This window comes from Limanda limanda, chromosome 13 (genome assembly GCF_963576545.1).
Source record: "Limanda limanda chromosome 13, fLimLim1.1, whole genome shotgun sequence".
Lineage (NCBI taxonomy): Eukaryota > Metazoa > Chordata > Actinopteri > Pleuronectiformes > Pleuronectidae > Limanda > Limanda limanda.
The window spans coordinates 15,409,945-15,477,482 of record NC_083648.1 but is presented as its reverse complement, the minus strand read 5'-3'; the positions used below and the strand labels follow the sequence as shown (position 1 = coordinate 15,477,482).

At 43.3% G+C, this 67,538-nt stretch overlaps 2 protein-coding genes across 3 annotated transcripts; one reads left to right on the top strand and one right to left on the bottom strand.

Moving 5' to 3' along the window:
• The first annotated feature begins 8,269 nt into the window (after positions 1-8,269).
• Positions 8,270-19,631, top strand: onecut3b (one cut homeobox 3b). The gene is made up of 2 exons (XM_061085103.1): positions 8,270-9,350; positions 19,273-19,631. Exons 1-2 carry the CDS (start codon positions 8,270-8,272, stop codon positions 19,629-19,631), a joined length of 1,440 nt encoding a protein of 479 aa, XP_060941086.1.
• Positions 19,632-33,346: 13,715 nt separating this feature from the next.
• LOC133018681 (leucine-rich repeat and immunoglobulin-like domain-containing nogo receptor-interacting protein 3) lies at positions 33,347-37,534 on the bottom strand. Of its 2 annotated transcripts, XM_061085100.1 has the most exons (4): positions 37,518-37,534; positions 36,223-36,706; positions 34,533-35,276; positions 33,347-33,916 (listed from the first exon to the last, which is right to left on the bottom strand). In XM_061085100.1, the coding sequence occupies exons 1-4, from the start codon at positions 37,532-37,534 to the stop codon at positions 33,347-33,349; spliced, it is 1,815 nt and encodes a 604-aa protein (XP_060941083.1). The 2 variants fall into 2 exon arrangements, with proteins under 2 accessions (XP_060941083.1, XP_060941082.1); XM_061085099.1 differs by lacking the exon at positions 37,518-37,534 and having other exon boundaries at positions 36,223-36,777.
• Between the last annotated feature and the right edge of the window lie 30,004 nt (positions 37,535-67,538).

Below are 67,538 nucleotides of genomic sequence, written 5' to 3'. Positions count from 1 at the left end.
GGCCTCAGGGTCAACAAATGGGGTCAGGGGGGGTCAGCTCCTGCTAGAAGACAGTAAAAGCACTATCATTTGCCCTTTCCATACCCTCATCTATGTAATTGGCGTATTGACCAACTGGCCCCTTTGCACATTGTTAGAAGCACCTTATCCCGTTTGCATGGCATAAAGTGGACGGTGTTAATGATATTTGCACACCTGGTAAGTATTTTAAAGGTGGGTCTGTGCATGCAAATCTTAAGTCCTAACATATTTACCCCATCTCGCCTCCACCTCCAACGCTTTCTGAATCACATGAGTGAAGTGGCGGTAACTTAACTAACAAAGGCGCTTGAGATTTAGTCTATAACTCTTAGATGAACATGTAATCTTTTGGGTTACAATGGGGGAAACCTCTCAATTCATGAGGTACAGTTGTGCCTGGCCTCATCCCAGATTGCTTCTCCTCTCCCCCCTGATGATCTATGCCTCGCAGGTCCATCACTTGTCAATAACTCTACATTAATTTGAGAGACTGCATGGCAGCGGGGACGCTGTATGTGGGGGCAGGGCTCTCGGAGCAGGTATGGATGGAGGCACGGAGGGGGAGCAGTGGCATATATAGGAGACAAGGACATAGGAAGGAGACGGGCGGGTGGAGGAGGAGAACAGAGAGGAAAAAGAGGAAATGGGAGCAGGAGGAAGGATGGGAGAGCTGAGCATGGACTGGACAAAGAGGTTGTGTTTCGCCCATCAACCATTCTTACACAAGACTTGACTCAACTATCAAAACCAGATGTCCAAATGAGTCCTTGAGTCAGCAAGATTCTTGGTGTTTACAATTGCTGTTTGAGAGCAGAGCCCCTGACATGAGGGAGAATCCATTACTCTCTTCCCTCAAACCCCTGCAAACAGGGAGTGTAGTGCAGACGTGATTCACAACATGAGAAGGTCTATGTTTTTTATTTCAACACGGAGCCATAATGCACCTGCACCAGATCCTCCTGAATCCACTCCAGATGCTTTGACCCCACCTGCCAGAGAAAAACTTCCGGTGTATGGGAGCTGACAATAAAAATGATGGCTTGTTCAATAACCATCTTCTCCTCTGTCGCACTGACATCAGTCCTTTGGGCTCGTGGTATTTTCAAAGAGGGAGTGAACCTTCACCTCTCACCCCTCAACTCTGACCCCATAGTGTGTTGGGCGGATTACACCAGGGAGCGACAAACCTTGTCACATCATGACCTCTTTTCAAGTGACACAGAAATATACTGTACACACACACACATGTTTGTACTTTTACCTTAGTGAGGAAATTCATTGGTATAAGGCATTCCCTAGCCCCTTACCCTAACCCTGAACATCCAAACTACATGTCTAACTCTTATACTCTTATACCCTAGCCCTAACCTAATTCTAATTCTAACCCTAAAACCAAGTCTTAACCTTCAATGTCCTTTGAAAAAATATAATTATATATAATTTAACTGTTTAATGCTCCAAACTGGGAATATGCGCTGATGATGACACACACTCTGTTGCAACGTGTTAACTATTTTGTAAAAGATCCAGGTGGAAGACTTCGATCTTTCTTTTCTTTTTCTGCTATTGTTCGGCTTTAGATTTGTCACCCATTTCTAATAGACTTATTGCAGAACATTTTAAAAGGCTTCGGGGTGAGTATCGAGTGTGACTTGCTTCAGTGAATATTTCAGCCTAGAGGAATTCTTTGAAGTAATGGTCTGCTAAGTAACTTCACTGCATTGAGCTCAATAGTTCCTCCACACTACTTACAGAAATGATTTTCCTTTTGCATGCATCCATTTGCGAAAAATCGTAGCACGCATATTTGAAAATGAGAAATTATGTGCGACGTTAAGTAAATGCAAAGGTGTGTGTGTTTATACATATATTTATATGTGTGTGTGTGCAGCAGAAAGGATTTCCAGATTTTCCAGCTCTCCTGCAAACTAATGGGTTATTTGTCATCTGCAGAGTAAAGGATTTTTAAAAGTCAAGCCAGGACCGACTCCCTCCCTATCCTTTCTCTCGCCCTCCCTCTCTTTCCCACTACCCCCCTGACACTCGCAATGGGAGATCGATAGGTTATTGATCAACTCTCTCTATCGCCAACCCACCAGACTAATCACCTTAACACCAGCCCAACTCTCTCTCTCTCTCTATCTCTCTCTTTCTCTCTCCTTCCCTGTTGCTCTCTGTTTCCGTCTCTCGCTCTGTTGCTCTGTCTCACACTCATTTGCAGTGTAAACATCGCTTTTTCTCCATTTGGAGCTCAAAGCTGGCTTGATGAGTGTTTTCCACCCTCTCTGAGGTAAACACACACACAGAGGCTTTTAAATTATCCAGATATTAAATTCACATCTTTGTATCTCCTTCTCCACTTGTCAATAATTACCCAACAGAATCTCTGTAGCTGCGCATTTGATAAAACAAGGAGATTTACCACTGTGGCCGAGTGCTCTTCATCTATCTCTCATTTCTCGCACTCCTCCTCTCCTGCACTCCCCTGCCTCCATCTCTCTATGTCTGTCTTTGTTCGAGGGCAAAATCGATGAGAGGTATGAAACTAGCATATTTCTCTCGCTGTGCTGAGGAGACCTGAGGGAAGCAGACACGGAGAAGATGGTTTACTGTACATTTATTTTTGTCTTGTTAATGCCTGTTTTGGGGTTAGGGTCAATTTCTTAAACACGGTAAGATCATGGTAGATGCTGTTGATGCTTTCGGAGCAAAAATCTCCAATCTTTTCAGGGAGAAGTTAGAAAGAAAAAGCTGAGAGAAGTGTGTTTTGACTGTGACCCTTACATGGCCTCAAAATTATATATGTGAACACAGGAAAATAGCTCAAAATAAAAAATTAGATTTATAAAACTGCACATCTGTTCTTAGACCTACAACGCCTCCACATACATAAATAATGAATGATCAGAAACCCAGCTCCTATTCAAACCCATCATAAATTATACAATTGACTAATCCAACAACACATTAGCACAAAGAGAAGGGAACAGGAACAACAAAGTCTAGGAACACAGAGGTCAGCAATGTTGTTGTTTTTTCTTTCTTTTCTTTCCGGCGCTGCTGTCGATCCAGGCCAAGCAAATGAAGTCCGATGCATCCCTTTTGGGTACAGGCAGCGGGAGGTTTTCCTGTGGCCCTTTAGACTTATAATCTGTTGCATTGCCTCTGTAAGGGGAAGATAAGAGTTTCCCCTTATAAGCCTTTAAATGCATTGAATGATGTGATGAAAAGCAGATAATCCCTCGAGGAAGCATCAGGTGACCTGTGACCTTTGGATATAAAATGCTTGAAGATGATATTGTTCTCACGGGGAGCTGGTGAACTGTTCCGGAAGGGGTGTATATTTGATACTTGAATTCCCTCCATATAGCTTTGAAAACACATATATACTCCAAGCCGGCAAACTCAACTGCAGAAACAATATGGCTGTGCAACACACACACACACACACACACACACACACACACACACACACACACACACACACACACACACACACCTCGCAAGAGAATTGATTGACTATTCTGTCTCAATACATCTCTCCTTCTGTTACTTAGCAACCGGTGCCTGGGAGGCTATGGATGGTGGAGAAGTTGTACCACTGTGCATTTTCAGTTGATAAAGAGATATGATTAGCCAAAATGTCACCATTACTGTTGCATGTGGTGAAAAGAAGGAAAAACCCAATCACTAATGAAAGAGGAAACATGAACGCCTGGTCTTGTTGTTATTTTAAACCCCAACCCCTAAATTCTGGACTTTAAAGACACCACAGGAGAATTATAATCAATGACAAAAACATCACAGTCTGGTTCCTCAGTATTGTGCCAATTAAGCAAGTAGATTAAGTTCTTAAGTTCTTTTAACCAATGGGATCTTTTGAATTAATTAATGCTAAAACAAGCTGTTTTGTGTGGGCACGTTCACTTTACTGTCCTAAGGCTGACGTATTTTCTTTTACTTTGAAAATGTTGATGACAGACTGACTATTTTTTAAGATCATTTAAAAAATATATAGATTTTAGACTTCAGGCTTTGGCTTCAACACTTAAACACTTCCGTGATACAAACAATGAACTGCAAAGTAAATGTTTAAATCAAAATGTGATGAGGTTTATTAAACCCATAATATTGTTTTAACCTGGTCTTAAAAACAGTTGAAATCAAATTGCTTTACTTGATTATGCACATCGTGCAGTAAAACACTTTCAGCGTATTCAGGTATCTAAATGAAAACAATTTGTTATGTGCGCTGTATGAGAGCATCAAATCATTACACATCTAAACCTTTCATTATTTCACATATAAATACAAACTCTAATATGGACAAACTGTAATTTATCCAACACAGTTAATGTTTTAATAGAATTTGCAACCAAAATATATATGGAAAATATCACCCTGTTGTTGATACCAAAATTTAAAAAAATTAGGTGACAAATATACAATTATAACAAATAACAATATTGATTCACCATATTGTTTCACACAATTGTGAAAGGCGTAGTTTGGGCAAATCAAGAGCAGGATATTTTTGGGAAAAAAAAAATCTTTCTTCCTTCTTATGTTGTAAATTCCTTATATGTATCTTACAGTTCACTGGAATCTGAGTCTGTCAGCTTTCAGCCAACAAACATTTTGTGTTTATAGCTGAGTCTTGCTCATAGAGTAAAATGTAATTAATAGCCCATTTTGTTCTTCTATACATGCAGTTAGTTCCACTATCATTGTTAGCTGTGGACAGGTTAGGTTGTTTTTATAGACGTCTTTATTTCTAATGCAGCTGTATTTGCACATACATTGAAAATAAGCTGCAGGGTTCCTCTCAAGCAGTGAACCTTAGTATATTTTGACAACATGACCGAGGGAAAATCTGGAATGCTTTTACTGCTAAATGAGATTTTCTTTGCTTTGCTCTTTTTGGACTTTTAATTGTTTTTTTTTAGGCTTTATTAATTCAAAAGGCCTATTTTATTATATATACATTATAACAATCAATTAGCCTTTAATTGCCTGTCTGGGATGTGCATGTAGGTAACCAAAAGTTATAGAAAATAGGAAATCACAAAAACTTCTTGGAAGGTAGCTATGGGAACTTTGCACAAAGATCCTCATAAACAAGATCATCACTGAAAGATACAGTAAAAATAGGCAAAGAGACATAATCAAAACTTCAACTCAGATCTAGCCTCATTAAGATTTCCAAGCTCTGCATGACACACACACACGCGCACACACACACACACACACACACACACACACACACACACACACACACACACACACACACACACACACACACACACACACACACACAAACACACACAGACATGCCACAAACTTGATTATTAGAATCAGATCAATGACCTCACCATCATCACATAGGCCTGTACTACTGTACAATAACCTACATGTTTTTAGACTAAAATAACTCGAACTGAATTTTAACACAACTAAAACAATAAGTGGTTCATGTCTGTTTTTTTAATTAAATAAACAAAATCATTTTCATTATCAAACATATTAATCCTAATCCAAACAACCTCTGCTCTTGAACCACATCGATGTAAGAAGCTGAATTACAAGCAAACACGGATCTGATGATTAACCCCATTTGAAGGAGGAGGAATAAAACAACACGGCTGACATTTATTTTTCCTCCGTATATTTGTGGTGTCAGTCAGTCATGTGCTACAGGTCAGAGCCTGACCGCTGAAACCAGCGCACACCACCGCTTCTGTTTAGGAAACAGCGCCGAGTGGGAATGAAGGAATCGATGATCAATATATCGAACGCAGCGATCAATTTCTGAACTTTAGGGGAAACAGCTTAATCACGGAGCTTTATGACATCCAGAAATAACAGTCTGTGTAAATGTCCCTCTTTAATTTATGGGCTGCACTTCGGTAAAATTGTGTTTGGCTCATGGCAATATTTATAATTGTGAATAAAATCTGGCAAATAAAATTAAAGAAGCTGCAATAAGAACATTGGGTTCGGTTTGTATATTTCGTGAGTCTTTTGTGTGGGAGGACATGAGGCCTATAGCTCACTGAGGACTCAATACATAACGAGTGCGTCTGTGTGTGTGTGTTTCCGTTTCTCCTCACTCATTTTCTTTATTTCTTAAAAACTGCGAGGACTTAAATAATAACCTGTAATTTAATAAATAATAATGATTTAATTAAAGATTTTATTCGAAAATCACAATTTTGAATTATTAAAAAAAGTAATACTATTAAATGTATTCATGTTTGCACAGTGTAAATGTATTACAACGTATTGGCTGCAAGTTTCAAAACGTATTTTGTTAAAGCTTTATTTTTGTATTTTGTTGACCTTTGAATCAAAGACAGAATCTGCAATTCCTCCTTAATGTTTAATAAAGTAACTTAATAATAGCCCACGTAGTGAAATAATTGTTTTTCTCTCTTTTCGATTATTTCTTTATTTGTCCAGAAAATTAAATATACGAGAACCTTTTAAACACCAATGAAAATTAAAAAGACAAACAGACTATTGACGCAACGAATCGACACAACTGGTTTAAAGCTTCTCAGTTTTCCTTCCTACACACACACACACACACACACACACACATACACACGCACACATACACACGCACGCACACACACACACACACACACACACACACACACACACACACTCAGACACTAAGATAAAAAGGTTGCCGTGAGAAGTGAGCGGTTGTTACGTGCATCAGTCACAGGCACTGAGCTCGGTGCTGATGTGTGTCCGTTTGTTTCTGTTTGTTTGTGAACACACTGATCACAGCAAAACTACTGAGCATGTGACCGTGTGCAAAATTACAAACAGCAAATGTAGTTTACAATAAAAAATAATAATAACAATAAACTTAATTTATATAGCACTTTTTAAAAAGTGCAAGAAAAAAGAAAAGCCTAATAACACATAAATAATATAAATGTCAGTAACAGGATATGTTGTGAATATCATTAGTATCATTATTATTGGTAGTAGTATTATTTGAATTGGCGTAGTCTACTCTATTTTCAGATATCCAAAATATTGATTCAGCACACTCTCCAAAATGACCAAACAGCCTCATAAGACGTATCCATCAACTTGCAAGTTTATTTATTCTTTTAAAACCTATAGTAACCTATATCTATAACAATACAACAATACTAATATTGTATAATAATAAATATAATATATTGAAGGAAAATCTCGAGAGTTAATGGTTTAGTTGCAAGTTCAAAAAATATCGTATCATATTGACGTGGAATTTACTAAATATTATTTTTGTGCAGCCTGAATAAACTCTGTGAGGACACAACCACAAACTGAGGCTGGTATCTGGTCTTGGTAAACTTCGAATGATCCATCCAGCGCGTCAGTGTCCTTTCAAGTCTGCAGCGTCTGGGATCCTAACTTTGTGACCTCCTGCCCCCCCCCCCCCCCCCCCCCCTCTCTCTCTAACCGGCCTGCGACACGTCATTAATCTCTGTCAATCAATACTTCGATCAGGTTTATCACTAAGCGCATAAATGCAAAACCATACAGTCCGTGGGAAAACAAAGTTTATCTGTAAGGAACTCCTGCGTCCGGAACCTGATGCTGACTGTATTTTACCCCAAAATTCGCGACGCACACGGGCCATCATCACCTGTCTGTTTCTGTCACACGTTCACAGGCAGCTTGACATGCACACATGCACACGCTCAGGTATAAATGTGCACGACGATTTCTCCGTCTCTCAAAACTAAAATGTACATAAAGGATGGGTTCCAACTGTGAAACATCCAAAGTGGGACGTTGTTTTCCCAGCTCGTTTTCCTCCAGGTGAAGGGGAACTATTAAGAATCCCCTGCTCGTACCCGCCCCACATTTTAAATACACAGAGGCGCGCTCCCTTGTCTCTGACACGTGGCTCAGCCTGCTCCTAGTGGAAGCGCTGTTGGTCCAGAGATGAGATATCGCCCTGGAGAGCTCCCGTCCACATGAACGCATAAAGCGCAAAGACGCCGCGGAGTCGTCCGGTTCTGAGGCTGCATCGGAACAAGAGAACCGATATCTCCACTGCACCGGATTGATCGGGGAATTTTTGAATCAATGGATTGGCGTTCGAACGTAATTTTATCGCTCCAGGAGGGTTAGAGGGTTAAGGGCGAGAGCGCGCGTCGCTGAGTGAGAGACAGGAGCGAGAGACAGGGGGAGAGGGTGGGGAGGGTGGGACTGGGGGGAAATATATATCGTTTCAGCCATGGAGCTCACCATGGAGAACATTCACAGCGTCTCCTCGCACTCCCAGGTGGGAGACCTCATGAGCTCTCATCACGCACGGCCGTCTCCGTCCCCCAGCTCCACTGCCAGGAACCTGGTCTCGCACGCACCCAGCGCACGGTCAGCCATGGTCACCGGCATGGGCTCGCTCATGGATGGCTCCGGCGGGGATTACCGGACAGACCCGTCCGGGCTCTCCGGTCACCTGCACCCGTCCATCAGTATGTGCGAGAACGGGATGAGCCTCAGCAACACGTACACCACCCTGACGCCCCTGCAGCATCTACCTCCAATATCCACCGTCTCGGAGAAGTTTCACCACCCGCACTCGCACCACCACGCTGCCGCCCATCAACGCCTCTCCGCCGGGAACGTCAGCGGCAGCTTCACGCTGATGCGGGAGGACCACCGGGGGCTCGCCTCCATGGGCAACCTGTACAGTCACTACCCCAAAGAGATGTCCGTTTCTGGAATGGGCCACGGCTCGCTCTCCCCTCTGTCTAGCGGGCTGGGCTCTTTGCACAACTCCCAGCAGCCGCTTTCAGCCTACGGTCCGAGTGCGCACCTCTCCGCCGACGCCAAGATGATCTCTCCGGTGACAGGGTTTGAGTCCCACGCCTCCATGCTGTCCCGAAGTGACCAAGATCACCTGGCGAGGAGTTTAGGCGGTCACGGCCACAGCATGATCTCCAACCTGAACGGCATGCACCACCACCCGCACAGTCACCTCCACTCCCAGGTGAACGGCGCGGTGATGCTCGGGGACCGGGACAGGCACAGCCACGGAGCCGGCCAGGGAGTAGCAGGGTCGAACGTCCAAGCGGAGGAGATCAACACAAAGGAGGTAGCTCAGAGGATAACGGCCGAGTTGAAGCGATACTCCATCCCGCAGGCCATATTCGCCCAGAGGATCTTGAGCCGGTCGCAGGGAACCCTCTCAGACCTCCTACGGAACCCCAAACCCTGGAGTAAGCTCAAGTCAGGCCGGGAGACCTTCAGGAGGATGTGGAAGTGGCTGCAGGAGCCCGAGTTTCAGCGGATGTCTGCTCTCCGGCTCGCCGGTAAGATACTTCCCTCTCTGAATTAATATTTCACATTACACATAATCAGTCTAAACTAACAGCCAGCCCCCTCCCACCGTTATTTTTAAACTATAAACAGGAACTAAAGCAGGTCTAAAAGATTCAGCACCACGGACAGCTCCACCGGGCAAAATAAAGGGCACAGAGGCACAGCGGCTTCACCACTGAAATGAACTCCCTCTCCGTTTCCTACAACCCGAAACAAACAAGTCTTTACAAAATATAACAAGAGAGCGGGTTTAATTGTAGTTCATTTAGATCTCTGGAGACCAGTGATGTTTATGACTGCTTTGGGCGTGTACATTTGCGTTTAAGCGGGCTGTTGTTGCCTAAAATCGTAGGTCTATATTTTTGATCGGCACACAGCAAATCGCCATTGATTCACAATAAACCTCGAAATAGTTGCCCTCCCTCAACGCCTTCTCTCTCCCCCTCTGTCTTTCTCTGTCGGACCATAAACACAGCCGCGGCGGTGGTGCGACCACTGGGCCAACCAGTTGCGCGCAGGAGAAACGGGGTGACCCCAGGCTGCCTGATCAATACGCCAGTTCCCACTCTCCCTTTTAAATGTGGCACACGGATCGATACTCGTTTCGGAGCTGAAAGACGCAATAACCGCACGGTCTCTCCGGCTTTTCATTTAGTCCTCTGGTGTAAAAGCTCTAAATTTAGACACTGTATGATCGCTCCAACTTATTACTTTAGTGACAGGCTTTTACGCACGGACAGACCCGTCCTTCACATGCGTTGTCAGTGGAGACAAAATTAAAATGTGACTTCAAATATCAGCAGAATGTCACTGAATTAAGGGAAGACGCAGTTATTGCAATTGCAAAATTAAAAAATCTACTAAAAGACACAGGTTGTGTTATTGAAAATGTCCAACCCAGCCAATGATCCCTGGATCTGTTTCAAGGCAACGTTAAGCTGCATGAACAGTTGTGATGAAATATTGATTGTAGCTGGGACTGGGATTGGTAACAGGGACAAGGTATGTGGACAAGAAAATATACAGAAGGTTTTAGTTTTTTATTATATTTTAGATGCTAAAAAACAAAAACCTGGGTGATGAGAATAAGTAAAACATTAGCGCAAATTTTCACTCACAACAGTGGTGAACAAATGGTTTCATCAACTCAGAAGAATGAATGTCAAATGAGTAAATAGATAGATTGATAGATACATTATTAAGTTAACACGTAATCATGATGTTTTGCATTTGATTCATCTCTTAATTCAAGCTCTTATTTTGGAGAACAGCGTCACATTGTTTTGAAGACAACATAGATAGATAGATAGATAGATAGATAGATAGATAGATAGATAGATAGATAGATAGATAGATAGATAGATAGATAGATAGATAGATAGATAGATAGATAGATAGATAGATAGATAGATAGATAGATAGATAGATAGATAGATAGATAGATAGATAGATAGATAGATAGATAGATAGATAGATAGATAGATAGATAGATAGATAGATAGATAGATAGATAGATAGATAGATAGATAGATAGATAGATAGATAGATAGATAGATAGATAGATAGATAGATAGATAGATAGATAGATAGATAGATAGATAGATAGATAGATAGATAGATAGATAGATAGATAGATAGATAGATAGATAGATAGATAGATAGATAGATAGATAGATAGATAGATAGATAGATAGATAGATAGATAGATAGATAGATAGATAGATAGATAGATAGATAGATAGATAGATAGATAGATAGATAGATAGATAGATAGATAGATAGATAGATAGATAGATAGATTGATAGTTGGATAGATAGATAGATAGATAGATAAGGATTAGAAGCCGGGGCTGTGAGTGTCATTAATAGTGTAGCTCTGTCCTTTCAGTGTTTGCCTGGGTTTGCACATAGGAGATCAATACGGCTGTTTCCCCTTCCCAACCCCCTTCTCTTCCTCTCCTTGGTGCTCTCCCTCTCTGTTTTTCTTTCTCTCCCTTTCTCTCCGTAGCATATGAAAATAACATCACTATTTTTTTACTGGTTAACCTGGCAACAGGCCGGCAGGTTGTTGGGCTTGTAAATATCAAAAGCCAAACAATTGACAGGAGGGCGATGAGAACATGTTTCATAAAGTCAAACAATGCACACAGCCATTTTCCGCCCTTCCTGCTCCCTCTCTCTCCCTCTGTCTCTCTCAGTCTGTCTCTCTCTATCTCTCTTATACCAGCTCCATCTTTGAATGCCCATCAAACTTGCTTGAGCCATGAAAGATTAATGCCAGTCTGCCGTTCCTCATGTTTTCTGAAGAATTCAAATGGACCAAATTGGGATGTACAAAACTTCCGTTGGCACCTGCTGCTTAAGTGCAAAAGTGAGAAAAAGCTAAACTGGCGTGTGGAAAAAGAGCTGGAAAGCTGGGGAGATGCCATTGATTGAGTGAGGGCAGGCAGGTTTGGGCTTTGTGTGAACAGCCAGATAGAGGCAGGGTAGTGAAAGGATCAATACCGACCTTAATAATTGATAAGTATAAGGGAGAAGGAGAGGGGGGAGGAAAGAGAGTGGTAGTGTTAGCACATGTAACAGCATCTTCTAGGTAAGCAAAGTCAGATCTGTGGTTAACAGTGGAGGACCACACGCCATGGTATCGCTGCCTAAACACCACGGCTGAGGGCATGTAAGTGGTTTTGAAGAACGCTGTTTACACCCCAAACATCCTGTGAAATATCAATAGCACAGATCTGACACCATGTGGGGATAGTGTAGACTTACACGGCTGAAAACTCACATCAGAACACAAAGCAAGAAAACAAACCTATCTGGGAATTTGCTGCAAAGAGGTTGTAATATTTATAGTGAAACCTGCAGGGCAGGGAGGCTGATGTGTTAACACCAACATGAGAAGAGCATCTTACAGTAGACAAAGAGCATCAGAGCATCCAGTTGCCTATCGAGTTGTAGTAATGAGTGTTTTGTGCTCATGTCAGCGAATCCTTAAAGCAATCCAAGGTTGTGATGTCATTTGATTTTAAAGGTTGCTATGCTTTATGGGGATTGTAATATGTCTTTATGGAGGCATGCAAACACGTGTGTGTGTGTGTGTGTGTATCTGTGTGAGTGCTTCCACATGCACATATGTGTGTGTGACTGGGTTATAGAGTGTGTCTGCACTATACATTGTTCAGGCTTATCTGACTCGTTCTGAATCGGTATTGATTTCCTCTCCTCTGCTCTCTTCAGTTCTCTCTCTCTCTCTCTGTCTCTCTCTTTCTCTCTCTCTCTCCCTCTCTCTCACACTCTCTCTCCTTCCCTCCCTCCCTGCCTCCCCCCTTCTGGCTCTTCTGGCTCTGAACCAGCATCAGCAAAGCAGATCCTCTGCCTTCCACCCTGATTTCATCGCTGCTCTCTGGTCATCCCTGTCTCTGTAACTGGACTACCTCATCTCACTGGCACACAGCACGCTGTGAAATATTTGGACACTCAGTAAACAAGAGTGACCGTGTCACGACCTATAACATTTACAGACTTTATAACATACTCAGTGAACAAGCTCGACATGCAGTAGCATATACACACTGTAAAACAACCTCCAGCCAAACATTTGAAACATCCTTATGTTTCATGCACCGAATGAAATAAGATATTTGTGGCACTAAATGACCAAGAACCACAGATTCATCACAGATATGAGATAAAAAACATGCATCTTATCTTAATGATAACAGCCTCACTTTGTTTTGTAAAACCTCGGTTAACTATATCTTCATGTCTCACACAGTTTGGTGTTAAAGGTGAAAACACCATACAAACATTTAGAGTTTTCTGATAATTAAAGTAGAACATTTTCCAATTTTAACTTTATTATCCTCAAAAGGAAATTTATTACACAGGACATGGTTTCATTGTTATATTATACAGGCTATAGTTATATGTATGACAGACTTAATTGACATAAACATAGACATACAGACAGTACATAAAATGTATTTTAGCATTTGAGCCACATTTTAACACCATGTCATAAAACAATCGACTTTTAATTTATTTAAAGAGAACATTTCAAAAATCTTATAAGTGAAAAATAATAATTGGAGTACACAATTTGAATTTTTAGCCAGATTTACATTGAAAATCATGGATTTTACATTTATTAGTTTTTAGAGTGTTTGGCTTCATATTTCAAACAGCAGGTTGTTGGTATTCTGGCCGCACATTTCAGCCAAACATTGTTGTCATCATTCTCCGCAAATGTAAGATCCCACGAATTTTTTTTTTACCGAAAAGAACATCAAAGTAAATATATATGAGAAATTAAAACAAATTTAAAATCCGTCGCATTTAAAATCCCTGTATAAATCGACCACATAAGCAGCCTGTTAAGACCAAATCCATCTTTTCTTTAATATCACACTTTTATTAAATGTTTTAAGCGTTTCAGAAACTAGTTTTTACGAGATTCGTTCCAAAACTCGAAACTCCGCATGTCTAACAGAAGCCTGTGCTCTCTGTGGGGAACCGTAACATTCTTATTTTGTGATTTCCGTGTTAAACAGAGCAGACAGGGGGGGAAGTATGGATCAGCGGAGGTTTTATAGACTGTAGGTGTGCATGTGACAGACTGTGCTGCTGTCCATCACTCGTCTCAACACGACAACACAGGCTTTACATCGACAAAGAAACGAAAGCTTTCAAATAACCCGATCCTGGTCAATGGGGAGTGTTTTAAGGCTGAAGAGACACTTTGGTTTCACCCGCTGCTGTGTGTTGTTGTAATGCGGGAGGGAGGAGGAGGGAGCGTCTTTTTTTAAACTTCCAATCAATGAATGGGCCTATAATATGATCAATTGAATCAATAACCGTATCCATCTGAGGGGTGTGATTGACGCCAAACTGTTTCTCGCCTGCAGTAGTCCGTCCAGGGCGGGAGAGGGCCCGTCTCACCGCACACAAAGCCCGATCTCATCCCTCCGTCCAGGCGTCGACTACCACTAGCAGCAGCACGGTGCGGTTAGTTCACCGTCTGCCACCCTCCTTCTCTCCCCCCCCCCCCCCATCATCCCTCCCCTCATGTCTCATCTGTACACACACACACACACACCTATTAACCTTTTCTTTTTTCTTTAATTGTTGTGTTTTTGTTTTTGTGTATTTCGAGCATCAGGCCCACATCTCAGTTTCATGTGTGTTTAATGTGAACTAGACACCTTAAATGACATCTCGCTGCCATGTGACAGCCACAAACTCTGAAAGAAAGATGGCCGAGTTCGAGTCTGTGGTCCTGCTGTTGTGTAATTCTGCCTGTTACACACTGTAGCTATAATAAACTGTCTTGTTCTTGACTGAGAGGGTGAGGAAATGAAAGTTAAAGGCCACCTCTTATCAAAAAGATATGTTTTTGCATATAGATGAATTTGCAGAAAGCCGCATTCAAAGCCATATGTTGAAGAGGGAAAGATTTTCTATGTGAACAAGTCTGTTGATCTGGAGACAGTGATAATGGACATTTCAGTGATGTAGGACTTCTGGTAAAAAACAACATTTTGCATGTACAATTTTTTATTTTTCAATTAAAGGGCAGCAACACATGTAGTTGTGAATTTGCTATTCGGTAATGAAACTAGTTTGAGGACACATGCAACATACTGAAGGAACAGCAGCGGGTTTTGCTTTTGCTTGTAAATTCCTCTCACATACTGACATGTGCTGCAATAACAGTCACAAAAAAACCAACATCCACCCACTCGTCTTCACATGTAAGTGCACAGTCGGGACAATAGCAGCCACTTAAGTGATAAAGCAGAGCTGCTCTTAAAAGGAGCCACGAGTGCAACTTAACACGCTGCAGAGCCAGCGAGTTAATCTTTGGACCCACAAGAGGTCGAGATTAAGCAAAGTGGCAGTTGGCTGATACCTTTAGCATCGTTGACACCAGGGGCGTACGAAAGAGGCAAAGTGAGCAAGTGCCACTTGAGACCACCGAGTCGTCCCCTGCCTGGTCTCTTCAGAAACGCTCGTTTGGTAATGAGGCATCCTAAAGATAGCCCACCAACGTGTGCTGCTCGTCTCCTGAGGGGTGTCTCTAATGAGCAGCTCCCTCTTTCCCCTTCCCCGTGGTCCTATTCATTGCTTGGGTTGTCCACAGGGCCAGAGGACTCTCATTTGATATGGACCTATTGATTATCTGCAATATGGTTTGACCGTGCAGGTTCGCCAGGCCTTTTGCTAACTCCCCTGGCTTCACTTGGTTATGGACGGCGGATGTGTTGCTGCAGGAGGCCTCCGAGCCACGGAGCCACTCTCGAGCTGATGGAGGAGAACCCGAGTGGTGTTGGCATTGTAAAATGGCCGGTAGCGCGAGTTGTTCGAAAACAGGCATTACATATTAAATTATCACTATATTAGCACTAGCATTCAGTCATTACATTAGGGAGTATTGAGTTGGGTTGGAGACAGCACTTAAAGAGCCGTGAGGAGATTCTGGCATGGCTGGGCCTGAACCAATTGAATAAACGTTCCATGAAATGGTTCTGAAGTGCAGATCAATCAATAGGGGGGGCTATCAATCTGAGGGCAAATTAAAACAATTGAGAAAAACAAGCAGAGTTGAGGAAGTCGACGAGGGATGGAGTGATGTATCAGTGGAGGCTCTGCTGCTGCTGCAGGGACAAACACGTCACCTCCATGTGCTGCCGGTGGGTGGGTGAGGGGTGGGGGGTGGGGGTGGGGGGGCGTCTTGTAATTATGCTTTGCTTGCAGTAACAAAGCATGAACAATGGCAATTCAAACACATGCACGCTCACACACAGGCATGCATGCATACACATGTGCACATTTATATTGATCCCCCCCCACCCAACAACCCCCCCCCAGACCCACTCACAGTCAAATCTGTTTACTGCTGTTGTCTAAACCTGCTGTAAAGTCATCAATCATTTGCATACACCACCTCCACACAGGAGCCATGCAGCTTTATTCCCTCTCTTCCCCCTTCATCTCATCCCACCTCCTCCCCCCCACCCCCACCCCCCCCCCTTTCCTCCTCCACACATGTGCACCAACACCTCAGGACTTTTAGTTTTCTCACGCACGCCCACAGACCAAAACCTCGTGCACACGCACACTTTTCCTCCATTCTTAATAGCCCCCGAATAAAAAACAACCAGGGTCACAGATGAGAGACGTCGTTGTGTCCTCCTCCTGCAGAGCTCTCAGACTGGACGACTGCCACATCTCTCTTTTGTTCTTCCACAGATAAACAATTTCTATCTGTCTGTCACGAAGCGCGCTCTTGAGCTATATTACCCAACACACACACACACACACACACACACACACACACACACACACACACACACACACACCGGCACGCACGCACGCACACACACACCTCGGGTCTCGCGGATCGATGGGGATCGATCGGGTGGGGAAGGGAGCCCTGATTACTGGACCACGTGTTCGGGAGAAAACCGCGGAAAATCGATCATTGCAGCTTTTTAGGGCAGCAGAACAGAACAGACTCCCTCCAGTCTCCACAGCCGGGGAGCCGAGCCATCTGACGGTGCATTCAGCCACGGAGCAGCGCTTCTTTGTCAGCATTTCACATCACGCTCCTCCGGTTTCAACACACAGGCCCACAGTGAAAACAATTTACCCCCCATAGCCTCATTTAGCCCCAGGAGAATTTCATCATCGCAGAGTGAAGTTAGTTTCTTAGTGAGGGTTTAAATATAGAATAAATTAATTACAATATACACTAAAATATAAAATCACCACACTTCACATGTCTGCAGGGATTAAAAACACATACATATTTTTGTTTGATCCAAGTGTTTCCAAGATGAGTACCCTGTGGCACCATAAGGATGTGGGCCACTTCCGGCAGTGATGATGCACCTCTGGCCTTGTGGCCCAGACAAAATGGACAAAGTGGAACAACTTGTAATGTAGCAATCTGTAATCTGCATTTGAACCTTATGTTGCTGACTTGTTTAATAGCAAATGTATCTCAAATGTATTTTTTGACAAACTAGCAGCGCTCTAGGTCAGGTGTAATCCGTGATAAATGGTGAATATGGCCCAAATAGCACAAAACTAATTCTGGCCAACGTTTACCCCTTTGCTTGACATGGGATATTTTAATGGCTTACATGAAAAGTGGGAACATTATTAACACAAACATGTGACTCGCACTTATTCCATCTTGTACATAACATAACATTTAATCTAGCTGATGCTTTTATCCAAAGCTACTTAAAATAAGTGCATTCAACCACAACGGTACAAACCCACAACAACAAGAATCATGTACATTCTGATTCTAATTGCATTATTAGTATGTGCCACCACAACCTTTTTGCATTGCTGTAGCCACACCACAAGTACACAGCAGCTCTAAAAAGTGCTCTTCTGTACATAAAGAACATTTGCGTGCAGGGTGAAATTACACTGAATAGTTCAAACAGAATATAAACAAGTTGTGGTCTATTATCTACCCACTTTATATCACTGATATCTATCTGCTTATAGCTTAGTGCCCTCTGTACGTTTTTAGATTGATTTCACATCCTACAGACTGACCTCTGTTTTCCCTTCATGTCACCGCACTGTGGAAATTGACTTGTAGAGGTTTGAATATTAAATTATCATCCTCCCCTTTTTTGCCAGCTGTAAACAGACAAGAGACATAAAGAAAGTGATCTAAGGAGAGCTCGACATCTGGATGCTGATGTTCAGTTTTGCATTCACAAGCTTTATTGTAAGTGTATAGTTCATGTTCGTGGCAAAACGTATGATTTAATTAGTTTGTCTCTTAGGTGCAAAAATCGAAACAAACAGAGTCTTGAACCTGTGAGGTTGGACTCGCTCACACCAACACAAAGAGCTTTCTCACTAGTTTGAAGCTGCTGTGGACAACCACCTATAGTCCACAATTTAAAAGCGAACAGAAGATAAAGACAATCGACTGTCGAGCAAGTTTCAGATGTCTTTTAATGCCATGTGTGAAAAAAAGGACATACAACAAAAATACATACAACAATTTAAAGGCTGAACAATGCAAAAGCCGCTGTTAGTCTCTGAAGGTGGTCTGGTGCTTGGGGAGACTGGTTCAAGAGAGATTTCATGATTAAATATCTCAGTTTTCGACTTTCAGAATGTGACCATCTGACATCTTGCTTTCCTTTCTGCCTTTTCACTTTCCACTCTCTCTTTTTTGTTGCCTGCATCCTCTCCCTTCACATGTCACTTTATAAGCTCCTGAAATAGGCATACTTTACATTTGAACAAGTAATCAAACCGCAGAAACTTGGACTATGGGCAGAAAAGGTCTCTGGTTCGTCTCTGGTTCGACTCCACGGAGAAACAACAAAAAGACGAACCTGGATTGATCTGTCCAAAAATCCAAGAGGATTCTCCCTACCCTGTCTAGTGCCCCTGAGCAAGGCACCTTACTCCCCCAACATCTGCTACCTGGGCGCCGTACATGGCTCACTGCTCTGTGTGTCCTGCACCAGATGGGTTAAAAGCAGAGGTTAAATTTCCCTCCTTGCATGAGTGTGCTTGTGCATGTCTGTGCATGTGTTTGGGACAAATAAATAAATGTATCTTAATCTTAAATGAAATAATACAATTCACAGAACATTTAACATTCATTATTTGTCCTATTCAATCTTGCATCCTGTTTCCTCTTCTGATTGTTCCCTCGCTCAGTTCAATGTCTTTGTTATTTTCCTTTAGGTCATCACCAGGCCCCTCAAACATACACACCTGACCATGTTGTCATATGTTGCATCATTTGTTCCTCCACTATATGATCTATTCTGAAACCTTACAGGCGCTTTGAACATCTCAGTGGCAATAAAACTCTCCTCTCTGTCCGTCTTCTCTCCTCTGCTTGTTCCCCCCTTCTCTCTCCAGCATGTAAACGCAAGGAGGAAGACCGAGGACGAGAGCGGAGCCAGGTGCCAAAGAAGCAGCGACTGGTCTTCACCGACCTGCAGCGTCGCACCTTGGTAGCCATCTTCAGAGAGAACCGCCGGCCCTCCAAGGAGATGCAGATCACCATCTCCCAGCAGCTGGGCCTGGAGCTCACCACCGTCTCCAACTTCTTCATGAACTCCCGCCGCCGCTGCACGGACCGCTGGGGGGGGGGCACAGAGGAGCTGGGCCACGGCGTGCACGGCCACCACGGGCACACGCCTCACGGCAACAGCAACCACAACACCTCACACATCCAACCCGGTACCTCCTCTGCGTCCACGTTTTCCAAGGCCTGAAGGTGGAAGGGACAAGATTGTTGAAGGGATGGGAGGGGAGGGAGGAGGAAGGGGGGGGGGGGGGGGGGTTCTCACTGAAGCAACGGGCTGCTATACTCTCTGATCCTGCAGCGCTTTTAGAATGTGTATACTTCAGATCATCTGATTCCTCTGCTCACGGTGCTGCAGGACCTGTGCAGGTGAATCAGATCTTCTCAAAGCTCCTCGTGTTTTTTTCTATGAATTTGAATGTTATTCTCGCAGGGGGCCTCCTCACACATGCATCTCAACCTGTGACTCCCTCAAACCAAAGATCCAGTAGCTTTCCACTCGTGGCTCTTAAAAGAATCCACCTGAAAAACCAAAGAAAATCCATCCACCACTCTCAAACACAGCACTGTGGGTTCTGTGCTGGAGCCTGGGAGGGGGGGTCAGGTTTTTAAACACACCAAAGAATCACTCATGACAAGGAACCGGTGGCTTTAAGACAGGGAGCCTTTAACAGCTCTTCACAAATCAGACAGAAATCAGACAGCACACGTTTCTGTTGGGTCGTGATCAACCACTCGTCATTTCAGTAACACGCACTGTGGCTGATTGAAAGCTGCGTGTGTGTGTGTGTGTGTGTGTGTGTGTGTGTGTCAATTGGCCAGGTCCTTTTGACCCTCTTACCACACACACACACACACACACGCACACACACACACACACACACGCACACACACACACACACGCACACGCACACGCACACGCACTTCAATTTAGCAGCTCTGCATCACTGCGTGTGTGTGTGTGTGTGTGTCAATTGGCCTGGTCCTTTTGACCCTCTTACCACACACACACACACACACACACACACACACACACACACACACACACACACAAACACACACACACACACACGCACACACACGCACTTCAATTTAACAGCTCTGCATCACTGCGTGCGCGTCTGTGCATGTGATCCAGGGGTGTAATTCCTCTGCAGTGATTCCCCTGCTCCACCTCGGAGTAACAGCGCCACTTGCTGTCCATTCAAAACCCCCCTCTGGTCATGTTGAGAGCATGTTGCCGAAGTCACAACTCCCATCTCCAGCAGGCGTCACACCACATCACTAATCTAATAGGACACGGGTACCAGAACTCGACTCAAGCGTAAGTGTAACCAAACACACAGGACATCCTTTTATACATATTAGAATGTTTTATTTCGTAAGATTTGTCGTAGGGCTACACATGGCCACGGCCCCGTGTAGCCACATGAGAGGGCAATTTCAGGTTAAGAGGAGAACAATCAAAACCGGGACGACGCTCCCCACGTTCCAAAGGTGTCGTCCCGGAGTGTAGGGAGTAAACGGAGGGAGGGGTGTGGGGGGGTGGGGGTGGGGGTCTGCTCTGTTCTAGTGGCCAAACGCAGAGGTCAAACGTCACAATATAGGATCCCGAGTGCCAATGATGTTTGCCTCTTTTATGATAATCAGAGAACAGGCGCGGCCCCGCTCCCTCGCCACTGTGTCCGGCCCACGTTACATTACAACCTTCAGACTGCGAGCACTATACGGGCGTGTAGCCTGGTCCATACCTCAGAACCAAACATTGACGCGGCGTGAAACACAATGAGAAATGTCTGTAAATAATCTTTGAGTTCATCTCTCTCTCTCTTATCTATTCTCTATTTATCTACTCTCTTGCTATCCCCCCATGTCCTGTTGTGATTTTCTCTTTTCGTTTTTCCCTCCTTACTATTGATGCGGGTAATATCAGTACCATAGACACATGGTTGCTCTCTTGACTATTGTGCTATGCTGTGCTGAAACTATATGTAAAGAAGCACCTTGTCAACCAAATGTAAAAAAAAACTTAAATATTGAAAAAAAAAAGAAGAAGAATCTACACGTCATAGACTGATCCTATGCACAGACAAGGAGGAGATACCACAAGTGACTAACTGTGCATATTTGTGAATACCTGTGTGATGGACCGTCTGGACGAGAAGGAGCTCTTTCTTGATCTCTGAACTTTGACCCCTTTTGAACTGGACTGTCACTGCATTCCTCTGCTGATAGTGTTTTTTGGTTACCATGAGAACCGCCTCATTTTATCTATGCCTTTTTATTTCTTTCTCTATCGTGGGCTAAGCCACTGGTTGTGTAGCATCTTGTAGCGGGAGATAATCATATTAGAGAGGAGACGCAGACAGAAGGAAGAAGGGGGCAGCCGAGGAGGCAGGAGCACCAGGCAGGAGGCCCGTCATCAGACTGGTAGGAACCATCCGGGTGACATTCCTCTGTAGATCAGGTTCGGGTCGTGATGTGGTGCACTAGAACTGGTTCCATGTACGAGGTGTCATGCAGGACTTCTACTAGAATCCAGATGGGGAAAACATTGTAGACTTTTAGTGCAGATGATTGAAAATCAGACACAAAACCAAAAACTGTAAATAAAAAACAGATGGACGACACGTCTGTACTTTCTCCCACTATCTGGAGATGAAGCCAAAACATTCTGGATATGAACGCTGCCATCTTGCAAATTTGGAGGCGGAGTCTGAGCAGTAGCAATCGGGGGATGGACCTGTGAGGGCGAGGTCCCATCGATATACATGCTCGACCAATCATGAGGCAATCTGAGCTGTCATTCACATACTGTCAAATAACAAATTAAATCCAAACGTACCGGAAAAAATTATCACTTGGACTTTAACAAGTACTTTGACTTTTTCATTTGGTTCGTATTCAATCAACTAACATGGCGGAGGCAGGGTTTATGAATTATGCAGCAAACCGCCACTGTAGGTGGCGATCCAGATGCTTTGGCTTCTTTTTTAGGGAGAAATTTTGTCGTCTGTCCATACATACAGTCTATGCCCAAAACCAGAGAGTCATGGAAACAGCTGTGTGCATGTGTGTGTGTGTGTGAGTGTGTGTGTGTGTGTGTAAGTGTGTGTGTGTGTGTGTCTACCCTCTCAGAATAGAGTGGACTGTGACACAGCCATCAATACCAAAGATACTTCAAGCCTGCTGAGTTCACACTGGACTTGGGACATGCACACAAGCAAACACAACACGAATGCCAACACACACAATGCAGATTCCATGACGGGTGCAGATATGCTCCTATTTGCACATACACACACACACACACACACACACACACACACACACACACACACAAACAGAGCAGTCGTGCCGCATGACAAACACACAGAGGTGTTTGTCATGTGGGAAGCGTTGAGTGCCTTTTTCCTTCAACCAGGGGTTGGACTGCTCTGAACACACACACACACACACACACACACACACACACACACACACACACACACACACACACACACACACACACACACACACACACACAGTTGATCACACAAGTGAAGGGGGGCACACACTGGGTGAAGGGGGGAGAAACACTGGAGGGCTCCTCATGACATTAAAAAGCCACTTTTGTTCTGAAAGGACTTTCTATGGGAAAAGATTGCTTACCGCCATTTTTTAAAAACATATTGATAAGATGTCTTCTGACTGAGTCCCCTCCATGATACACACACGCACACACACTCCCACCAGAGATATTTTTATGTAATTTATAATCGGAGTGTGGTTGTGTGTGTGTATCTGGCAGTTTACAAAGCCCTCTGATTTCACTGACTCAAATCGAAACCTTCTCTAAAATCAACCAATGAGCACCCCCCCCCCGTCCAGGGTGGAATCGCAGCAAGGCAGGCACGTGTAGACAATTCATCTCGATATACCTCAAATCTTTATTGTAAAGGTAATGTAGTGAAACAATAATGACAATGTTTAGCAATGAGAGTGACATTGAAGTCACACGGCGACATGATTGTTCTGTTTTGTATTTCTTTAAAGGAGAGTGTGTCTTATGGTTTAACATCTTTTTTAGTCATTGTTGTAGGTTTGCACGCCGTCCTTTAAGAGAGAGACTAAGAAAGAAACAGGTGGAGAGGAGTATACAGGGAAAAGATGGAGGGCAATTAATCATATGTGGCCAAGAAAGAAAGAAATCAGAAAATGTATCATGAATAATAATTGAAAACATCGAATAAGACGTCAAGGACACACTCCTTTCTGTTTTGCATCACTTTTTGGCTTCTTTTGTGTTGGAAGATTGTCTCCTAATGTGTGTTAAAGTGATTTCCCATATTAAAAAAAAAGAGATCCAACCGACGCACCTCTGTTATTAGGGGTGTGATGAGCAATTATTTTATGCATGGATACTATATAAGTGTATATAAACTGCAGGATAAACTGTACCTCTACAGGTGGAGGAGAGGGGGAGAAACAGGGAGAAATCTACTGGTTTTGGTTTCCAAATGATCTTTACATTCTTTTTTAGCTTTGTCGTCTTTTATGTGCTTTTTGTGTATTTGTATAAAAATGTGTATTTGTACGTGTATCAGCTTCATCACTGTGTCTCCCATCCCCCCCCTGTTGTAACCTCCTCTTCACACTTCCACCGTCTGTGTCTGTATTTACCGCTTGTTTCATCACGTAAGTGTGAGCGTGAGTCTGTGTTTGAGTTTCTCTGTTTTGTTCCCGTGTTTCGGCTCCAATCTGAATTCGATCGGCCCGGGTGTTTGTCTGCTTTAGGAGGCTAAACAAACACACAGCCGGGCAGCTGAAATACGGTTTCTTCCACTGCATCAAAATGGGATCATTTGCTTTTTCCCCCATCAGACAGACCACATAGCCCTGGAAGCCCCAGTGTCGATGTTCTCTTCCTCTTCCCTTACCAATCAATCAATCAGAACCAAGTGTCTTTGTGATGGTAGAAGACAATCAATTTCAAATAGAGCAGAGACAGAGTGGGGAAAAATGGAGGGAGAGAGAAAGAGAGCGATGGAGGAGGGCAGAGAAGCTGGCTGCACAGGAGAGATGGGAAGAACGGAGGAAGGACGGCTCTCAGATGGATCGGTGTGTGTGTGTGTGTTTGTGTGTGTCGGTGTGTGTGTGTGTTGGTGGTCACCTTTAACCTCTACAGTGGGGGGCCAAGGCACACAGGACCCTCCTCCGGCTATGAGGGAGGTGGTGGTGGGGGCTCTGGCTTGTTAAGTGGACAACTAATCGAAGATTTTGATCAAATGCCTGCACACATACACACATGCAAACACACACCCACCCACACACACACACACACATGCAAAAACACACATGCAAACACACACACACACACACACACACACACACACACACACACACCCAGAGCCTTTCTTCTGACGTTCATCTCAGAGATACAGTGCATCTATCAGCTCTGCCCTCTGCCTGTGGAGTTGGAATCAAGTCATGGGACAAGAAATACACTAAGTGAAAACCAGTATGGGTAAATTGTGTGTTTTGACTAAAACAAATAAAAAACAACCAATTGGCTGACTAGCCTTTCATTTTCTGTCTGATGGTCTCTTACTGTGGTGCTCTTTTGCCATCTAGTGGCGAACATCTGCACATCATATGATGAACATGAGACTATTTGTACTTTTGGTCAAGGGCTTCATGGTTTGGTCTAAAATCAGTAGTTCAAACTATATATATACTTTATAAGTACACTTATATACTTAGTAGCACTAAGTATTTCATACACTCATTGATATCAGTTTTATAAACATGCCACATTTTTTCACTAGATTCATGAACTATTCTCTGGGACATCATGGGAAATGTAGAACATTTTCTACCTCACAATTTCTGGATTCACCCCCTTATTTACTCTTCCCAGAACCACAATGCGCCCCCCCCCCCTCCTCCCACCAAGTTCCGTGGTAATTCAGTCGTTTTTAGTGTAATCTTGTAAGAAACAAACATGCAGACCAACCAACAAACAGACAAGGGTTCAAATATAACCTTATATTAAAGGATACTTAATGCTTCAGCACCAGATGGCCCTTTAAATCCATCACACAGCTACATTTTGAGCAGAAACCTATTAGAAGGTTTATCATCTAATATGGATTTTATATTTTCACCATGGATTTTTAAATTTGTTATTAAAATTCTGGAGAAGATATTCGCACAATTTTATTTATTATTACTCATTTGGTTTAACAATTGTGAAATAACAAAATGAAGATTCTGAATCTGTAATGAATGGTTAGGGTCAAAGTGTCAGTTTAAATAGACAAAATGTTTTGTCTGTGGAAATTAGCTGTTTATACAACACTGGCATGTCATCCACTTTAAGGCTTGTTTAGACATTTGTAGGCAAATAGATACTTATGTACACACCCATCAGTTAAAGAATAACCCCAACATTCTTCTTGACTTGGCTTTATTCCTCTTTTAGTTTTTTGTCAACACCAACTTCTAAAGGAAACGTCCGACTCTCCGGCTAAATGCTGCACAGCGTTCACCAGCTATAATTGATATCTGTCTCTGTAATGTAGCTTTTTGGTTGGAAACAGTTTCCTGCTGCTGCCTACATGAGAATGTTGAATAATATTGCTTATTAAACCAATGACCCTAGAGATATTGAAAACCTCCTGAGAGCTGAGGACACTTCTGTGTGGTTTTGTCAACATGAGCCACCTCTTTCACATAAAAGCGGTATGTTCCACTATTAATCAAAACTACTCTTTATAGCAGCTTTAAATGTTGCGTGGAACTATTGAACACATCATTTATATCTACATATATCTATATTTATTCATATTTACATTTTCTTGGGATTTTTATGTTTAACACTTTCAGTTTCACATTTATTCTCAAACATAATCCATCACATTAGAGTAGTGTAACGTGTATGTATGTGTGTGTGTGTTTTCTTAACCTCAGCCCTTTGGTTTGAACATCAAGTGACACAAGCCGACAACAAAGAGGGACACAGGACGCAGCTGACAGAGTCACATCATGCTTTTATGACGAAAAAGGAGTTAATTTACAAGACATACGGTATATAAAACACACATTGAAATAAAAAAAAGAACTTGTGTGTGTCTTTTATAGACAAGTACATTATTGTCCTATCCTTCCCTTTGAGACCAAGCAGCCATGGGACTGAGCACAATGTGGGTGATCCCTGGAGAAAAGAAGCAGCATGTTAAATCCTATATATTTCTATACCTACACTATTTACAGTTCAACAGTCATTTTCCTCTGTCAGACATGGCAAGGAGGTCTACAGATTGGATGACGTAATATGGCTAATATACCTAATATGTACAATTTCTGTTTCTTCCCATCCAAGGATCAACACATCCAGAATAGAAATGTGACAACTGAGGTGCAGTGAGATGTCCGTGAAGCCAGAGAGGAGGAGAGTCCAAATTTGTTTCTTGCTCTTTAACAGTCACTATTGTGAAATGTACAACTTTTCTGCATATATTAGCTCTGTATTCAATTGGAGCGCTCAGCACCCATTCCTAGGTTTCAGAAGTCACTAACGGACGTGTAAAATATGCACAAGTGCAAAAATAAAGTGATCGATGAAACAGTTTCTAAAATTTATAACGAGGTCGGTGCCTGGCTGAGAGAGAGAGAGAGACAGAGAGAGAGAGAGAGAGAGAGAGAGAGAGAGAGAGAGAGAGAGAGAGAGAGAGAGAGAGAGAGAGAGAGATAGAGGATAAGTTGACCCCATCCAAATTTGAGAGATACACTTCAGTATTTTCCATTAGAGGGCTCCAACAAATACAGAGCTAAACCAAAGACACTTTCCTCTGAGGAGTAGGGGAGGCGAGAGAGCGTCTCGTCGGCTCAGACCTGGAGAATAAAGTCGGAATCCGGCACCATCTCGTTCTTAAAAGGAGGAAAATTGTCTTGAAACGGTGTAATGGAAACCTAGGAATGAGTGCCAGCCAGGTCTGTGAGAGCTCTGTACACCTCCTCCTACTCCAGATGGATTCCAGGTCAGTGACGAGGTTCAAGATAGATCAATGAAAGTATGCCATTAATAATCCTATCGCCCATACTGCATTGATCAGTCCCACCGTCCTGCTTGGAATATCAATCGCTTTATCTACAGTTTACACATTTGAACGGATCCTCTGTTAGTTTATGTGTGTGTGTGTGGGTGTGTGTGTGTCTGTTCAATCATCCCAAGTGAAGAAAGAAATAAAGTTTCTCTCGTGAGATGAACGCTTATTTAAGTATCCGTAACACATTTGGATGGCCTCACATGCTCTTTTTTCCACCAGTCCCATGGCCAGCGACAATGGCACCCATCGCTCTCCGTACAAGTGCAGGTGAGAGTTTGGCAAGACCAATCACTGTTTACAAAAGGCATGCATAGATTAAACCTGCTAAGACCACGAGAGAGAAAGAACCGATCAGTTGGCGACCAGCTCTCGGTCCTGTACAGAGAAACAATGATGCAGTGATATTTTAGTCAAGGGTAGGGGGGATCTTTTGTCAAGGATTTGTCTAGAACCAGGCCAGGTTTGTTGCTCTTGACCAGAGGGGGAGGCCTGTCCCGATAACGCCTCTGCCCACGCAGGCGCCCCGAGAGCAAGGCATTGCTCCGAGACCCCCGAGCGCAGAGGAGATCCTCACGTTATGGCTATAACACAATCAGTGAAACTAACAGTCAATTTGCTCTCTTAAGTGTTTCACTGTAGGAGACCCAGAGCTGTTGGTTTATTTTCCTTCCCACATACAATACTGGTACATCAGCTGCAACAGTATGGTCCCAAGTTTTTGCCGTTACTCCCTTTGACCACTGGGGGTCAGTATTGCCACGTAGAAAGGGGGGAGAGGTGGGGTGGGCACTCGCACTTGCTCTGGTCAAGGTTAAGATGGAGCGGTCACTGTCCAAGGTGCTGTAAATAAAATAATCCTTCAGCAATGCTCCACTACATGTCGGGTCATACGTGACATGTCGTAGTTTACACTTATTCTGCTCAACAGATGTTAAGGAGCTGAGATAATAAGCCAAGTAATCACCCAGTCAGCTGAGCTCACTCCTCCGCCATCCCATTACTGCTCCTCTCAGCTCGGATAATTCATCTCAAGTCTAATCCAATCAAAACAGCAGCTGTAGGATCTGGAGTAAGAGATTCATTTAGGGCTTTTATGGAGTCAGGAATGACAGAAGGCTGCAGAGACGCTGTCTTGAGGGTGAGGCTAGCATTTTTAACAAAGCCCCCTTAAAATGTACGCTTCAAAAAACTGATGAATCATACATGTTTGGCTGGTTAGGACGCCATGGTTGTCAGCATCTGAGGGTTTGTTTTATTTTGGTCTGCATATCTGATGCCTCCCCCCCCGTGGAAGGCATCCCTAATAGTACTGCTGCTGCTGTATATGGAGCGTCTAGACTACGCTACACCAACCCGAGGCAAGGTCGAACCACAGGAGGTGGCGGGGGGATGCTCAGCCTACTTTCTCAAGAATCACAACACTAGAGATGAATCAGACTCGAGCCTTTCTCTGGCAACTACAAACACCAAAGAGTCTGCTTTGGTGCAAAAGCCGTGCACGCTGGCACCTCGTTCTTCTGAAGAGAACTGCTGAAGAATTGTCCTTGCTGAATCAATCCAATGACTAACGTTATCCAAAAACTTTACAAATAATTTAAGTAGTAGGAGCATTTAGTAGGAAGGGAAATTAGGGCCTTCCACTTTCAAGGACTTGTGGAGCTTCAAATTATAAAAGTGCTCATTTCCAACCCTGACCAAAGGTTAGTGTGAAAGGTCAAGTGCAGAAAGTGACTGAGGCCCTACAGCAACCCAACTGAAGACCCCCTTTCTACATGTGACAGTTAAAGTGACAAGATGTCAGCAGAGAAAATACATACATTTACAGTCCATGGGTTTTCATATCCAGAGAAAGGTCCCAGAGTGGCACTGTGCAGAGCGGGAAAGTTCCGGAAATGGTCTGTAGGAATGGGCAGGGAGTGAAATGGGAATCAATGTTCATTCTTTTTTTTTTCTTTTTTTCTTTTAGGAACCTGGGTCACCCCTTTCATCTTTTGTCTCCACCGATCCGACCGATGCTCCACGTTCGATGGCACCACGAGGAGCAAACAAATCATAGCACGACAACACCGACTCACCGACCACACAGAACACGTGTCTACTACCACACAACCATACTCCAGCCTAATACTGTGAACAGGGACAACGAGGGGTCGGGAAGAAATGCAGAGGGAGAAGGACAAGATCATAAAATGAAACACACCCTCATCTTTGCTTACATTTGTGATTGATGCCTACACAATAACACCATCAACAATCACTACAGACATTCTCATTGTCTTCTAAACCTACGTTCCACTGAGAAATACCAGGGAATGGAAACATAAAACAGAGGGTTGGCTCAGGGAGGGGAAACGTCTGTGAGGGCAGCGTCCTGTTCTCAACACCGGGCGAGCCGAAAACCAGCCGTCGACACAGTTAAAAGCGTTGTTAAAAAAAACAAAACAGGCCAATGTATTCATCTATTCTCATTTGGCCTCATGAATTTTTAACGAGCGTTCAGTTATTCATCCTGACACAGAAGTTGAGGTTTCATCATTCTTCACCAGGGACAAAAATGGAGATTGCAGGATCTATTGTGCAAAAAGTTTTTAGATTTGAGTCTCACTTATACATGGGCCAAATTAATCCCAACCCGCTTTAACTGTGTTGGACGTGTGCTTTAGATCAGTCAACCAACTTTTTAATGATCCTTTAAAGTGAAGCAAGACTATTTGAAACCCCTACCCCTGAACATATTATAATCTTTCTTCTATTGCCATTTAACCCTTTAATTTTATTCAAAAAACATTATAGAATTGGAGGAATGCAATTTTGAATCTCTAGTTTACATCCATCTTAAATAACATTTGGATTAAAGGCCTTTGTACATGAACGGCAAGACAGATAAATGTCAGAAAATAGCGCAGGCGAGTTTTGACTCGCGTGTCAATTCCCATTAACTGCATGGCAAGTCAGCGAATACATTATGAGAATTAAAAAATAAAAGGGATCATCAAGATAATCCGGTGCTTTTACGCCGTTTTCTTTTTTCAGGGTGTCCGGATTACAGGATGTCTGTCGGACATCAAAGAACTGCTGCAACAGCTGGCACCATAGTTTTATCTGAAGTATTGGATAAGAAGGATTTGAAGAAGGTCCTGTCAGTCTCAGCTGTTCATTCAGCCCGCTGCTCAAGTGGTTGATTTAGTGGGTCACTCACAAGTAAGTATCCTTTTAAAGACATATTAAAAACATCCTAGCACTGCTACTGCTTCAAAATGTGACATTATCAACAATATGCATTCTGATTGGTTGGATGTGTGTAGGAGAAAATAGCTTAGCGAAATAATCTCACGGATTTAAAAGGCTGCATTGACAGGTTTGCTTATCATGTGCAAATTAATCGCGAGACAAAAATGCATCTAGTGTGCAAAAGCCTTATGTGCCAGGTGAAGTAAGGTTTGTCTTAATCTTCAGTCTAAACAAATAATAAGCTTAGTGTGGGAAATCCTTCCTTAGTTCCTGAGAAGCACTCAAGTGACTTTAAGCTGGTGGCACCGTTAAACGTAGGAAATAACCGACTAAAGACGAGCTGGGAAACGTCTGTCGGATGTTTCTTGATCTCGATATCGTTCTTCCTAGTTTCAGTTGAACTTGGGGTCAAGTGGACTCAAACGATTTGGTCTTGAGAACAGAACGGTGCCTCACGGAGGACAAGGAGCCTTAAAGGGGTCGACCGCCAAAAGGTCACGGAGAGCAACAACTGAGGCAAATAAAAATCGGAGGACAAACAGGAAACAAAGGAACACTTCAAAGAATCTTTTTTGTCATTTTGTTGTTGTTGCTTTTTTAAAACCACAGTACTACTCTCCACTATACGATGCACATGGCGTGGGTAGGGTTAACACGACTTCATTTACATTTGAATCCTCGATCTCCAGCCAGGGACCCCTCCCAAAGGAGGACCCAGTGGGGGGTGTGTGGTGGTTGGGGGGGGGGTTTAGGGGTGGGGGTGAGGAGGGGGGAATGCACTGGGCTAGGGGGGCAGAGACATTTGCGCATTCGCCGTCTCAGAGGCAGACAGAGATCAGTAGGCGGCACACACTCGGGCGATGGGGCTGCGGCGTGTTGTCAATTTGTCTGTTTGTTCATGTGCGACGGTGATTGTTGTTCCCTCCGATTCAAATAACCTTTGTGTTGGTTTTGTGCGAGCGTGTGTGTGTGACGATGTACAAGGCTGCGCAGGCCCGGTGACAGCAGATGGCCTCTTGATCATCGCGACAGCTTGTAGGATGGCAGTGGCAATAATATTATTTCATATAACTAAATCATACACACACTAGTATAAAAATAAACATGCAGACTCTATGGCTTTGTTTCTTCACTCACAGATTTACCTCAGTTCTCTCTGATTTGGCTTCATGGTTCTACAAACAGTATTGCTGGAATGTAGTACTTGGACACAGCATGTGTTGTCACACGTGCTCTGTTGGCTAGTTATTTGACTTTTCCTGAGAAAAGGTGCTATACATGTGTTTGCTATGTGTGGGTTCCACTGCTTGGACGAGTGTGGAGGTGAACACCTCCGTAGTGTTGCCGCGTGTCCTCTATCTGCCTCTGAGTGTGACCCGACTCTCCAGGCTGCTCCCCCCTGGCAGCACTGGGAAGGTCAGATGCCCACCAACACAGCAGAGGGCAGGGACAGGGGAGCGGAGGCCGGTGGGTCGTCCCTCTCCTGTTGATGAAAGAGCACGGCCGGGGCTTGTGATCTAAGGGAAGGGAAGCAGAGGTCACGCTGACTTCTTTTTCTTCCCTCCCCTTTTCCACCGATCAACCCTCCTATGGCCACCATGCCCTGTCCCCCCTTTGCTCTCTATTGTATTGGTTGCTATGGCTACTGTGGCAGCCCGTGCACGTCGGTCTTGACTTCCTTACCAAACCCTCCGGGCCACGGGCAGCCACAGCAGCTCACGGCTGGTGCGCTCGTCCCAAACTCACACAGCAAATGTTGTTGAATAACCTCGCAAAGAAAAATGATCCCGATCCATTCCTTCTTCCAAGATATTACACTCAGATAATTGTCTACATCCCCTGAGCCTTTGTTGATTGAAACAATTGACACATGATAATGTTAATAAAGTGTTTGACCCAATATCATCCTCCTCACTGCTCAGATGTGGTCAGAATCGATAAAGCTGGTTGTTCGACTGAATTTATATAAAAACCATGTGCTTTGTTTAGCGATATCAATTTACAACTTAACTCTCGAATGAAACTCTACATGCACGACTCTTAACAAGAGCATAGTTACAAATTCTACATGTGGATGGTAACCAGGTCTCCGTGCATCACACTAAAATTTGTACACAACACAATAGAGAAAATGTTTGATTCAAAATAATTGCTTTTTTATTTCTTCATTAATATAGCTGAAAGACAGGACTACCACTTTCCCACAGTTCAGAAATTAAACCAATTCACAACCTATCTCTTAGAATGCTTAATGTCATTATTCTTATCAAGCATGGACAACAAGCAGCTCTTTCAAATCTTTCAACACTACAGTTCCACTCAAACATGTTTCTCACCACATGCTGAATAAAACCACAGAGAGACAGGGAGATCAGGATCATTTTGTTTTCACTCACAGATCAAACCAAATCACTTCATGGCTCCTGTTTTTATGGCACTCAAATTTTGAATGGAACCATGGACGGGAAGTTGGATTGTGCTTTTAAACTTCTTTGCGAGTCAGTGGCTGTGTGCGTTTGCGTGTGTCAAACACGTTTTTGGGACGTGCTCATGCCTCCCCCGAGTGACCCCTGGCTGCGTTGTTTCATATCATTTTCATGTTGAATTTCCTCGCCCCTCCCGCCGTGGGCCCGGTGGCGGGTTCAGATTTCCGGAAAGAGTACTCCACTGTGAAGTTGTTCTTGCGTTGGCCGCGTCCCCGGCTCCACACGAACAACAGCAGGAAACAGAAGAGGACCACCCCCAGAAAGGTGATGCAACCCATCGCCGTGGAGACCAAGATGGTGGTCAGGTCCAAGGTGAACTTGAGGAATACCCGTGTGTTGTTCAGATTTGTGTCGTTCAAGAACTCACCGCTGTACAGCGAGCGGTTGAGAAAGAAGGCTGAGGCGGCGTCCAGCGGCTGGCCACGCACTGTGAGCGTGGCGAAGTAGGTGTCATTGCCGCCGGCGTTGCTGGCAATGCAGATGTAGGTTCCGCTGTCAGTGAGTTGGGCGTAGCGGATCTCCAGGGTGCCACTTGGGAGGACAGTGATACGCCCTGAGCTCTTGGCTGTGATCCGTCTGCGCTGTGGGGAAATCCAGACGATAGCAGGTGCAGGTTCTCCTTCAGCTCGACACAGAAAACTCACAGGCTGGCCTTCACGAGCCGTTACCTGCGGGAGGTGGAGAAAAGGAGCGCACGGACTAATAAATGTTGGAGAGTCAGAAAATACAGAAGAACATGTAAACATGATGATACGTTTTGAAAACTTTCCGTGCTTGTAGAACAGGGGTTTTCAACTGGTTTTGTCCCAGGGACCACCACTGTGACTAGAAAGTAATCCATGGCCCACTGATGTGCCTACGCGCGCGTGCCTAAGGAAGTTTTAACATTTGGTTTTCCATGTTGGTTTTATTTAAAAACCTCAAACAAATCTATATATATATACTTAAAAACCTCAAACAAATTTAGAAAAATCTGTGAAAAAACAATTGAGGCCTACTTAAGTTTAACCTCATGATCACCAGCACCTTTATATTATTTTAAACATATTTTTCTTATTTTAGATATTTTTCACGATATTCAAGAGTAATCTGGAAATGTGTTGAAATATCAAAGTGAATTTTGCCCACCCCCTGCAATGCCGTCGCGGACCACCAGGGGGCTGCGGACCCCCGGTTGAAAACCCCTGTTGTAGAAGATATAAACTTAACCTCAGTTATCAAACTATATACATTTATAGATTTGTTTTGCCAAGTATTAAACCTGAATGTAATCATCTTCGTTACCTGCTGCATCTTACGGTTGCGAATCTTAGGTTTCTGGCATGTAAAGTGATCGAAGAGTGCAGAATCGGTGAAGGTGCTGAGGCTGACCCCTTGCACCTCCACCGGCCCCGCACACACCGGCACTCTGCCGTCAAAGTTGAGGGTCTTGCGTCTTTGCAGGATCCACAACAGACGGCAGTCACACATCAGGGGGTTCCCATCCACTCTGAGGGTCTCCAGACTGTTGACAGAGTGGAAGGAGCCCTCCTCCAGGGTCTGCAGGTCGTTGGAAGAGAAGTTGAGGACCCGGATCTGTCGGAGGCCTCCAAAGGCATGGGGCTCCACGTTCACCAACCCTGTGCTTACCATGATGAGCTCCTTCAGCCTCAGTAGGTCCTTGAAGGCCCAGGGCTCTAGTGAGGGGATGGGGTTGTAGGACAGGTTGAGGTGGGTGAGGTGCGCCAGGTTCTTGAAGGAGGCGGAGGGGACAGAGGTGATGTTGGTGTTGGTGATGGAGAGCCTGTGGAGGTCCAAACCCTGGAAACTCAGAGGGGAGATGTATTCCAGGTACGGCCAGTGATCGATGTCCAGACTCCGCAGGTTGGAGAGCTTGCGGAAGTTCTGGTCCTCCAGGGCAGTGATGCTGAGGTGGTGGAGGCGAAGAGTGACCAGGCTGCGGAGATAGGACAGTGTCTGACCAGAGATGGATGTCAGGTTGCAGCGCTCGATTGTGAGGTCCTCCAGCCCCAGCAGCCCTGAGAAAGCCTGGAAGATACAGAGGGCAGAGGAATGAAGGATGTTTACACACCTGAACGTCTGGACCATGATTCAAATCAAGGTTCATGCTTTAGTTACATTGTTTACATTTTATCCGTTTAGTTTTGGTTCCACTACTTCTACATGTGCTGCATCTACCTATGCTTGACATTTATTGGTTTGTAGATGGGCGTGCATCTAGTGCTAGCCTGCAAGCTGCTAACACTATTTCCTCTATTTATTTTGTATTGTTGTCTCAACCTCCTGCAATTGGTCCGAACAATCCAAATAAAACATTTTCACACTGGAAACAAACCAAAGGATTGTTCAGTTTGATCCAGACCGAGACCACCTGGTTTGTTTGTACCTTTCACATATGTTGTTTTGGTTTGGACACTAAAAACAGAAATGTATGAGCCCCCTAAATATCAATGTTAAATCTTAAGGAGTAAGGTGTTTACACCTAACTACTGACTGAAACTCAAGGTCCGTTACCATGATATGAGTGAGTAAATCTCTTGTATAATATTATACATCGTAGGAGTTTGTGGAGCCATAATTACTGTGAAAAGAGCTCTGGAATTCAAAATGCTCAATCCTCGTTTCCACAGAAACACTGGACGTGTTTGCATACTTATTGATTAAATTAGTTTTGTTTTCCCTTTTTCATGATTAACACATAATGGTCTTTTGTGAAATGAATAGTTTAGCATTAAGAAGGAGAATTTCCCAATATGTTGAAATATACTTATTATTCCTGGGTGAAAACATTGCTACAGATACTACAATGGGTAAATAGCTGCTTGGTACTGCTGTCTATTTAACAGCAGAATATATTCTACTGCTATTACTATGAAAGTCTGATTCTCTGGAATCCAAGGAGAAATCTTCTTTATTAAAGTAAAGGTTTCTTCACTCAGTCACCTACTGGCTGACAGGGTGCTGCAGAGCTTACCTTGTGAGATATGTAAACCAGGTCGTTGTCTCCAACCTCCAGATGTTTCAGATTTCTCAGATCCTGGAAGGTGTAGTCCAGTAAGATCACCATCTTGTTCTCGCTCAGGTCCAGGCTGGTCAGATTGCCCAGCTTGGCGAAGGCGCCCATGGGAACTAACTTCAGCTGGTTTCCCCTTAACTTCAGCACTTTAAGACTCGGGAGGCTGGCGAAGGCGTTGGGCTCTAATGTGGCAATGAGGTTCTCGCTGAGATCCACTTCTTCCAGCCGTGGGTAAGGTGCCAGGTCGCCTGCATGCACCTGGTGGAGCCGGTTCTTGCTGAGGTCCAGGAGCTGTGTCTCGGTGGGAATGCCCTCTGGGATGCTGGTGAGCCGCCGCCGTTGGCACGACACCGACCTCAGCTGAGCCGAGCACTCGCACCGTGGTGGACAGGCCTGGCTACTTCCTGCTAGCATCAAGTTGATCACGGCAACCAAAGAAACAGCCAGGACCCGCCGCCACACCCTCGGCCATGGCACTAAGGCACGCCCACCAGGGCCAGGGGAGCCAATCATGGCCCTGGTCCTCTGACTCCTCGCCTGTGGCAGGCAGGGTCAGTACACCATACACCTGCAGGACAAGGGGGAGGGAAGCAGAAAGGAAAAGAGGAGTGTGAGTAACAACAGGAAGAGGATGTGAAAAAGAGTGATGGAGCCTATCATCCATCATCTGCAGGCTCATAAAGATTACATCAACATGGCGGTAAATTATTGGTCCTGCAGATTAAGTAATATTGTGCCTAAAGCTGTTGAGATTTGAGACATGTCATGACACAACATTAAAAAATACCACTTACAAGGCCCCGTTAGAGGAACACTGATCCGTTTAAGATATTTGAGATAATTTGTCTTTTCACTAATTCATCTGTGGTTCCAGTCGGAGAACTGGGACCCTTTGAACTTCTTACTTCAGCTGAATTCATGCATGTTGCATCTCCTCTGCTCTCTATGCAGCACTGAGACCGTCTGCTCCATTTTGACAAACACAATGAATTTATTATCACCACGCATAAACACAGACGGAGCTGCCTGGCTCTCATTATTATGCCTCGGATCTGCGCTCGCCGTGCCGATGAAATGTGAGGAGGAAAAGGTGTTTGAGTGACTGGTGCCTAAGTCATATATTACGTGTTTGATCAGGTACGTGTTGATGCGTGTGTTGCGGGGGACTTGGCATTTTGCTGGGCATCAATTAAAAATCCTTTTTGGTCCTTCTCGCACGAAGATGAGATGAATCACTCAAGCCTTAACGTTCCTTCGGGCAACCTGTCATCTCTCCCACACACTGTTTTCAACTCAGAGGCGGTGGGGGAGCACATGGCATCGGATCCGGAACAGGACTCAGTGTCTGTCCAGTTTGAAGCAAATGTTATAGGAACACTTTATCAGAAGTCGTTGAAAGAAGTTGGTTTATTGGGGGGGTTCATAAACTGCTTACCGGAAATCCCAGAAGCTAAACTCCACACTTGGCTGTTTGTTTTTCAGATGAATTGGAAATGAGAGAGGATCTATCATCTTCAGCTGGGAGTATCATGTTAATATGCACTCTTATGCTGGCAGTGGAATGAGGAGGAGCCAAACAGATGAATTATATATTCGCTGGTCCGAGTTTAATGGGCAGCGTTCAGAGTCTCACAGTTAAAAGAGCCAAAAAGTTGCCGGCTCCTCTCTTTGCTCTGGGCTTCTCCTCAACTCTCTTTATAGAAAGTTGGATTCAGCAAACAGTCTCTTGAAAGCCTAATCATATCAGACTGTTTCAATGCTTCGGCATCAATGGGATCAAATGGGATGAAATGGGATTATAGCTACATTTAAATGATGACAGACATGAATTCTTCATACACTTGCACGACGCTCCTATTTCACACATGAAACTGCAGTGAAATCCCCAGAGATTGTGTCTCATTTACTAAGCCTCAGGGTGGATGAGTCCCACAGTGTTCGTCAGGGCCCAGAAAACACTCTGTTTACAGAGCTTGTATCTGAGAGATCTGGTAGGAATCTGGCGCGAGTTTCCTTTTTCGCTGGGGGACAGAACGCAGACGCAGAGAGTCTTCTGTGCCGGCTGCTGCACAAACTGACCCACTTCTCAGCCGCAGCTCCGCCTCGCACTGTCAACCAGCAGCAACTCACCGATGACCACAACAAAAGAGCAGCAAACCTCGGCGTCTCCGTGGACGGGAGCCCAGGAGAGGAGCCGAGAGAGATTTGAAAAACAAACACGAGCGTACAGATGTTCTGGAGTGACGAGCTATTTATAGGACAAAATCAAACAAAATTTGCGTCTGAGTCATTGCACCGTCTGGATCTTTTTTTTCTGTGCGGCAGCGACACATTCCCACTTCTCGCAGCTTTTTCTCCACTAAACGTTGATAAAGAAAACGTTTTTTAGCCGCATCAGTAGAACTGCTGTCTAGATGACCGCTTTGGTTCAGACTCAAATTTCTTCACAACTGTTTGATGGATGGCAAAGAAATTTGTTGCAGACATTCATTGTCCCCTGAGGATAAAACCTAATGACTCTAATGGTCTCATTATTTTTCCTTTAGTGCCACAAGGAGACTGACATTTGTGCTTTTGCGGGAAATATCTTGACAATTAAAATGATTAGATTTGGATCAGACATTTAGGGTTTCTTGAGGGAGACTTTCCTAATATCTCTCCTCTACTGACAGCTAGAGATCAAACTTTTCACTGTTGCACATTGTTCCCAAAATGTAACATTCACATTGCAGACAGTGGCTATACAGACTGAAATATCTATAAAATGCATTGGTGCGAATATTTGTGCAGACAATCATGGAGCCCATATAATGAGTCTCAGCTCTCATAATAACCCGACCTTATGTAATAATGAAATTCAAGTTTGTTTTTCATTGAATTAACTCTCACTATTGGGTAGATTGACAAATTTGGTTTAATCTTACACCATCTTAAGTTCTTATTTTAAATGTTTTAGTACTTTGGTTTGATTGATGTGTTTACGAGCATCAGTGTTTATCACTTATTTGTAAATAAAAATGATTTGTTAGGGTTATAACTGCTCAAAATCTTCATGTGAGCAGGAAATGGAGTGAGACGCTAATTTCAGTGCTCCTGCAGAAGCTACAATATTTTCATAAAAAAACAGCTACAATTCCAAAAACATCAGCCACAAAGCTCACTGAGGACAACGCAAAGGGACCACCACCGGACCCATGCAAGATACGCCGTTTTGAATGGCGGAAAAGCTTCAAAAATACAAATATAAATCCGGCGCTAGCTCATCGCGGCCTACAAGAATCACGAGACAGAGACCACCAGGTGATCCGGACCAACCTTCCCCCACCCGAAGTGAAAGCCCAGGTATGACCACTGAAAGAATGAAAGCGGATATCTTATCTTCCCTAAAGGGAGAGATTTCCAAAATCATAAGAGAGGAAATTAAAAGTGCGTTAGCGGAAGATTTCCATGCCCTGAAGTCCGAGTTACAAGCGGTGCGGTCCGAAATCGCTAGCAACACGACCGCCATCCAGGCAGAAGTTGACCACATGAAAACCGAAATAAAAGACATTAAGGGCGGCTTATCAACATGGTCCGACGAGGTGGCGACACAACAAACTACGGTAACCAGCCTCCAAAGACAGGTGACAACTCTAACAGACCGATGCGAGGACATGGAGGGGAGAATGAGACGCTGCAACATCCGTATAGCCGGCATTAAAGAGCAACCGGACTCCAGCTCCACCAAAACAGTTGCTAAAGTTATCAGAGAAGTCCTGCAGATGGACCGGGATATAAAGATTGACCGATCGCACCGCACATTCGCCTCCAGGAAACCGGGAGACCGGGAGAAACCACGAGTGATCATCGCTAAACTACACAATGACGGGGATGCTGTAGAGGTCCTGAGGAGAGCCCGAGACAGAGCGCCGCTGGTGTACAACGGGAACCGGATCGCCATCTTTCCAGACTACACACCCAGCGTCGCCAAAGCCAGAGCCGCATTTACAGACATACGGAAGGCCCTACGAGGAAGGAAGGGTGTCCGCTACGGTCTACTGTATCCAGCCAGGCTCCGGATTTCACACAACAACGAAGACGAGGAGTTTCTGGATCCCAGCAGAGCCATGGAGTATGTCCAGAAGAAAGTGATTCCATCTACTGAGGCTGCTGACTAGATTTACCTCCACCAACACTGTTAATTACAGTAAGGACTGCCCAGTGAGTTTTGCACATATTGGCACATCATGTCTATTTTGTATTTAAATATATATTTTTTCTAATATTACTCAAAGCCCACTTGAAAACACAATTCCTTATAGTCTATATTGTGCCTATTATTTCTATTAATATTATTTGTATCATTCCTTTACTTGCTCACAGTCAGCTACCTTAAGAGGTTGTTTTGTTTTGTTTTGTTTTTAGCTCTACACGCAACTCAGGTACTATTTTACCATAAGGAGCTGTTTGATTTTACAGACCTATACCAGGTACTGCAGGGGCCTGAATGGCCATTACTCGACACTGTCCCCTTTCTGTGTCTACTTACTTTCTCTTTATTCTTTTTTTATTCCTTATCTTAGCACACCTTAAGCATAGTTGATTTTATCTCAACTGTGCACCGTTGCTGCTTGCCCTAAGTGGCTAGGGACTAGGTCCCACCGGACTGTTGTTGATGTTAATTAACAGCAGTCACAACTGTTGTGCTCCCCTTGTTCTGATCCCACTGTTCCCATGGGATCCTATGTTGGATATAAGTGCAACAAGGTCATTATCTACTTTTCTTAAATATCCCTGTTTAACCCACCCCTGTTGTTTTCATTATGTAGTTCAAGTCCCCACACTCCACATAACAGGATACATAGCCCAGGTGCTCACTGCTTACTTCCGCTTCCATTTCCCTACACAAACTCTCAAAATATCCAAATTAAATATAATACGTTATGTACCCGCTAAAAGTGATAAGTTATAATGTCAAAGGTCTCCATAGTCCTGCTAAGAGAAAGAAAATTCTGCATCAGATGAAACAAGCAAACTGTCACATTGCATTCCTACAGGAAACCCATTTATCTGATGCGGAACATGAAAAGTTGAAAAGATCCTGGGCAGATAAAGTATATTATTCTTCGCACCAGTCAGGGAGAAAAAAGGGAGTATCCATACTGATACACAGACAAATTAATTTCACACAAACACTGGTACATAAAGATACAGAAGGGAGATATATTATACTTAATGGTTTAATTGATGGCATAGAAGTGTCCCTCATAAATGTGTATGCACCTAATGAAGACGAGCCCGGCTTTATCAGGACATTGTTCAATAAGATTTTAAAATATAGTTCAGGACTGCTACTGATGGGAGGAGACCTGAATTGCGTAATGTCACAATCAATCGACCGACAACCTGCCTCTAAAGCTCCACTCTCCAGAATGAGCAGAATGCTCAAATACCAATCGCTTGAGGCAGGCCTTGTAGATGTATGGAGAAGCAGGTCTCCGAGAAACAGGGATTTCACCTTCTATTCAAGCAGACATGCATCCTACTCAAGGATTGATTACTTCTTTACCACTAAAGCAGAGCTACATAGGATAGTAGACATTGAGATCCTTCCAATAACTATATCTGATCACGCACCTGTGGCATTAAAATGGGACATAGGCAAAAGACCAACATCTAAACAATGGAGACTTAATGCATCTCTCCTTAATGATAAAGAATTCACCTCCTTAGTCACAGCAGAACTCAAGGAATACTTGGATAATAACACCTCGGCTGAAACGAATCCTCTTATATTGTGGGACTGTGCCAAAGCATACATCAGAGGCCGTATTATTTCATTTACATGTGCGAGGAGAAGAGGTAAGGAGGCTAAACAGAGAGAATTGGATGATAAAATAAAAGATTTGGAGAATAAACATAAACAATCAGCATCGAGCAGTCTCCTAAATGACCTAAACGCAACCCGGAGAGAACTCAACACCCTACTATCAGATAAAATTGAGCGAAGTTTAAGATTCACAAACCAAAGATACTATGAACACGGCAACAAGGCAAGCAGATTATTAGCATTTAGATTAAGAAAACAGCAATCATCTAATACAGTACAGAAAATAAAATCAAAAGAAACGTTTGTTACAAAACCAGATAAAATAGCAGAATCATTTGCTAAGTTCTATGAATCTTTATACAAAAATACAGATACCTGCTCTGATGATGCAAAACTTACAGAGTTCCTAAACCCTATAAAATTAACTGTACTTACAGAACCAGCAGCCAAGGAATTAGATGAGCCAATTGAGGAATGGGAGATCAAGCAAGTGATCTCAACGCTCAAAAATAATAAAAGCCCAGGACCAGACGGATATATTAATGAATTTTATAAATCCTTTAAGGATATTTTATCACCACTGTTGCTAAAAGCATACCACCATGCATTAGAATCTAAAACTATGGCACCATCTTGGAAAGAGGCCACTATAGTGGTAATTCATAAAGAAGGCAAGGATCCCACAGAGTGCCAATCCTATAGACCGATATCGCTGCTGAATGGGGACCTGCGCATCCTAACAGCAATCCTAGCAAGAAGAGTCAATCATATAATCACTGAAATTATCCACCCAGATCAGACGGGATTCATCACTGGAAGATACTATGGCGATAACTTAAGACGCTTATTAAACATTATATCCCATCAAAAAGAAGCGCAATCAGAATCAATGATCTTGTCCCTAGATGCTCAAAAAGCATTTGATAGAGTATCATGGCAATATTTATTCCAAACACTAAAACGATTAAAATTTGGCCCCAACTTTCTAAATTGGATACATACATTATATTCATCACCGCAGGCAGCTGTTAAAGTTAATGGATATAGATCACAAAGATTCACTCTTGAACGCGGCTGCAGACAAGGCTGCCCTTTATCACCCCTGCTGTTTGCAATTAGTATCGAACCCCTGGCCCAGCTCATCCGAGATGATAACAAAATAAAAGGAACTGTAATACAAGAAGAAGAGCATAAAATATCCCTTTACGCTGATGATGTATTGTTATATCTGACGCAACCTGCATCAACTATACCACATCTAAAGGAGCTCATCTCACAGTATGGATACTACTCAGGATACAAGGTAAATGTGGAAAAAACAGAGGCTATGGATGTCAATGGTAACATCTCAAGAACTGTAAAACTCCAAAGTGGATTTAAGTGGTCAAAAGACAGTATAAAATACCTTGGCATACACATCCCCCCATCCTTACAGAATTTGTACGAGGCCAATTATAGTAAAATAATTCGTTGCATTAATAGTGACCTGGAACGATGGTCTGCGCTCCCTTTATCCCTACTCGGTCGTGTTGAAAGTATTCGCATGAATGTTTTGCCCAGATTTCTCTACTTATTTCAGATGCTACCTATAGAAATTCCAAAATCGGTATTTGATAATCTAGATAAAATCATTTCCAAATTTATCTGGCAAAAAAAGCGCCCTAGAATTAGACTTAAAACCTTACAACTATCTAAGGTAAACGGAGGCCTGAAACTTCCAAACTTAAAATTTTACTTCTGGGCAGCACAAATAACCCCTTGATAGCGTGGATTCAGAATAGCACGTACACTCGCTGGCTTAATATTGAGAAAAACCTATGCCCAGAGCCCTCACAAAACTTACCATTTTTAGATACACCCATAACAGAACTAGCAGAGTGGACTAAGATCACTCTTAAAATCTGGAACAAAATACAGACTGTTTTCGGGCTTCCAAAGTTAATTTCACCACTCACAAGTATTGGATCTATGAAGACCTTCACACCTAACAATCTAGACACTGGCTTTAGAAAGTGGTCAGATACGGGATTGGTCTACCTGCATCAACTATTTAATGAGGACAACCTCAAGACATTTGAGCAGCTGAAAAGGGATTTTAATCTCCCCAGAACAGATTTCTTCAGATATCTACAATTGAGAACTTTTCTAACATCACACAAAGAGTGGGGAAAGCTTTTAAAACGAACCCCTCTAGAGGAGTTCTTAATAGAAATACAGATGGGGAGCGAAGATAAGAAAACAATAAGTAAACTCTATAACATATTTCTATCTATGGACCTACATAATTCCCTACAGATAAAGCAGAGATGGGAGGCGGAAATGAACGTGGTCATACCACAGAATACCTGGGAGGGGATGTGCACAGAGGCACACCTAGCTACAAATTCAAACACCTGGAGAGAATTTAAATGGAAAATAATTACCAGATTCTTCAGAACACCAGAAATATTAGCCAAGATAGGCCCGACTCATTCCAACTTGTGCTGGCGGAACTGTGGAACACTTTCTGCCAATCACACACATATATTCTGGCTCTGCCCTAAGTTAAACACATATTGGAGAGAAGTCTTTGATGCCCTCAAAGAGATATTCCGACAGGACATCCCGCAAGACCCCACAGTAGCACTACTGGGAGCAATACCTGAAGGCCTGAATGGGAGGGCCAAAGAATACCTGCTAAACATACTACTCACAGCAGCATTGAAATGTATAACCATCAAATGGTTAAAACCAGACCCACCCACATATAATATATGGACCCAAAAAGTATGGGACATCTACCAAATGGAGCAAATCACATATTCATTAAGGCTCCAAAAGTCTATCTTTACTAAACGATGGGGTCCTGTCTATGCGTTTTTTAATACAATGAGGGTTACTAATTAATATCGCTCTGGGCCTCTGATTGTGCGGCTATCTGTCAACTCTCCCTACTTACGTACACCATACATCATCCTCTCGGAAAAGCATATATAGCATCTATGAAACTACATTCTGGAGTGGACAATAACTATTTCTTTATCCCTGGTTTTGTTTTCATTTACTTGTTTTGCTTTTTTCTTTCCTCGTTTAATTGAATATATTATGTATGCAATCAATCATCTATTCTTATTTTTATCCCCCCTCTTTTTCTCTTGGAGTGAGCACTGTTTGATGTTTGTTGTTTCTTCTATGCATTGCACACTATACTTGAATGCCATGTATAACAATATTGTATACAATTGAAAAATGGACAAAGAAAGTAACTGTCTGGACATGCATATTGTTTTGTTGAAAACCAAATAAAAAATAAGTTAAAAAAAAAAAAAATCTTCATGTTGGCCTGCTGACGTCGGCATTCAACTCAAAGCACTGCAAGCACGGCTATAAACTCTGAGTTTTGCGTTCTGCTGAGTGTATAGTTTGTGTGTGTGTGTGTGTGTGTGTGTGCGCGCGTGTGCGCGTGTGTCAGTGCACATCTGCCCAGCGCTGTAGTGCGATGGATGCAATCTGTCTCCGTGCCCCCCTGAGAGTCATCCTATGGGTCAGTGGCAGAGTCGCACCATGAATCAGTGAACTGACATCGTACCAGCAGACAAGGTCCACACAGCTTGATTCAAGGACAGGCAGGGATCCTTAAAAAACACGCACACACTCTGCATCAAACACACACTCAGAGGAATATGCGCATAATGCATTGAGAAGAAGAATAAATATAAATCTTTACTCTCACTCCCATGCCGAATACAGAGGATGCTTTTTTCTCCTATATTGTTGCTGCAGGTGGTGCAGGGAGAGTCTTAAAGGAAGATCCTCCACCTTGAGAGCTGTAGCTCGCACCCAAAACCACGCTCTGAAAATGAACATCAGCCAGATGTTAGGTCCACAGCAGAGGTGAAACCTTCAACTATCCAGACAGGTCAGTTGTCCATGGAGAAAAAGGAAAAAGAGGAAAATCAGCCCAGAAGCTAAAAATAACTATCTTTTAGATAGCTGACCTGATGAACAGATGTTAGGGGAACAACACACCAGCCTGATCATATGTGGATCATCCCAACACTCATGACCAGCGCCAGATGTTTGAAACACCAGTTGTTTCACCTGATTTGTTTCCAGTGTTGCCAAGAAAAGACGCTTCAAAATCATTCTCTCGAGAAAAGGAAGGTTGTGGACGTCGTCTGGTTTGTGTGTTTGTGAGGCAGTGGGTCCGATGGTAAATAGGTCACCCATTCTCACTGGCAGCCTTTTGATGTCTTTATATTTGGCCAGCAGAGCATGGGCATCCTCACCACAAACACACATTCCATTATTGCAAGACATTTTTTACTTCCAGAGGAAAGCTGACAGTTTGTACTTTCCAATGCTAAGTAGTTATAAGTCCAATAATAAATCTGTGCTTAGTCACTTCATTTTAAGCCCAGTGCAAGTGTCAAATACAACTTAGCAGCTCTTTGGTAAAACTGCACTGAAGGAGGCAGGAGAGGGAGAGTCAATGCAAAGATTTAAGATGTATTTGAAAGTCTGAAATTCAAATTTATCTACAGTAATCTACAGGATCAACTTGACCAAGTCAAAAGTATTTTGAGTCCCTTTTATTCAAAGTTTAAGTCTCAATGAGAATTCACAAGTCTTGCATTGTAAAAAGAACAAACCAAGACAAAAGGAACGAAAACAAAATCCACATTGCCGAAGACTCTTGGGATAACAAAGGAAACCTGTCAACATAATTAGAGAAAAATCACTTAATAGAGCAGGATCCTCTGAGTGCGGAGCGCGCCTGGAGGGGGGAGCACAAGGATGAAATACAAACACAAAAATACAAAACAAAAAACTGGAGCAGAAAGAATAAACAGAACACAAACACATTCGCAAACTTTTGGTCACTTGCTCAGATCAAAACGATAACTGCCGCGACAAGACGAGGAACCACAGCTCCGATGTTCAACAGAAGTTCAGCCGGCATCGGTTCAGTGAGCAGCAGTGTGCGACATGAGCGACGCTGCAGTTGTTTTGAGTTTGCAAAGAGAGACGCTCGTCACGACGTTGCTCGGTGCCATGAAATCCTCTCCCCTCAGCCTCCCCCTCCTCTAAGAACTCCGAGTCCCTGACGCAGTGAGTGTGACTGACGTGCTGCTTGTTCCTTTGGCTGATTAGGGACGAAACAACCTAAACCTGTGATGGTGCAGCCGCAGTACGGTACCATTTGACAGCACATCGCAATATATCGTGTTTTAATATTTAAATATTCAAAGATGTGAAATCCTACTGTCGAAAGAAAACATAACAAAGTATTTGGTTCGGATATCACTCGTTCCCATTCTATCGTTTTTTTTTCAGTTGACTCTGCAATACTAAAATGACATCTTAAGTTTCAGCCATAGACTGTATATAAAAGTTTCAACTTATTCAGTTCTGTCTATTCCTCGATTTGACTGCTTTGGTTCACTCCTGGGGCTTCTGTGGCACCTGAAAGGTTTCTCTGAAATGTTGCTTGAAGTTCATTGATATATTTGTCTTAGGGAAGAACATTTTACCGCAAAGCCTCAAACTGTAATTCTTATAAGTTTGACGTATGTGGGTTTAGATCTCTTTCTCTCTCTTTCTCTCTCTCTCTCTATCTCTTAGACACACACACACACACACACACACACACACACACACACACACACACACACACACACACACACACACACACACACACACACACACACACACACACACACACACATCATCCTATAATCCTCTTGGGAAGCATCACCTCTCCCCTGATGACTGTCTCCTCATACAGGAGATGCTGTTTCGAGACGAAAGACGCTTTCTGACTCATGCATTCTCCTACTGTACTCTTTCCCCTCTAACCAGGTGATCCTCAAAATACCTCACACAACTCTGTGATTCCTCTGAGCTGAAGTATGTCTGGATCTTTTCTGAGAAGTGCAGCATAAAGTGAGAAGCCAGCGGGACTGACAGGTAGTCAATAAAAAAGTGGCAGAAGCTAAGGAAGCCAAACGGAGGCCTCCAGTTCTCTACCTGCATTTACGGAGGAATTCATATCTACTGGATATTCAGACTTTTCAATTTGGTCTGAACCAAAATAAAAAGTGTGAAAGGTGCCTCGGACCATGGGCCAGTCTAATGGACTATTCGAAAGTTAAGACAACATTAAACAAAGTGGAAGGGACTTGTTTTTAGAGTCTTCTCCTCCAAAGATATGATGTTGGAATGATGGGGACCTTCATTTTGTTGGTAGTAATGTCAAAAGGGAACCGGTTTCATTAAAACAGAAAGACTACACACACGTCAGATGCATGAATACAAACCAGTCAAGGTCAAGTTATGACGCAGCTCATGTAGGTGATAGCCACAAGACGTATGTATGTCATACAAAAGTCTTAAGTGTGCTCCCTTACAATGTGAAATAAAAACTAACCCGATCAAATGTAAACAATTAAATAAAGACATAACCTTGGCTCAGACCAGGGTCCAGAGTTTCGGGTCTGAAAATCATCCAAACATCCAAGACATTGAACATTTTATAGAGAAATGCCACAGGGGAGCAACAATGTAGCTCAATTAAACTCAAACAACCTCTAACCCTAACCTGTGACCCACAAATCAGCCTTAATAGGGGACACAACATTTGTGCACAACTGACATGAAACTTATAGGCAGTATAATGCGCCTGTATTTGGAAATGAGCTGTCTGGGATTGTTTGTGATCACGACACAGACAACGCTAAGTGGATTAGAAGTGAGATGATCCACAAAGGTCATTTCATCTGTGTGTGCATGTGTGTCATGGTTTCATCTTGAACTTCACCAACACTGAGCTCTCAGTGAGGGGGCACCAGGCACAGCAGGGGGTCTGACAGGCAGATCCCATGACACTGATAGCTTAAGTCTGTATCAATGTCATCCAGTGCAGCCGAACTCACCCAAAGTAATTAGTCAAACGCAGCTAATCCATAAAAACACACTGGCAATTACTCAGTGAATATTCACTGAACTGTAAATAGCTCACTTGTACTGTTCTACATTTGATTACTGAGGCAATGATCAAACAAGAGGTCTTGTTTGTCAGGCTGTTGTAGGCTTGTATTCAGACGTGGAATTAACATCTGTCTGGAGCGACCTGATCACAAGTGGGGTTAGGGTTAAGAACGTGTCTCCACCTGCGTCTCGAGTGACCACTATCACTATCATAGATAGATAGATAGATAGATAGATAGATAGATAGATAGATAGATAGATAGATAGATAGATAGATAGATAGATAGATAGAACTAAAATCTGAGCATTTTAGCGTGGATCTGGACAAATATATTGTTTAAATGTGGTTCCAGAGAGGTGTGGGCATTTTTCAGGCGCTGTACAGTTATACATTTCGCTGCGGATCCAGACAAAGGAGAAGATGCAGGAACTTTTTAATAATTTTCTTTAACATTCCGAGACAGTGCCCTTGGCGTAGGTATGAATTCTACTGAGTGCAACCTAGTTTATAGTGCGTCCAATTGAGTTTCCTTTTTCTGCACAAACAAGGTCGAAAACAGACAAATAAGATTTACTGAGTTTTGCTTCTGCAGCAAAGAACATTCTGTTTATTCACAAACAGTCACAACTTGAATATTAACAATGAGTTCCACCATGTAGGGGCAGAATATCTGGAAGGGTCAAGTATTGGCTGAACTGTGGATCGAGCTGAAGCAGAGATACACAGACACAGACGGATAAAAAGTGTTTTACAGCCACAACCCAACACTTAACAAGTAGCTTAAGAGACTATGAACAAATACAACATTTAATGCACAAACACGAAGAGTAAAAACATCATCAAAATCATGAAATAAAGTTATTTTAGTTTGTTAATTTAATAGCACCATCAGAATAAATCTGAAATGAGTCAAATTTGCGAATAATAATGGGATATGAAATCTACCAAAGCTTTCCATGCTTATGTCTCAGCTTGAACGAAATTCCCCAAAAACCAGAGAAACTACCTGAATGCTTCGATGTCGGAGTTAATTTGATCACTGGCTGCTGCAAGCGTCTGATGCACACCTGGTTGGTATTGAGACGGAACTGTTCTTGCTGCTTCTATCATACTTTTGTCGGTAAGATTTTGCATCAGCCGTGTCCCTGTGAACATGCACACTGAGACAGATACAATCTTTTCGCTCCTCGTCTTTGAAGTCTTGTGTTGCCGTGTTCCTTGCTTGATTTTGCTCCCACTCAGCGCAGGCTTTGTTATTTTGCTCCTTGTTATAATGAGCAACAGTGCTGTGTAGTCCAGATAATCAACTCCATGACAAACATCAATGAAGTGTGGGTGGGTGTGTGTGTGTGTGTGTGGGCATGCTTCACTCCTCTGTATCTGCTCATCAATCTTTCTCTCCTGCTGTAATTATTTTCTCGGAGCTCAAATGCAAACACAGCCAGAGAGAGAAACTGTGTGAAAGCTGAACCGTCCACCTGTCGAAACAGAGAACCGCATATCTTGATGGGGTTGATCCCGTCTAGTCGGACGGATTATAATGATAAGTGGCTTCAGAAGAATGTAATTTTTTTGGAGAATTCGTAATAACTAATCTAAGTGCTAAATAGTTGTCAGTGTCTCAGCTTTCAGAGCACGGGTTATTTCAACCTTTATGAAAAATCCCCTCTGCACCCAAAATAGATTTAACTAGAGTCCTACATGTAAACCTATACACACAGACACACACACACACACACATACACATGCCCATTCTTGTAATTCTAACTTGATGTCAAGAAAGTTTGTGGTGATGAGAGCTGACACCGGTGTCAGTGTGTTGTCAAGAAAATCACGTGATCTCCGCAGCAAAGTTAATATGTCACTTCCTGTCTCTGTCTGCTGCACCCGGCTGCTCCACCTCTCCACTGAATAATGAATAATGAGGATGATTTGATGATGCAGAGAACCTCCCGCTGTGTTGTGCATGTGTGAAAAGTGAATTCTGGGTAAACTCCGTAACCAATTCTCCAGATTGTACCCCAAGGTCATGTTTGAAAACGGCTTTAGTGGGGACACTCATTTAATTGGTTAATAGTCCTACCCTAACCTTATCCAGAAAAACTAAATCCCTTACCCTACCCCAACATCTAACCTAAACCCAATTCTAACCCCTTACTTTTAACCCAAACAAAGCCCTTTGAAAACATGTCCAACTTGTCCTCACTATGTAAGGTGTATACTCAAAATGATCCTTACAAAGATATGCAAGGTTTTGTGCTCACACACAAATACTTTCTCTTTCTTTTCCATCTCCCTCTGGGTTTGCTTCCTCATTTTCTTCAATGGCATAATCTGACAGCTGAAGAGAGTCCTTCGTTTGACAGATGTGATAAATAAACACAGAGGGACGGCACGATTAAAGGCAAAAACAGAAACAAAACGCAGAGGCATCTGAACAATCACTTCAAACACAGATTGTTCTCTTCAAAAGTAGAACAAACATCTATGAAGTTATCTGTAACCTCGTAGCATCACATCTGTTGCGTCTCTGCGGCAAGTTTTTAATACTGACCCTTATGAAGCAAACACATTGTCATGAAATTACATCAATGTATATTGTGGAATGTATTTTATAAATGTACTTTGTTCAGACAGGAGTATCGGTTCTTTTCAAAGACTGCAAATGAAGATGGGCGACACTTCCTCCTTTTGTACAAATACGCCAAAAATATCCCGTATAAGGTCGATGTCAGTTTACACTTGCAGATGGATTTGCTTCACTTTAAGGGAACTGTCATGTCGTCCATCATTATGTACACACTGTGTCTCAATTCAGGGGCTCCATACTCCGGAGGCTGCATTTGAAGACTGATCATGTCACAGTAGCGTGATGATGCTGTCCCATTTCGAAGGCTCCCTCAAATGCCACAGACAAATGCAACATTTTTCCCTCAGACAAATAAATCTCCCACAGATGGATCCTTCTCTCGCCAACCTATCCCAGCACTCAGGTACCAACTTTTGTGGAGACAAATGGAGGCGCCAAGAGAAGAGACGTCCAAAGACTACACTATTAAATGTAAGTTTTAGGCTTTAACTCAACTTGGCAGCTGACGGTAGGCACGTAAAATATGGAATTGAAACTTTCTGGTCGTGTCCAACTGCGGCTCTGTTGCTAGGGGACAACTGAAAGGGCGGGAAAAGCACATCATGGAAATTCTCAATAGACCAGATCTTTTGCCTCAGGGGATTGCGTGGTTTGGTGTACTTCACTTCCTGTTTGTAGTGTGGTAAAATCTTAATGTTTAATCGTGGATAAAAGTCTCTCAGTTAAAAAGACTACAATTTGTTTTCCTTGGATGAGACTAATAGAAATGTTGTGGTTCTACTCTGGCCTTTTAAACTCATCCAAAATGTCATGTTTTGAAAACAAAGAGCGGTGGGTTTCATGTCAGTCTTCACGTTTTAATGAACACAGATCCTTTTGTTTTACTCGAAGGCCTGGCACCTCTAATTAGCTGTAGCTGCACCGATGATTCTCACACCCTGCAGTGTTTTGACCTGCTTTTCTCTGGCTCAAACCAGAGCACATGGCTGCACACACTGAGAGCACCGACACATGAAGAGACACAAACAGACACAGACACACATGCAGGTACATATAGTATAGTAAACAATCACCGGAGGGCAGCGCAGGAATGTGGCTTATTAGATCGGTAACCTTGCCTGCAGCCATTTGGTCTCTGCTCAGGTGTTACAGCTTCAGGGGGTTTCACTCTCACCTATAGTCATAGCAAAGCCACAGTCATAATAAACCCTCACACACACTAATTATACCACGTGACACCACACTCCCCTCTTTTACTCTTGAGGAAGTCATGGGAGCGGCAGGTTCAGGGGTCACGGTGCTATTATAAATCTCCGGGGCAGTGTTCATTTCAGATCAGTCGGGCGACATTAGCAGCATGCCGGGGCTAAAAGAGGGGACGGATTGAATTACGTCCCAAAATAAGTCCCCCACCCATGATCACTAAATCACTGAACTCTAAACATTCACTTATGTTCTATAGGCAGCTCTGACTCACATGTCTATTCATGCTCAGGCCACATATGTAATCTCTCCGTTCAGCTCCTCAGAAGCGAAGGATTAGAAACAGAAAGACGTTGTCGTGGATTCACAAGACGATGGAAATTTGCATTTGTCGCATTTGTTCCTCTAATTGAGCGATTCTTTCCTTGCCTGCACATTTTAACCTTATTCATGTGTATTCAGCACTTAAATGGCAACGACAAGTGTGGCTCTGTTATATCCAGTATGGGACTTTGTCTCATTAGCGAGCTGGTAGGAGCTGCCTCAGACCTCGTTCTCCTCATGCTGACAGATGTACAAAATCAGCCTTTTCTTTCAGAGTCAGCTCTGAACCCAGATGTGTGTTGTGTTGAAATGTGCTGCCTGTGTTATACGTTACTGTATAAGCGCCATAACGTGTTTTTTGTCAGGAGAGACAAAAAGCTTCCTCTGCAGTTCAGAGATTTGGACGCCCGCCAGCTGATAGGCAGATATAAGACTTACAAGTTATTAAGTCTGGTATGTGCACTGCTGAAGCTTCTCAAAGCTGCACAAATTGCGCCTGTGCATGCACGCGTCTAAGCCCGTGTTTGCATAGCTCTTTCTATAAGTGTATTACGGGAAACACGTTTACTGTGGCAATTGTTTATCCTGGGGTGTAATTAGCCGGCAAGTGTGGGGATTATTGCACCATTACCGAGCAGTGTGAGTCGTGTGAGAGAAAGAGTTGACAATAGCAGGGAGATGAAATCATTTAATCAAACTTGACCCGTCTCGGAGAAAAAAAAGTCACACATGCAGACACCAATCATTTTGAGTGACACACACTATGACAAGTGACTGAACAGCCTTGAATTAGTCTCGCCCTTTGGGGATCCGTGGCCTTATTACCGACTGGATTGAAATGACTCATTAATTATCTGACACAAGCTTCCAAAAATCTTGGTCACCAGCAGCAGCTGTATTTGACGGTATTTCCTCATGTTTGTGCAAAACAAGAAATACCCCATTTAGTCCTCTCCACCCCGTCGGTGAATTTTTTTTTTCTTCTTGTGGGTCATGTTGATAAATGTGGTCTGTTATTGTTGCAAAATGATAACAAACCTCATCTTCATGCAAACAAGACATTCTGTCATCACAGCTCTGATTACCAGATCCGAGATGGGATATGAAGGTTGTCATTTCCTTTCTAAAGGCTAATGAGTTTCCAGATAACAAAATGGTGGGGCGATCCCACGGGCTGGTCATTGGGAAGTAAAATCACGTCTTCTTCTCGGCACCAACCGAGCAGCTGCAGATTGTGATGATAGCCAGGCAATTTCTGCGAAGGAAAACATTTCCCTGGAGACGTCTCACCTGAAAGGCAACGGCCCCTTTTTTACCCTGTAATGCTAGAAGTGTGCGAGTTTGTGTGTGTGTTTGCGTGCACATGTTTGTGAGTGTTTTATAGAACGTGGGAGTGTTTCCTATCCCTTTGGAATCAAGACGGAAAAATTAAAATTGAAAAATTCTATTCTCCAGCTCGTTAAATAGGTGAACGCCAAAGAGGGAATTTAAAACCGAGACAGCCGGTGCCTCCGCGATAAGCCACAGAGAACCAGACGGGTGCAAATACAAGAAAAGAAGTGTGACGAAAAAAAATTGAAGGTGACTGAAAAAGATGAGTGTAAATAGGACCGCAGTATGTGCAGTGGATAGATCTGGGTGTGGGGTGGGAAAAAAGAGATGATGGACATGGAGGACGGGAAAGAATTGAATGTGATGGATGAAAGGAGGAGGAGAAGAAATAGTGGGTTTGGAGGGGGACACTCCGTCTCACTCCGTCACTAATGATGGAGGAAGGTCAAAGCCGTTCCACAGTTGAGAGAATCAAATGATGCAAATTAGGGCCCGATGCTCAATCACACGCCAGCGACTGAGGCGGAGGAATCCTGATGATGCTCGAGAACACAACAGCCTGAGAATCTATTATTTCAAACATCCTCGGTTTATAACAAGAGGCGTCAAATATGTAAAATGGCTCCAGTGGCCGTTTTTTGCTGAGTGAAAAGGCCACTTGTGTCCACAGGGGAAATGAGAAAACCTGTGTGAGTGAGTGAAGGACTGGTATGTGGTACTAATCTACGACGGGTGTGAGAAGTAAACAGCGAGAAGAAGAGGAGGCAGAAAGGAGGGGGAGGGGAGGAGTGTGACAGTTTTCCTTCACCAGTCTTTGAAGAGCAGCGGGGTGCCAGATTCACACTGAAGGAATTCATGATGAATATGTGCAGAGTTTTGACCTGAATGCATAACCTGATCGTGAATATGCCTTAAATTCCCTCCCAGACTCCAATGTGATTTCTCTATTTAGTCTTAGAACTACATCCTGTCTAAAAACTGTGGGAAATCTCAAGAATGGACTCGAAATAAGCCACCAGCCTATAAAGTGACCTTTTGCTCTCATTCGAGCTGCTGTTAATAAAACATATGACCAGAAAGGATATTCATGTACAGTGGAAATGTGAAGTGCAGGGACAAGGACGATGGGGAAGCAGTGCATATGCATACATGGCAGCGATGGAGACGGCAGAGTAATTGCGCTGCTTCATGGACAATAGTGACCCTGTTAGGCCCAAAGCTTATTGGCTGCCTGTTCTGCCGTCACAACCAATGGGAGCCGTCACTGCCGTTTCAGATGTGGGGATGACGGAGTGGTAGGAGAGAGGGGGGAAAGAGAGAGAGAGAGAGAGAGAGAGAGAGAGAGAGAGAGAGAGAGAGAGAGAGAGAGAGAGAGTTAGGAGGGATTGAATGAATGAATGTGTGCTGCTATGAGAGGTAAAGGCAGTTAAAAACGCCAATGGATGATGTGGGGAGGGGAGAGAAACGGGGAGTGACAGGGAAGGAGATACAGAATAAAAGGAAGCGGTGGATGTGGAGGAGAGAACTGCGTCCTTTGTACTGAGGAAACAAAGGCAACAATCTCAGAGCACTGATAAAACTGTCCAGCATGTGGTTGTACAACACCAAAAAGCATGTGTGTGCGTGTGTGTGTGCGTGTGGCGGTTGCTCCACAAGACGTTAGGTGATCATCACACCTCCTGGATCCTCTTCTCACCAGAGATCCCAGGGGGGGATGTATAATCCACTCTCTCTCTCTCGCTCTCTCTCTCTCTCTCTCTCTCTCTCTCTCTCTCTCTCTCTCTCTTCCTTTCGCTCTCTTTCTCTCTCTCTCTCTCTAACAAACGCACGCACATGCACACACACGCGTACATGTTATGTACACACCTCTATGCTTGCGAAGGCTTTGTAAACACTGCAGAGCAAGGTGGCGAAGAGAAACCGATTACAGTGAAGAGTAGGAGGAGGCGGAGGAGGCAGAGGAGACAGATCACAAGGGAGGAAGTTTCTGCAAAGGTCATGAAAGCAGTTGCAAAAATAAGGAACGCTGGAGAAGTGAGAAGAAGGTAAAATGGTAGGAAAAACACACTCTCACACGCCGAAAGGGACGATAAATAAGAGGAGGATATTAAAGGCAGGCCGAGCCAGAGGAGACACAGCTCTGGGCGAGGAGCTGCTGGTTGACAGGTTTAGGGAGAGTTGAGGGTTGATTTGCCGATCGATAGCAAATAATCCTGTCAGTCAATTTTAAACTTAATCATAGTTTTAGTAATGTGATTTTTAATCTTGTGAAGTACAACCTCATATTATTTTTTATCTTATTTTAGTCAAAAACCAGTTCGATTAAACCTGTGTGAGATTATTCTCAAGAATTCGATCTAATTCAGATGATTTTAACAATGAAGCCTGAAAATTATATTAATGCACCGTGACCCTGGTGTGCAGAGTGTTGTTCTAGATTGTCTTGTATATAAATAACAGAATTTGTATACATGTTACACAACAAACAGTTATGAATAATCGTGAATCACTACGAGTGACTAATGCAAACAGTGGAAGGAAAAAACTGCAGAATGGCTAACTGACTAGCAGTGTGTTTTTCCTTTGTCATTTGTTGTTTGCCCGAGACGTTACAGCAGAGACGGACAAAGCAACGAGTAAAGCCAATATGAAGCAATTAAAAGATGACCAGAATAAAACTTCCCGTTATAGTGAACAAAATTGGGGATTTCTCTGGGTTTGAATATTGTTGGAAACATTTTGGAAAATGTATGTAAAAAATATATAAGATAATTCTAGTGGTTTAAAGACAAAATATGTTTAAGAATAAAGTCATGTTATTTGACACCTTAGCATTAGTTGCACTTTGAGGCGTCTCTTCAGGTTTGTGGTTTTTCCTTCTGGTGATTCTGAGCTGCACTCTCACTCATTCTCTGAGTATTTGAAGTGGGTCCAAATGTCAACCTGTTTTCTTGTCACCATGTTTTCCTTTCCTGACACTTTATATTATCCAATCTCCCTCAACCGAAGCATTTAAGTAAAATGCTGGGTCCTAGCACCTTTGTCCTCCTTTTTGCAAATTCTCTTTGTGTCTATGTGTCTCAGGCAAATAGAACTAGAAAAGACACAAGATAAAGATTTAACAACAAATTGCTCCAGCATCATAATCAAATGCTCACATACTCCAATGTGTTGATGGTTGCACTGCTGAGCACTGCTGAGGTGAAGAATTAACACTTTGATTATTTTGCTGTAGGATTTACCAAACATGAAGGAGGTTGGTCATATTTAAAAAAATTTAAATGCAGGAGGAGAATGAATGAATGGACACAATGTCTGGATCAATTTTGACCTTGACTATAGACAAGACACATGATAGGTAAGAAATCTTTGCTGGATTGAGGCTAAAGCCGGCATTGATGAGATTTTGGCAGCTGTGGCCCAGGAGGTATGGGGGTCAGCCACTAACAAGAAGGGGGGGGGGGGTTCTGCATCACGGAGTGTCCTTGGGCAAGATACTGAACCCCTTAATTGCCCTTGATGGTCGTGCCGGCAGTGTGTTAATGGTGTGTTATAGTAATTGTTTTTATCCTGCTCAGAAGCAAGGGTATTTATATTTATATTTTTGAATATAATTCTAGGACAACTGGGTAAACTCCATCTGCTGGGGGGGATTGTGTGATCGCCCCAGAACAGCTGCTAGAGGACCTCGCAGTGAAACTGATTTAACTGAATATCTGTCGTTGCCATATTCACAGATTTTTTAATTACAACAAATAAGCGCCTTCATATGGAGAGAAATATTTGGCAAAACTGGGAAAATAAGAATCAAGACCTAATTTCCAAACCTGAAATCTTCTTTTAAACACACACAACCGTAGGCCTAATGTAGCATGATAACATTACTAATGACTGACATTTATCCCCTGGTGCATCCATTGCTCAAGAAGAACTGTCTTCCCCTGGAGGAATTTCGTTGTCCAGCACTGGATCCATATAAAAGAAATGCTTTGCTACTGATTCACCAAAAAATTGTCCCTCTAAAAAATGCAGCTATAAAGTTGATGATGGCAGACGAGTTTCCCTGAGAGAATATTAGATCCGTGAGGGTCCTCCCGCTCTTAAAGGAAGCTGTGGGACTCGGGCATTGAAGACACACAGAGATGATGGGAGTTCTCCCCAGGGAGCAGCCGGTTCAAATTCAAGTGCTCCCTCCCTCTCTCATTCTCGCTTCCTCAAATGCTCATCTCGCTCCCCTTCCATCTCTTAGCGAGGTCACAGCTGAAAAGTTTCAATGATGCCCCAGGAGGCCGAGGAGAATCATCCAAGTGTGCGTCTGCATCTATGTGTGTGTATCCGGGTGCATGATTGACCTTATGTGCACATAGAGCTTGTGTGTCAGTGTTTTTGTCCAACTGAGGATCATGTATAGACGTGTAGGTGGCTGACCGCGCGGTGGCCTCTGCGGCAGCCTTTCAAGGGTTAGCAGATCGCCTGCAGCTGCCGCACCATTTTGCATCCCAAGCAGGCAATCTGATGTGACTCGATGAGCACTCTCCCGCTGTTGTTTCCCCATCTCCGTAAAAAATATCATAAAATTTAAACTGCATGAGAGCTTGTGGGACTTGTCTCGGGGCATTCAATAACTGTCATTCCACATCGTAAAAGCCAAACATCCAATGCGAGTCAAACGGAGTGAGACGGCAAGCGCTCCGTAATGAGATCAGTGGCTGTCTTTGAGGGAGAAAGCTGGAGCAATAAACTGTCTGTTGCATGTTGTGCCATCAAAGCTATTCCGAAAAAAATCTTCAAAACAGCTTCAGTAATCACCATTTACTGCACATACTGACTGGCAAGGTTCAGGATGGGTACTGGTGGATGCAAAACCTCATCAAAAAACATAATGTTAAGAAGATGACGCAAATATGCACACAACCCCAACACACACACACACACACACATGGATGAATGCGTGCACACCTCAATTATATGGATACAATGGAGCAAACACACAATCAACGAGGCTTGCTTTATCCACCGCTAATCCCATCCTATCTGCTTAGTGCGCAGTGCTTCCCAAGGACAGAGAAGAATCTGCTCTATCTTCATGTGTTAGCGAGTGAATAAGGTAGAGCAAGAAGAGGGGGAGAAGAAAGAGTGAGCGCTGCAGGAATGGCACTGACAGCTCGCGGTTGAAAATAGCCTGAATAGTGCGGCTCCAAAATAATTCCCTTTATTTTTTTTTTCTATTCCTGATCCTAATTTCAACCACAGTGGCTGAATAATTTATTCTGGACCAATGACATGCAGCGAGAGGGGACAAAGAGTCATTGCTCTATTTTGATTCGCATAATAAATTCATGACTCCCTGTTTAAAAAGGAAGGGGAGATAGATGGAGGAGGAAGAGCAGGAGGGGGCAGGAGGTGGCGGGCTGAGGTCAGGTAGTGAGAGCCGGGAAGCATGAAACAAGGATGAAATGGGAAGTAGCAGGAGATCAGGAATGAAGGCTCTCAAATGGAGAAGGATGTAGAGGGTTCGGGGATAAACACGTTAAAGTAGAGATTCCATTATAGGGCACTGCTGATGAAGCATAGTAACCCCAGGATCAGCTGAGAATGAAACAGGCAGGGAGCAAAACCAAAAGGGGAAAAGGGGAATGAAATGAGAAAGTGTAAGACTTCTCTCCTGAGATCCAATCACTCAAGCCACATTGGGATTGCGGTCTGCCACACATGTGGACACATTCTTTAAATTGTATGAATGCAAATTTTTCCTAGGCCACATACAGTATGTGACCCTACCCTACACGCTACAGTTTTAATGTATTGTTCTGCTTGTCAGTGTCCATATAAGTTGATTTTTTTTGTTTTAGCATCATCTCAATAGCAGCTCAACCACATAATGATTGGTACTTTTCCTAAATTGACCAAATCTTTCTTCATAGCAGCACACATTCATTCATTCAGTCCCTCTCTCTCTCTCTCTCTCTCTCTCTCTCTCTCTCTCTCTCTCTCTCTCTCTCTCTCTCTCTCTCTCTCTATCTGTCTCACTCACTCTGGACTACACACATGCACAGACATTGTCATCTGACACATCTGTAAACTCAAACTGGGTGAAAATCCATTGGTCTTCGCCAACACAAAGTAGCGATTCAATCTCAAGTGCTCACAGGAGACATATTGATTTTAATTCCAGGTGTGAAGAGACAAACGATGTGCTGTCCACTTGTGATCGGATCTCTCAGGACAGATGTTAATAAAACAGATGCATACATTTTCTTTTGCATTCTACAAATGCAAAAGACAAACTCCACGGCCAATTCTTTGACGTTTTCCGGAGTTCATGTCTGAAAACGGCCTTAGTGTTAACCTAAAAGATTCTTACGTCCTGTGTAACATGGTTTGCTCTGTGGAAATCAATTGAAAACAAGTCGAACGACTCTCCTGATGTATTAAGAGGAGAAATGGCCCGAGACTAAATCATCTGTGGAACAGGAAACATCTGCTGTTGTGTCATGATGAGAAGCACTAAGAGACAAACAACATCTGTAAATCTTGACAGGAGAGGATGTGAGGCTGCATTATACTTTAATAGAAGTATTGCATGTTTCATCTTAATGGGAGAAACAGTTTTACTAATGAGGACTCTCCTCTCCTTGAGGTCATAGGGAGACTTGTCCAACACTAGTACAACACACTGGTGTTTATTATCCTCAAAACGTCTGGGGTGTCTTCTTACTGGACCAGCACGGTGCTTTGCAGGAAACGAGGTACCAGGTGATCCACAGAAGAAGAGACAAGACCACAAAGAAGAAGAGAAGCAACTTGCCACAGGCTTTTGTTCTCTCTAAACAAACAACAGTCACTTTAACAAGCTGCAGAAACAAACTGAGTCAGGGGACACGCAGGCTCCACGCAGTCAGTCACGCTAGAGCATGCGCTAATGAACCACTTCTCTGTGTTCATCACTTTCTTTAACTCTGCGGATGGAGACGTTCACATTAATATGCACAAATGCTGCTGCTGCCCTCCTTTCTGTCTCTGTTTGAACTTATGAGCGAAACAGGAAGTTCTCCTCGGATGCAGCAGCCTCTCTTCTCTGGGGTTTGTTTCCAAATGCCAAAAAGAAAACCGGACCGCCTCGCTGAAGGGCAACATATATCGGGCCAATTTAAAACTGGTGCAAAACACAGAGGTCAGCGCGTAGCGGAGCCCATGATTTGAGACAGTTTTGTTGAAACGAGAGGAGAAGCCAAGCAGAGAGTGATTTTGTTTTCGGGCTGCAGCTAGCATTTAGCTCTGCGAGGACGTTAACACATGCCGTATACATCTACACAGTATGTGACACATATAAAAGACAAAGTGACACATATGTGCTAGCATCCCCAAGTGACTCCCACATGCCCCCAGTCCTGCAGGGAAGATGACGCACATGTGTTCCTGTGTGAATGTGTGTGTGTGTGAATACACGCGCACCAATGGTGAACAGTCCCCAGGCCTCTGCAAGCCTGTTTGTGTGGCAGTGAGGCCGAAGTAATGTCTGAATCTGTGCTCCCTCAAAGCGGCGTGTGTGTGTGTGTGTGTGTGTGTGTGTGTGTTTGAGCAGAATAGAGGGTCAGTGCTGAAGGACATTACAGAAAATCTGTCCATCTACATTCTCCCAAACAAATTACTCCCACAGCAGCATGAAGGATGTTTAACAAGGAATAGAAACACAACTACAATATAGACATTTTGCATCTGCACGTCCAACTGAAATTAAACGCCATCTTTTTTGCCAGAAAATATAAACTGAGTTGATGCAGCAACAACCTTTCAGCATTTTCCCTTTTTTTTTGGAGTCGCTAAAAAAAAAGTAACATATGACATATCTGTGGAGGCAGCGTCCGAGCGGGTAGGTGGACATTCTCCTGCGGAGGAAGTTGACTGACATTTGAGAGCCAGCGTTGCTAGACAACACACTGTCTAATTCCCTGGTGCACTTAAACATGTCATAGCCTACGAATGTTGATCCTCTATCCTCGATGTCTCTATTTTCAACACACCTACCTAAGGTCGGATATGTAGTGTTATCGTTTGTGCTTATTGTTTTCAACAAACAAATTCAATACATTTTGACACAGGTGTAAAAGGACCTTTCAGGCATTTTAGTATTTTTTTTTAGCATAAATACATTTTTATATGCATCAACACTGCCCTGGAAAGGCCGGGCATTGAGAAGTTTTGAAATGCTGCTGGTTCCGTTTTAGTTAGACAACTCTGGGGCTGCATTTAAATCAGATGGTCACGATGTGGCCGTCACTGATTTGTCAAGATACAATTAAATCACGCCCTTTCAGAGGAAAGTAGTAGTATGGATGTAGCCTTAGTCTTTTATAGAAGGTATCACAATTTAATTTCTGCAGCAGTCAGCAGTGTTCAAGAAATGCTACTTGAACATTAAAATCCAATTTGCAGGACCGGGGCACAACACTCCATCACAGCGATCAGCCGAGCCCTCCTCTCAACATCGCAGGAAAGCGTGGTTTGTATTGTGCCAGAACAAACTGAGGGATCAGAGGAGAAATCAATAGCAATACAGCATTACAGCATTCATTAAGTCAGAGGCCTCACTGATCAGAACGCCGTTCACATACGAGGAATCACACATGAAAGAGTGAGGGAGAGTGACAGGGAGGAAGAGAAGTGAGAAGAGGAAAGTGAAGAGTACAAGTGAGATTGAACCACACACAAACACACACAAGCACACACACTCACACACTCACACACACACACACACACACACACACACACACACAGTGACACTTCGATTGTGCTCTTGGCTAGAAGTCATGTGGTTAGAGTTAATGAATAACGTACCCCCTGCCCCAAAGGTCTGCTCTACAGATGGCATTCACACATACACACACACACATATCATACACACGCACACGCACACACACACACACACACACACACACGCTCACACTCAAATTCACATGCTATCTGACCAGTGCCTAATATGCCTATCAGCAAGTTTGAGAGTATACTGTACATCTAAATTTCACTCTACAGTAGGTTTCCATATTGGTTTTAAAACCTGTCTGCCACACACACACACACACACACACACACACACACGCTCACACTCAAATTCACATGCTATCTGTCCAGTGCCTAATATGCCTATCAGCAAGTTTGAGAGTATACTGTACATCTAAATTTCACTCTACAGTAAGTTTCCATATTGGTTTTAAAACATGTCTGCCACACACACACACACACACACACACACACACACACACACACACACACACACACACACACACACACATAATACAAAGAGAGAGCAGGAAGAGTGAAAAGAGAGAAGAAAGCTGAGCTCATGAACCAGCATGTGGTCATAAACTGAGTTACAGTGTTACATTATTAAAATGTGAGGTGATACTATTTAACCTGTATTAACATTTAATTAACAGTAGCAGATACACACACACACACACACACACAAACACACACACACACACACACACACACAAACACACAGGCTAATGTCACTGACCTGCATTAACATTTGTAGAGGGATATGAAGCACAGGTGAGCAGAACCACAAACTTTGTGACCTATATAAACATTTGATGAAGTCTACAAAATATGATCCCTTAATTCAAGCAGGGCAGGTTAGAGAGGTCCAGCACACACACACACACACACACACACAGACAAAACCGACTCCGCTTATTGCAACAGGTGATTAGAGAAACAGGTTGGTAACACTTTTCTATTGACTTTTTCCATCCAGGCTATTGTTCCTAAACCTAAATTACAAGGACCATAGTACTAAGAATATTTTCAGATAATAATTAAAATCTAGTTGATTTAAAATTCCAATAGGTTTCTCACATCCTGAGGTGGGAAGTGAAAAGCTTCTTGTTATAGTAGTCTCTCATTGAAATACAACCACAGAAATATTGTGTGGGTTAAAATAATTCCAACGCAATCACCATTTACTGGCTTTTTTCAGGTCCATCAAACACATCAGCCAGATCATGTGGTCACATCATCGACTGGGCAGGGGTCAAAGTCATTGACCGGGAGTCAGTTAATGATCGGAGATGGATCAATAAAGTCATTCGACACATATATCATCCACGAGTATGATCTCCCTCGCTTTTACAAATATGTCACCTGAGCCTGACAAGGAAAAGCAGTTGAAAGCTCAGTAAAAGACACCAGTTTTGATTTGAAATAATTTGATCACATTGACTTTTTATGAGGTTCCTTGATTTGGCCTACTTTGAAAAAAGTGAATGCTATGTATTTGTGTAGTTATTTCACTTCAGTTATTCCGATCGGTTGATTGTTTCTTCATTGGGAGAAAACAGAGCACAGCAGCAAATCATTTTAAATCACAAATCTGAGATTAGAGGAGCTCATTAGAGGGATGGAGCAAGGCAAGGAAAATCCCAAAAGACACAGCAATGTCATTATTTGTCTAATAGTCCCAAAAATCTCTGTCTGTCTGTGGCTTGCATATTTTGGACATCATTCAACAAACCTGCTCACACTTTGCATGTGCATTGTTGAAGGGCTCAAAGAAGTGGAGCGTTGGATTTTGTGCCATGGGGCAGCTTCAGGGATCTGTGGACTGAGTCCTGCAGCCGGTCTTCACTTGCTGTGGCTCAATTACTGCAGGTCACTCACTGTTAGAGTTTAAGAAAGAAAGCTGCCACCAGCATCACCACAGTCCAAACAAACGGCCCATTCCAAACAGGCCGGTTCAGAACGGCCACTGAACTAGTCTGAGGAAACTCTGAGTCAGAAGTTGATGAGAACAGGACGTACACCAACCAGTCGACTGAGAGAAACGACAGAAGTCTGACTCTGCGATTGATCCTCATTGGCCCGAGTAGCAGCACGGCCCCACACATTGTTGTCAAGATTGCAAACAGTAGTGATCGATTTCTTTTTGAATCATCAGTTGCTGTGTGAATACCAGTGGAATTACGTTTACTGACTGAGCAGAGAATCTTGTGTCCGTTCAAGGCTTCACTTGAAGGTCAATAAATTCCTTGCTTTAATGGGTCCTTTGCAAGAAGCAATCTGTGTATTATTCCTTGCCAACGATAAGCCAGTGTTTATACATGACTCATTTTACACTGCCTTGTAGAAGCAGCCTCATAATAATGGTTCTTGGCAGAGTGTCACATTTACTGCAGTTCTGTGATGTTGTGGTAAAAGGCTTTTTGTCTCCGACACTTTATCATTCAGCTTTCTGAATCCGGCAGGCTTTGAAATTGGTGTCAAAGAATTTATTTAAAGATATTCATGTATTTTGTTTTGAAAGAGAAAACTCCTGAAAGTCAATAAAATGATAATAGCTGGCTTTTAAATGAATATGTACCTGGCTGATTGAAGGACAAGTGATGGACGAACCTTCGAGGACTCGGCGGCTCAGATTTTTGTTATTTCAAGCAAATATGAATCATCTCTAAATTCAATTTGTTCGTTTATTTTAAAGAGATTAGCAATGACTCCAGGGATGGTTGTGTCGGACCATGTAATGAAGCAAAGCTAAACGCTAATTCATTTTGAGTGTGAGGCGAGAGATACCAGGTGACCTTCAAACTTCTCAATCAGAGCCACGCAGCTGAAGGAGAGAGTCGACGGAGGGAAAGTGGAGAAGACAGACGGACTCACAGACTGCAATCAGGTTCGTGAGCAGAGGAATGAACAACAGAGCCGCGGCCCCGGGGTCCCGTCTGAGAAAATGCAGCCAGGAGAGTAAATTAAAGTTAGCGGAATGGAAAGCGAAAGGGCAGAATGAGGAAAACAGCAAAAATGGTGAGGGAGGAGGTGTAGAAGAGAGGAAATAGCAAGAGGAAGAGACGGCTGCGAAAGAAGGTCAGGGGGTCGTTACAGAGTGGTGAAGGAGGATGAGGCTGTGGAGGAGTCAGAGCTCACACCTGCTGCTTATTTGCCCTGAGGTAGAAGAACGCTTGTTCATTATAAGAAAAACTGTAGGTTCATACCCTGTATTTTACAGGTGTGTGTTTGTGTGTGTCATAATAACTTCTGCCCGTGTGTACACTCACATACACTGGTACAATTGTGCAGTTGAATGATACTGGAAGCGAGACCATTAAATTCAGTTTGGTGAACAACCTCTGATGCAACCACAAAGCTCTGTGGTGTAATTTCACACTTTAATAAAGACTGCTGTTTCACTTTGAATGTGTGTGTGTGTGTATTATTCATGTGTGGGTCGCCCGTGGGTGTTGAACATGTGTGTCTTTGCCCTTGTCCGTGCAGGCACCTCAATCACCATCCAGCAATCTAATAGCAGCAATCCACCAAGCAGGACATCCTTAAGGCCCTTGGAGCAATTTCTCAAGGTCAGCCATCATCCTCACACACACACATACACACACACACACACACACACACACACACACACACACACACACACACACACAGTCGTGAACCCGCTAAGATCAAAAGCTCCTTCAACATGACTACGCAGCCCCTGTCACCTCACTAATCATCTCTATGCAGCCAATCATGGCTCCTTTTCTCCCTGCACACGTCTCCTCCAGCAGAAACATAACAAACTCACATTATTCTCCCTGGAAACACTTAACCCTGCGTGTCGTAGGAGCTTTCATACAACCTGTGGGGTTTTAGCATTGCTTTGTACCATCGCTGCCATCAGATGTAATAACATTCAGCAAGTGGTTTTTTTTTGTTGAAAACAAGACGAGACACACAAACAATGTGATGATCATCCTTTCAGGTTAAAATAGCGTAAAAGGTTGTGTGCTCATGGGTCTCAGCTTATGTAGATTTTAATTGGGACTGCCAAGCTATGAAAAATAAGAAACTGCAAAATCGAATTAATACGATGGCCTTGAAGTGCAAAACACAACGACAAATCACAAAACATCTGCATTAACTTCTAATGGGAAACATACCTGCTATACCGACAAGGCTCATGGTTGATTGGATAGTCACACTGTTTACTTGTTTTTCGTGTTTTCGTATTTACCGTTGTGATTTGAACTTCAGAGCCACCGTAGATTTTTCCTCTC

Coding starts and splice junctions, on each gene's coding strand:
- onecut3b (XM_061085103.1), top strand. CDS start 8,270: ATGGAGCTCACCATGGAGAACATTCACAGCGTCTCCTCGCACTCCCAG. Junction 9,351..19,272: donor GTCTGCTCTCCGGCTCGCCG/GTAAGATACTTC, acceptor TTCTCTCTCCAG/CATGTAAACGCAAGGAGGAA.
- LOC133018681 (XM_061085099.1), bottom strand. CDS start 36,777: ATGATTGGCTCCCCTGGCCCTGGTGGGCGTGCCTTAGTGCCATGGCCG. Junction 35,277..36,222: donor TGGTTTACATATCTCACAAG/GTAAGCTCTGCA, acceptor TGTATCTTCCAG/GCTTTCTCAGGGCTGCTGGG. Junction 33,917..34,532: donor GCAACCGTAAGATGCAGCAG/GTAACGAAGATG, acceptor CACCTCCCGCAG/GTAACGGCTCGTGAAGGCCA.